The 72,089-nt window shown below is 38.3% G+C and overlaps 5 protein-coding genes across 8 annotated transcripts in view; 2 read left to right on the plus strand and 3 right to left on the minus strand.

Annotated features, from left to right (window-relative positions):
- The first annotated feature begins 8,913 nt into the window (after positions 1 to 8,913).
- LOC145779924 (putative methyltransferase NSUN7) lies at positions 8,914 to 34,776 on the plus strand. 4 transcript variants are annotated; one of them, XM_082591601.1, is made up of 18 exons: positions 8,914 to 9,074; positions 9,458 to 9,526; positions 10,326 to 10,441; positions 11,209 to 11,261; positions 11,664 to 11,824; positions 12,375 to 12,606; positions 18,568 to 18,626; positions 19,084 to 19,254; positions 21,103 to 21,215; positions 21,504 to 21,696; positions 25,166 to 25,293; positions 25,936 to 26,135; positions 26,657 to 26,908; positions 27,477 to 27,769; positions 28,218 to 28,324; positions 31,180 to 31,415; positions 32,688 to 32,734; positions 33,849 to 34,776. In XM_082591601.1, the coding sequence occupies exons 3-18, from the start codon at positions 10,377 to 10,379 to the stop codon at positions 33,924 to 33,926; spliced, it is 2,388 nt and encodes a 795-aa protein (XP_082447727.1). In that variant the 5' UTR covers positions 8,914 to 9,074; positions 9,458 to 9,526; positions 10,326 to 10,376; the 3' UTR covers positions 33,927 to 34,776. The 4 variants fall into 4 exon arrangements, with proteins under 4 accessions (XP_082447727.1, XP_082447730.1, XP_082447731.1 ...); XM_082591604.1 differs by lacking the exon at positions 32,688 to 32,734; XM_082591605.1 differs by lacking the exons at positions 9,458 to 9,526; positions 10,326 to 10,441.
- A 693-nt stretch (positions 34,777 to 35,469) lies between these two features.
- On the minus strand, positions 35,470 to 37,706 carry LOC145779805 (acyl-coenzyme A diphosphatase FITM2-like). The gene has a single exon (XM_082591450.1). It carries the CDS (start codon positions 37,660 to 37,662, stop codon positions 36,772 to 36,774), a length of 891 nt encoding a protein of 296 aa, XP_082447576.1. The 5' UTR covers positions 37,663 to 37,706; the 3' UTR covers positions 35,470 to 36,771.
- On the minus strand, positions 37,702 to 45,757 carry LOC145779710 (uncharacterized). The gene is made up of 2 exons (XM_082591347.1): positions 44,133 to 45,757; positions 37,702 to 37,714 (listed from the first exon to the last, which is right to left on the minus strand). Exons 1-2 carry the CDS (start codon positions 45,755 to 45,757, stop codon positions 37,702 to 37,704), a joined length of 1,638 nt encoding a protein of 545 aa, XP_082447473.1.
- An 11,503-nt stretch (positions 45,758 to 57,260) lies between these two features.
- LOC145779577 (radial spoke head 14 homolog) lies at positions 57,261 to 67,879 on the minus strand. The gene is made up of 6 exons (XM_082591200.1): positions 67,475 to 67,879; positions 65,325 to 65,470; positions 64,869 to 64,944; positions 63,362 to 63,522; positions 60,797 to 61,001; positions 57,261 to 57,878 (listed from the first exon to the last, which is right to left on the minus strand). Exons 1-6 carry the CDS (start codon positions 67,671 to 67,673, stop codon positions 57,637 to 57,639), a joined length of 1,029 nt encoding a protein of 342 aa, XP_082447326.1. The 5' UTR covers positions 67,674 to 67,879; the 3' UTR covers positions 57,261 to 57,636.
- A 3,774-nt stretch (positions 67,880 to 71,653) lies between these two features.
- Positions 71,654 to 72,089, plus strand: part of LOC145779281 (acyl-CoA dehydrogenase family member 10-like) — a 16,244-nt gene continuing 15,808 nt past the window's right edge. The window contains exon 1 of the mRNA XM_082590822.1: positions 71,654 to 72,081. Within this exon, the coding sequence (XP_082446948.1) occupies positions 71,922 to 72,081 (160 nt within the window). The 5' untranslated portion in view covers positions 71,654 to 71,921. The remainder of the gene's footprint in view (positions 72,082 to 72,089) is intronic.

Here is a 72,089-nt window from a genome sequence, read left to right on the forward strand (position 1 = left end):
GGTTGTCAGACAGCTTTTGAGAAAAAGAGCCAAACAATGTCGAAAAAAGGGCCAAACTGGATAAAAAACAGCCAAATTGTTCAATAACGTTAATAACGTTGTTAATAATACATAATAACGTTAACAACGTCAATAACGTTACATTACAACAACACAGTGGAAGCCGTGGCCGAGTGGTTAGCGCGTTGGGCTCGCAGTCGAGAGCCTGCATGTTCGACTCCAGCCACCCGCACATGCTGTTGTTTCTCTGGGCAAGAAACTTTACGATAATTGCCTCTACCTAGTGATCGATTTCGAGTAATGGGTAGTACCAAATTTAAGTCATAAGTAGAGTAGACAACCGGAAACAGACATTGCCGTCGGCTGCAGCGTGGGTCAGGTGTACGTCGGAAGGCGTACACCGATGCATAGCGCTCAAGTCCGCTTTCCCGCAATGCAGGATAAAGATAAACAAACAAACAAACAGTCTTCTACATTCTACAAGAACAAATGAACAACTCCACATCTTCATCTTCTACAGTGTTTCCACTCGAATCTTTGGCATTGGCATAAACATTGTCAGCTAAACACTGTCTAAAAAATCGTAATAACACTTTTCAGTCTCAATTTCCGAAAGACATTTATTTAAATAGCTACCTAGTAGTTTGATAGTAAAAGCCAACTGCTTCTAAAAAGAGCCAACTATTGAAAACAAAGGGCCATGGGGCCAAACAAATTTTTTATGCGCCATTTGCCTCTAAAAAGGGCCAAATGTATAAGCCATTAAGCCTGGTTGGTGATCCCTGGTAACCTGGTTTCGTGAAGATTTTTCGTGCAAGTTTTTTTTATTAGTGCTGCCAGACCTTACAAAATTTTTGTTTTCCAGAATCTAAATTACGTTTTCTATGCAATCTTCCGGATTCACAGAACAACCTCCTACCAAATGGGTTTTATAGTTGACATGTGAAAGTTTCGAAAACGATTTTATGTGGATATGGTTATATTTACATGTATTGTGGTATGTTTCGGTATCTAGATTGCTATGGTGCTATTTTATTTGCATTGTGCATAATTGCATCGTGCTATTCTCTCAACAGACAAAATAAAAGTTTTTTCCCTCACTCTCTTTCTATTTTATTTTTTTGTTTTTAGCTCGGCCTATAGGCTATCTATCTTATCAAAAGGAAAGGTTTAAAGTTAAATGTTGTAAGATTGATATATACTGACAAAGTCATTGTTGTGTGGCAAACGCCAAAATCTGTGCAATACCCTTGGATCAATTTAATGTGGTAACCTACCCTCTATTTCCTCAGTGCAGAACATTTGTATTTTCGGTAAGCTTTGCTAATCCCTAGCTTTGCGTATGCGCGTAATACGCAAAAATTAAAATGACCTTTTACCGTGGTTTACGATGAAACCACGATGAACTTTAAATACCACAAAAAAAAATGACGTCCATGCGATACAACGCAATTTTACGCGAAAAGTAATTTTTAAGGTGGGGGGGTTTGGACAAATTTTTCAAAAAGATTATGCCAGAGGTTTTATTAGAATATACTGTTGTATCCTAAAATCACGGCTAAAGCCACCTAACGGAGTGGAAGGTCTGCGCGTCATGGATGATGAAACTAAAGACTGGCTGCTCTCTAGCAGCCTTCCAGTGTAGTCCGGGAACATCGTGAATCTGGGGTGGTAAAAGGATAGACCCTCGGCCCCAGAAGCTCAGACGACGACGACGACGACGGCTAAAGATGAAGTTAAAATTGCCTCTCGTTCTTTGTGTTTAACATGCTACCATAAAACAATTTTCAATAAAATTTGCCCTGTTGCGGTCTGATCAGCATTCCGCTCGTGCCTTTGTCAGAGCTTTCAAAACGGGAATGAGCGTGAGCAGCGAAGCGTGCGACTATACAGGCTACGTTACTATAGACTAGCAATCAGCTGATCGAACAACAGGTGTTACTGCGGGCGATTTAACTGTAGGCTATGCATGTATGTAGTCTACATCAAAACATCAGATTTCAACACCAAAACTTCAGACAGTTTGCTCAAAACATCAGATCTGATGTTAAAACATCAGATGTGGTAACGTGGCTTTTGTTATTGCTGTCGATAGTGACGTATTCTCGAGCAGTGTTTCCACTTTTTAGTCATTTTGAAAAAATTAAAATAAATAAAACATTGGACTTTGGGCCTTGCCAGTGCCATTGAAAACAATTTTTTTTCGGTATTTTAAAAAAAAATGTATTCTTGAATGTTCAGTTTACGCATTTTAATGCTTAATTCCCGTTTAAATGTTTCATTTAGTATGCCTTTAAATTACGATCAAAGTTTTTTTTGCAAAAGCTTATTTAACAAATGTGATATTTCTAAACTGCAAAGCAAATCTATCCCTAAATACCAGTGGCGCCGCCAGGCCTTCAGCAATGGGGGGGCAAAGTATTGACAGTACAAGACAGTACCGGTAGCGTAGTTAAAAATTTTGAAAGGGGAGGTGTTGACAGCCGGAGGGCGAAGCCCGATGGCGTGTTCGCCGAAGGCGACACTTAGCGGCGGAGGGTCTGGGGGGGCCTCCACCAGAAAATTTTGAAAAATTACTTTCAGTTTGGTGCATTTTGAGAGCATTTTCAACAAAATTGTGGGTATGAATATTTCTGTAAAATGGTGCTGTCCAGTGGCATAGCAAAAGGATAAGATCATGTTTTCTTCGGCATTTTTCGGAAATAAAGCTAAGTCTCTATGTTTTCTTGTTGCTAATTCCAGACTGAGATATTTGAATGTTTGGTATTGGCAAAACTCGCTCTTTTAATGCAGTTTCGTTTAAAATTAGGCAAACTTTGTTTTAAAGACATAGGTTGATTGCTTTTTTTGCGAGATTATTACAGTTTTATTATTTATCAATTTTCTCCTTGGTTGATTCAAAAAGCGATCTTATTCCGGTAAGTCACTAACTTTTATGCTCTGAAGTCAACCCAAAGTTTAGAAAATGTAACGTCATAGAGGTCATACATCTTGATGAGTGTCAAACAAACAGCTTTGAGACAATGAAGTTACTTTAGGCTATTTCTGATATATGCAAGTTTTGTATAACGAAAAGCTGTTTAGATGTTAATCTAGATCGAACAAGCGATCTCAGCAGTTGCAGATGACTTGCATCCTTGCACAGTTTTACGAAAAATTACATCATAGGCTAAAGCTTTTCTTGTAAACAATGTATTAACATCCATAAATTCAATTTGAAAGGTTTAAACCCCCGAACCCCCCTTCCTTGGCTACGCCACTGGTGCAAGACAGTGGTATATTATTTAATTTCTCTTGTTTTCTACCAGGGCTGGAAAAAATGTTTAGCTTCCCGGGAATCTGTTTTTTAGAGAAAAAATTTCCCGCGGCTTACAATCACGATAATGACTGTGAACCTTATATTTTACTGATCTCCGGAGCTGACGTAAACCTTAAAAGTCATGTCGACACATTCTTGATGCCCCCCTTATCGAAAATTGTTCTTTGTAATACCGCTTTGAAGGAGGATTATAAATTTTAAACTTCATTTTGAATTGAAAAGACATGACGTAATGTCTTCCAACCTTAGTTATATATTTTTTCATTACGTAACGTCTTGTAGAAATAAATTGAAAATCAGTATGATCACTCAAATTGAAAGCAATTGGACTACAAATCCTCACTAAACCAATCAATCAATGGTCTTGTTGTACCGAAGATGACAACCTTATATTTTATTGATCTCCGGAGCTGACGTAAGCCTTAAGGCATAGATCTGTTGACTCAATGCAAACCTTTTGAAGGTTTGGGGGAGGCTGTCAATTCAACTTTTTTGTATCAACCGTTGTATCTCTAAAACCACTGAGGCTGCGACCACGAGATTTCTTGACTTTTCCTAACTTTTATTCACCTCTATTGAGCTGAAATTTTGAGCAAATAAAGGGTATAAATTGAAAAATATAAGGCATTTCTCAGCACATCCTCTGAAATATCTCATATTCTATTGTGAAATATTTTCCCACCAGCTGGATGAAAGTAATTAATTTGGCCCATGTCTCGCTTATATTAACTGTTTCACAGCGTGAAGGGCATCGGCTGTATGTAAAATAATGAAGAAAAAAAATTAATCACAACATTACAATGCACGTTCTTCATTACTCTACCAAAAAATAATGTGTAAACTCACGCTACAAATTACACTCATAAGTGACCTCAACATTTCATCGTATATGAGCAGTTCTAAAATTCACATAGTTTTAATTTTCGGATATGCTCAGCGTGAATAATTTTACAAAGTGAATCCCAAATTTTGAAACCGTGCCAAAATAACAGAGATATCACTCCTAAAGCATAAGAAGAATCGACAGCCCTCCCCCCCCCCCAAACTGAGCAAGACTCCGACTCCAGGAGCCCAACCTTCTAAAGGTTAAAAGTCATGTCGACTTATTCTTGATGCCCCCTTATCGAAAAGTGTTCTTTGTAGTACCGCTTTGAAGGTGGATTACGACTATGAACAAAAGAATAATTTTTAATCTTCAATTTGTATTGAAAATACATGACGTAATGTCTTCTAACCTTATCCCATTTTTTTCATTACGTAATATTTACCACCACCAAACCACATTTGACGATCGAGTTTGTTAATTTATTATTCGGTAAAATGTTTAGATGATGTCACGTCATTACGCCGATTTGAGATATAATTTCATTCATGACGTCGTATGGATGAAAAACTTTTACAAGTTTTATACTCTGCTGAGATTAAAGAAGAAACATAAATGATATAGATTGGAGAAATTGAGTCTCCTTTACAACGTAAGAATCGAACAACTCAAAACTGCTGAAACAAAACGTTTTGTTTAAGTGAAAGAATAACTGCATGCAACCAATGCCAAAATGCGCGCGGGAGAAGTCATGAGTGTGTGAGGTATCAAAAATTTAACAGGTTGTTATTTTTCTACATCAATGTGACGTTAGTTAAAACTTAAAAAAGTCTATATCTTTGCTTCTGTAGAAAATCTGTTTATATTCTGTACAATTTAGTCATCAAGGTTTTCCATACTTTTTTAAAGAGAGAGCTTTTGCCCCCCCCCCCCCCCCCCCCTTTGCAACTTGAGTTGACTTACTTGAGGTTGGGATCCAAATATTAAAAAAATAATATTAATATGTATTAATAAAAAAAAAATTAAAAGATGATGCCCAAAACATTGGGAGGGCAGCTGCCCCGCCTGCCCCCCCCCCCCTGCCGGCGCCACTGCTAAATACGTGTAAAGCTGACGCAAATACATGTTTACGTATAAGCTGCTAACAGCTATCATTGCTGAATTGACAATGATAATGCGATGTTGCACTATTTAAAGCCCAATAAGATTAAAGTTCCATTTTTAATGCCGAAATAGAAACATTATTTCCACATTAGTAAGTCATTTGTTCACCTAGATGCCGAGTATTTCATGATCGAACAGATTTTGGAACAGAAAAACACATTCACAAGTAAGCGAAAATCATTTAGCATTGAAACAACGTCAAACAGCGCTATGTCGATATATAAATTGCTTCCTTTCGCAATATAATCAATCAGTCAATCAATTTGAAATAATCAACCAAATTTAGAAGATTCGCTAGAACAAGAATCAGATGACACAAGTTATTTTTGATGCTTTGGAAGTTAAAAATAGAATAGTAGCCTACAATTTTAGGAATAGCCTACTGACGCCAGTTTATGACTAAAGGCCGCATGGTTGGTTGGTTTGTTGTTTTGAATCTTTATCCTCGCACTGACAAAACTTTGATTGGTTATTCCTGGTAGCTTCGCTTAGTTGTAGACTGTAGCCTAGAAGCTCTTGACGCATTGCCGGTTACCGAAATTGACAGAGTGAAGTTTCTGATTGTTGTTGAAGTGTTATTGCCGGGAAATTATTTCATTCATTAGGTGCCGCTGAGTGGAGAGCAGTCCTGAAAATGCGTTGCTTATGCGCACACCCCGACAGTCGAACAGCACCGCATGATCTTGAGTTAATTTCCAGCCATTTTCAAATTAACAGTTAAAAATGCAACCTTTAGGCTAACCTGTGTCATATGTTCTTTCTATAAAAACAAATAGGCTGCTCCAGAAATTTAATTTGCATTACGACCTGTGTATGAATACCTGTAGCCTACCCACTTTACTTTATCAGAACTGGTTGCCAAAAAATTTCACGTTATTACCAGGCAGGGCCGTAGCCAGACCGCAGAGCAAGGGGGGCAACTTTTTTTAGGGGGAGGGGCCAAAAATTGAATCATTATAATTGTAGCTGTTGCTCGAGAATGTTGGGATTTTGCCAGGGGGGCAAATTTTTTTCATGGGGGGCGAGGCACCCGGCCGGCTACGGCCTGTTAGGCTGTTACCAGGTGAAAGTTTTTCCAAAATAGGCCATGTTTAAACGTTTTTAAACATACATGAGCAGTGGTAGGCTACATCTTAAATTGTGAGGTCCCTAAATCTTCAGGCTCTCGGCTTCAGTCTTTTTAATCTAATGGTAAATCCGCAGTGCATACTGGGTTACAGCTTCAACATCGAATAGTGGATGAAAAGTAGGCGTGAGCACGGTGAGCGCGTAACAGGGATATCTAAAGAAGGGGATACGAAGGCTTTTATTACGTCTGACAATAGAAGGGCTTTTGTTTATCGTAAATAATCTGTGTTTATCGTAAAATAACAATTGGTACCGATAGTAGTTCAATAAATCTTGTCATGACAACTTGCATTGCGCTATTAGCATCAGGCTTGGATACTCACTGCATGCTCATGGTTGCTTGTTAATTCAACTACTCACTACTTGCTTTACATCTAGCCTACTGCAAATTGGCTTTGTTAAAAAAACAGCTTACTGGCAACTTTTCAACTGTCTTTGTAGACAAGTATTCTTTGAATATGCTCTACGTAACATTTGCTAACTGTCTTCTGTAGCTCATTGTACCAGCTGCACTACAAAACTTTCTGCGATTTTAAAAAAGAACCACATGTTTAACGTGTTACAAACTACCGCCCTGGTAGTGTCACGAGAATAAGGCAATGGCTGCGAGCCTTCATATCCCCTTCTCTAGATATCCCTGGCGCGTAAGCTTATGAGGCCTGCATAAAGTTCGCGTGGAATTTACACAATTTAACGTAGGTTATCAACTTAAGCTGAACGAGTTTTACAACAACTGAGCGCAATTGATCAAATTTTGTACGAAAAATAGTCCAAAGATGCGCAAAATTAAAGTTGTGGTTCGTGATTTGGACCACTCTTGACTGGACAATAATGATAAAATTTCTAAATTTATGAATATGTCATGCACGGGTAAACATGACGGTTTCTAGGGAAAGAAAGCACTAGGGTTGCCAGATTGGGCGCTTTTACGCCCAATTGGGCTACTTTTGATTTCTCCAGGCGCCAAAAATTCGCGTTGGGCGCGTTTGTTTGGCTGGCGCCCAATTGGGCTACTTTTTTTTTAAAAATATAATATAACTTTTTATGCAAAAATTGTATCATGTTCAAGAGTTTTACCTAATTCGTAGTTATTTCATTGAGGAGCACAGCGTTTTTGGAGGCCTCGGTCAGGCAGGGTTACCAATTTGGTATGAAGATGCCAATTTTCAAAAATGTGCATGTTTAGGCTTTAATATCTGGCAATCCTGGCAACTTAACTGATCCAGATTTTCACGAAAATGCAGTGGACATCAGTTTAGTTTGTTTTTATTTCACATATTATATGTCAAACATAGCAGGGGTCTAGAAAAAGGTAGAAGCGACAAAACACGGATGCTATAACGTGCATGATGCCAAAGCAGGACAAATCAGTTATGGCATGGTCGCAACACCTTAATAAAGTTTTTACAAATTTAGAAAGATGAGAAAAAAAGGGCTGGTGATTTTTTTTTTAACAATTTATATGAGTAAAAAAAAAAAGCAAGACAAAAAGATAGTTTCTACGCTGATCGACCTTGGTGGGTTATCAAAACTGTTGATGGTCTTGAGGGGAACACTCTTGATCCGTTACCTCATCACGAAAAGCAATTAAACCATCTTTTTGTGTTTAGGTACCAGTACCGTACTTGTTTGTAGTTTAGGTTTGGTGGCCGTGCTTAAATTTACTTTCATCGATGTATCCTTTAAATTTACATCGCATGCACGTTTTAAACTTCTTTGGTTTTGCCGCCGTTTCCTTTTGCTGGTTTTATTCCCGTAAACTATTGGTAACTTTATCATTGCTGTTGTTTTCTGAAAAATAAAAATAAATTGAATTGAATAGTTATTTTAACAAACAGTTGAATTGAATAGTTATTTTAACAAACAGTTGAGTGAATGCATGGTTGCCAATCTGTCTGAAAGACATAAAGAACTGGAAAAACACTTATAATTTGGGACTGATGATCAAGCAATCAAGAAAAATTTTGTATAATGGCCTATTTCTTTGCTTGGGCTCCATTTTAGAACCCCCAAAAAAATTGGGCTACTTTTGGGCTACTTTTTGCATAAGCTTGGGCTCTTTTTTATATTAACCTCTGGCAACCCTAGAAAGCACGCCAAGGAAGGGTCATCTGCCTTTTCAAAGGCTGTTGGTGTGTACTTTATATAATCATAGCCCGTAGCTGTTTCTATTAAAGTTATACCTTTTTCAATTCTCTACTTTTTCACTGTTTGAATGATATGCCATGAACTTTCAGGTTGCATGTTACTAGATTGAAATATGATGTTATGTTAATAAGGCTGTAATGCTGACTTACCGTAGATTTTAGTTTTATGCAACTAGGCTACTTCAGGCTAATGCAAATTTGCCAGACAACACCGGCATAAAGAATTAATTTTCTTTTTCAAATTTGAAAATGGATTTGTTTATAAAACATGATCTATTTAATCAATTTTATCAATCAAATTAAACTTTGTATTTTATAACACTTAGGCAAGCTAAGCTAGTCTCCGATTTGCTTAACATCAGTCTATCAACAGCTCACAAGCAAGCCTCTACTACCAAGGAAGAAATCTTTCTGCACGTTTGTGGTTTTTGAGGAGTTATTTTTGCTATTGAGTTAGCAGCTGCCTGGTGGTGGTTATCAAACAATTGTAAAGGTAAGGTTTCTATCTTGTAAGATAAGGCACACTGTGTTTTGAAGTTTTGCTACTAATATCAATGTGTAAGTTTTACAAAAGGTTTTTCCATTAGAACTTTTTGCATTGTTGACATTGCAAAATGAAATGTTAACAGGGTATTGTTTAAAAAAAAAAAAACGTACACTGGATAGTGGATATAAAAAAAAATGTAAGTATTTTAACAATGATTTAATTTTAAAATTAAATTTGATGTAACTTTCATGTTTTTGTGTGACTTGCTCTTTTGTGATCTAAACAATTCAATTGGTGTCAAGTTACAACTTGTAGTAAACACTCGAGACTATTAAGTAACCAGTTATACAGATGAACCAACTTTTCAGTGACTATTGTGTTGACTACAGGTAGTCAAGGAGATATATAAGAAAGTATCCCTTAGTTGGAAAGCAAAGACTTTGAAAATTGTTTGCAAGGTAGAGCTCAGTAAAATTTTCAATTATTTTAAATTTTAGAAAGTATTAGTATCTTAGCAATCATCAGATATCTGAGTGAAGCGTTAGCACACCATAGAATAGTTTTGTAAATGATTTTATGTCAGGTAGGCTAAATGGTTTGGATTTTTTCTTATATAGTACGGTACTCATGTTTTTTAATTTCTTTGTAAATTTTACTATGCAAATATTAGCCTACCATTCTATTTACTAGCAGTAAAAAACATTACCTCATAATAATAATGTTTTTAAACAATAAATAGTACTATTAATACTACAAAAAGTGCTCAACGCCAAGCAAAAAGCCAAGCAGAGCGAATTAAATTAAATATAGCTATTAGTCTCTAAATTAGATTCTATTTGCATAAGGACCTTTTGATAATCCTCCTTTAGGGTAAAACAGGCTGTCATGGGTTTAGAGACTAGGCTATAGGCTAATAACTTTGATTTAATAATGTTTTTATATATCTCTATTTATCTCAGATATGCAACATGCATTGCTTTCATCGCTTTAGAAAGCATATAGTGACAGTACAGTCATAAACAGGCAAGGCCTGAAAAAACAAATGTTACTGTAAGAAAAATCTGCAAAGGCTAATGTATGTATACTTATAATAGAAATAAACATGTCCGATTTTTTTCTGTGTCTTATGTTAGTACCAGATAAAATTTTAACTTCATGATAGGTAATATAAAATAAAATACAGCACATACCGTACCATATAAAATGTTATAATTTTTATTTAGTTATATTTAACACAGTTTTATACTACATGTATAGTTTTAGATTATATATAAAGTGAGCAAAGATTTCAGTCAGAAACTTGTGAAAATGATTCGAAATATGGGAAGGCAGTCTGTTGTCACACCATCCCGAAGTAATACCAACAAAACACGGTTAGAATTTGTTTCAAGATTATTTACATTAACCATCCTGGTTTCAAACATGAGGTTGTTTTATCTCTCGACTTGTCTGTGTTGTAATATGCTGTATTTTACAAGTTTGTTTAGAGAAAGAGAGTCAAACATTTTAGATAGAAAGAATGAAGGTTGTATTGTAGAAAGGCATGGGCCACTTTAGCAAGTGTAGCCTACAATTTATCAAGTGATATAATGAAATTTTTTTCATTATTTTTGCACTGTTTTAGTAGCGTTGTTATGTTAAAAGTTATTTCTTTCATCTTGGGTATCTGAACTCATACAAAATGCCTGCTGTGGTACCTAAGTAAGTTTTTTTTTGTGCATTGCAGTTAGTGTTAAGTAGTAGGCTATTTTCTATATTATATCTGTTGATTTAATCCAGTTTCCCAGAATGAATATAGAATAAATTACGTATAACTAAGCATGCATGTATTTTGTTGCTGTGTCATCAGTAACTTTTCAAATACTTAGCCTAGTTTTCCCAAAATGCACTAGTTTCTTTTAGGTTTATATTATTTTGCTTTTAATTTAAACCATTGTTTCTTAATGGCACTTAGAGACACTTAATGACAAGCCAAAATAAGGGGAGCAGCTGACTTGAAGATTAATAATGTCACTGCTGCTTCTGTTGTAGGACGTAGGACCTATGTGATCGCAATGGGCGCAAAATAAAACATGATTATTATTATTATTAGCTGTGAAAACAGTTTAGTAAAATCCAGTATTGCAATAATTTTATTCAGGCATCGAACTCTGAAGGTTGCTTCAAACAACACCCTTTGTCGGCATTCTGATGGTATGTTTTTATAACGTGTCTTTAACCTATAATATAGGTTATAGGTCAACATATTATGTTGACTTTATTACAGTCAAATAATTTACAAATAACAAGTTTTGATTGTGAGATTATTATTTATAGCTGTCATCTTGTTTTATGTATGTCATCTTGTGTGATGTATACTTTCCAAGGTATATGTATATTTATTATTTATGTATGCTGCGTACAATAAACTGTAGTGTACACTTTGCTTTCATTAGGCTGTTTAACGAATTTGACACAAGCTAAAAGGACTACAACAGCAACGTTTAAAAGCATTCAAGCATGATAAAAAAAATTGTTTCTCTGCTGTAAAGACTACAGTATATCCTAATTAGTGATGACACGTTTACAATTTTGTTAACTCATATCTCTATCCAGGCCAAACTATAAGCGGATCAGAAGGATCACTTGCAGATTCTATAACTTCTATTGAGAAGAATTTTTTCTTTGGTGCACGCGGCAGCCACCGAAGTGATCCGTGCGTGACCAAGTCTACGTTTGGTGAAATGCCGGATTGGATGACAGTTTATGGCATGGAGGTGGGTTGTACACTTTTTGTCTCATCTAAGCTAATTTCTGGTGATTCTACTTTGGATTCAGTGGGCGAGAAGGCATCATCATCAATTAAGTTTCTTCCTCTCGTCGAGGGTTGGAGGCAATGAGGCGCCAAGTTTCTCTGTTGTGAGATTTTTTTAGGCAAGGAAAATGAAAAATACTGCTATATATACTGCTTTAAGATTCAGTGGTCAAGCACCCTACTCAAGATCACGCGGCGCTTGTTTGTGTCTTGGGGTGTGCTTTCAGGACAGCTCTCCATTCCGCGGCATCTAATTGATGGAATAAATGCCCTGGCAATATCATTTCAATAGTTGTCAAAAAATTCACTCTGTCAATCTCAGTAACCGGTCCTGCGTCAATGGTTCAAAGCCGTTACAAGTATGCGAAACTACCAGGATTAAGTTTTGTCAGTCCGAGGATGAAGATTCAAAAACCAAAACTAATCAACCAATATGTAAAGACCGGGCTTCTTTGGACAAATCTTTTTGTCTATAATGAAACTTCTAGTTACACCACTTGTCTTGTTTCCAGCATCAGCAAAGAGCGCGCAGCATTCCTCATTTTCTTGCCGGGGGAAACTACGGTTACCCACACGCTGTGTACGAAGCGGCGGCCGATATTTTTGAGCGTTTGGCTGAGCGAAAAAACGTAGGGGAATCTTTAATAAACTATCCTCCTGTGAAAACAAACAATGTCCCTCCAACATTTTCTTCTCAAAGAATGAAAAGGCAATCCTATGAACTTGCATATGAAACTTTAAAGTGTAAGTACCAACAATGTGTGAATTCAACAGATAATTTATTTTTCTTAAAGTTTTGCAAGTTCAGTTTTTTTTTATTGATTTGTTTGGTTTTACTAAATTTAAACAACTTTTAGTCCCATCCAGGGTAATGGCAGGTTGGTGATTAGGTTAAGTGGACATGAAGCAACGAAATAAATCTTGGTGTACACCTCCACTCCTCCAGACATACCTTTAAGTGTTTTTACCAAAAATACTGTTGGGTTAGTCTCGAAATGACCACAAAAACCTCAGTCATCGCTCACGTAGCAGTCCTTGCGTCGCCCAACGGCAGGTACGCGCACAGTGCTGCGTAATTACCATTGCGTGGCGTCTCAGGGCATAACATGTGTTATGCCTTTACACTACATCTCCGCCCAAGCATCGAGGTACTGTAAAGACATCATACAGAAACAGATGTATAACCACACATTGCAAATACAGTACAATAAACAGAATAAGTTTTCACACGGTTCATGGGAAGATAATAGGGTACGGTATTAAATAAGATCAGTTAAGCTTTTGTGAGCAAGTCTCATGTATGCAAGTTAAACAATCATGAAACTTCGCGGAACGTTGTCAACTTTCCTATCGTAAGACACTTTCAAGGAAATATGGTAAATCAAAACAATATGCACTAATAAGACACAACTATAGTCCTACATTATCTCCCCCCCAAAAACACAAGACGTAAGCAGTTAATATGCCAAGCGTTCAGGTGGTTTTGAGATCCTGCCGGATCTTGTTCTTGTAGATTGGACGTCGCTGGTCTCCGTATTTGCTTCGTTGTTAACTAAGTGATTGTCAATAGAATGAGAGATTTAACATTTCACGCTAGGCCTACTACTTATATCAAATTCACCAGCCTGTGGTATTTTTACCAATGCTCTGCGGTTTCTACGAACTGATGTTCCTTGATTGGTGTCTATGATGTATGACCGTTTGGCGTCATACTCGTTTCTCACGACCCCCTTCTGCATGTCACTGCTGTCTCTAACAAACACCTCATCACCTGGATGGAGGGTGGGTAGCGGTCTCGCTCCATGGTGACGGTCAAAGTCTTTTTTTTGTTTGATTTGATCCTCAAGGTCAAGTTTACGGACAAGTGCAAAATCTGGCCAATTTGGCAGCAAGTTGTCGGGAAAACATGGAAGTTTTGTCCGGAGCTTGCGGCCCATCATCAACTCTGATGGAGAAAATCCATTCCTCAATGGCGTCGAACGATAAGCCAACATTGCCAAGTACGGATCTTTACATTTGTCAAGAAATGTCTTCATGGTTCTGACGGCTCTTTCGGCTTCGCCATTAGATTGTGGATATCTAGGACTAGACGTAACATGAGTTATGCTAAAATCTTCTACAAAGTTTGAAAAGTCTCGGCTCTTATACTGCGGGCCGTTGTCAGAAACTAGTATCTCGGGAATGCCATAACGAGAAAACATAGACTTCATCTGATTAATGATGGAAGGAGATGTTGTACTCGATAACAAGGATAATTCGATCCATCTCGAAAAATAGTCTATCAGCAAAAGATACTTCTTACCTTTGAACTCAAATAGATCACTCGCTATTTTTTGCCATGGTCTGCTCGGTCTCTCTACGGGCAGCATTGGTTCACACCGATTGCGGGAATGTTCCGCGCAACAAACACAACTCCTCACCATTTCCTCGACTTGTTTACTCATTCCTGGCCACCAAATTGAATCGCGAGCTCGTTGGCGACACTTGACGATTCCCATGTGGCCTTCGTGGATTTTCTCCAGGATATCCAATCGTAATGAAACGGGAATCACTAGTCTTGTTCCTCGAAGTAGCAATCCATCGTGTACGGACAATTCGCTTCTAAAGGGATAAAATACTTTTAGTTTTGGGCCTAACTTACGTAACCACTGAGCTATCCGCCCCGATAGCTCAGTGGTTACGCGCCGGGCTCAAGATCACACGGCGCTGGTTCGACTCTCGGGGTGTGCGCTTGAGCAACGCATTTCAGGACTGCTCTCCATTCAGCGGCACCTAGTGAATGGAATAATTTCTCGGCAACAAGACTTCAACAATCGGAAAACTTCACTCTGCCAATCTCGGTAACCGGCCCTGCGTCAAGTGCCTCTACAAGTATGCGAACAAGTACCAGGAATAACCTATCAAGGCTTTGTCAGTCCGAGGATAAAGATTCAAAACCAAACCAAACCAAACCAAACCAAGGTCGGGCATTCATTTGTGCAATAATGCATAATCTCACAGCACACTGAGTCATCAGCCAGACGTTCTTTGATTTGTTGTAGACGACTCTCCGTAGCTGGCAGCGATTCAACAAGAGAACAGACGAAAGCGTGGACCTGCTGACAGTCATCTTCGTCTGTTTTGGAAGGTGGCTCTACCGGAGCTCTGGAGAGTGCGTCTGCAAGGATTAGGTCTTTTCCTGGAATGTGCAAAACAGAATAAAAAAAACGCATTAGGCGAATCCGAAACCGTTGTAGTCGTGGCGTCAATTCTGCTAACGACTTTGCTCCTAAGATTGCAACTAATGGCTTGTGACCAGTTTGGACAACAAACTTCAGTCCTATGACGTAATCAGAAAACCTCTCACATGCCCAAGTGACACCTAGGGCCTCCTTTTCGATTTGAGCATAGTTCTGTTCTGTGGTACTCAAAGAACGCGAAGCAAAGCATACAGGGCGCCAATCACCATTCTGTTGTTTCTGAAGCAAAACTGCCCCTAATCCAAATGAACTAGCATCTGCTGAAACAATTGTTTCTCTTGTTGGATCGTAAAAACACAATACTTTTGTGGAACAGCACAACTGCTTCACTTTAACAAAGGACTTCTCTTGCTCCTCTGTCCAAGCCCACACAGAATTCTTGGTGAGTAATTCTCTCAGCGGTTTAGCTGCTTCTGAAATTTCTGAGGAAAACTTCCCTAATTGATTGACCATACCGAGGAATCTTCGAACTTCGCTTACGTTCTTTGGAGCACCCATATCGCGTATGGCTTTCACCTTGTCTGGATCGGCACGGATTCCTTCGCTGTCGATGACGTGACCTAGAAACTTTATCGACGTTTTACAAAACTCGCATTTTTCGTTTAATGTTAATCCACACTTTTGTATTCTACTCATTGTTTTGCGCAGCCTGTCGTCATGTTCGTTCTTGGTGGTTCCAAAAGCTAAAATATCGTCCATTTCACAAACCACTCCCTCAATATCTCCAACGATTTGGGACATTCGTCGTTGGAAATACTCTGGGGCACTTGATATCCCGAATGGCAAACGATTAAAGCAGAATCGTCCGAACGGTGTAATAAACGTTGTCAACAGTTTTGACTGCGTTGATAGTTTGATTTGCCAGAAACCCGATTTTGCATCTAACTTAGAAAAATATTTTGCACTTGCCAGTTGGCCTAAAACTTGATCTACATAGGGCAACGGGTGTTTTTCACGTTTCACACATTTGTTGAGTTGAGTGTAATTGACACATATGCGTAGTTTGCCGTTTTTCTTTGGGACGACGACCATCCCTGAACACCAATCCGTTGGTTCATTAACTTCCGATATGACACCATCTTTTACCATTTGATCAATTTCACCTTTAACTTTTGGAAGTAGAGGGATGGCGACTCTTCTCGCTACGGACACTTGGTAAGGTTCGGCATTGTCACAAATTTTTATGTTGTACTCCCCCTCGAGATATCCCAATTTTCTGAACAAGTATGGGAATGCCTTTTTGTATTTATCTGACTCTAGGTCGAGATTATCCACAAATTTAACTACATTTAATTCCTCTATGGCAGGTTTTCTGAGCAAGGCTCTGCTACCTGAATATGTAACATAAATTTTTTGCCATGCCGCACGTTTTTTGTAGGATACGTAGTAGTCGAAGTATCCGACAATGTTCAATGTTTGTCCATCGGGTCCTTCTAACCTTTGGTCAGGTTTTACCAATTGAAGTTTTTGGAAATCTTTAATTAAGGTTTTTGGTATAACTGTAACATCCGCTCCTGTATCTACTTTAAAATCAATGACGTCGTTGTAAATTCTAATAGGCACGGTCCAATTACTCGTTGAAGATTCATTTATTTCACCTAAGTAAGACGTCTTTTCCTCTTCGTAACTAGTTACGACTTTATCAGCTGATATCGACGAGACTTCCTGGTATTTATTGCTGCGGCATTGTCTTGCAAAGTGGCCTATCTTTGAACATTTAAAACAAGTAATGAATTCAGCTGGACATTTTTCGTTTTCGTAATGTTTATTTCTACCACATCGTTGGCAGCATTCTCGCCTCGGGAAGAACTTATTGCGACGTTTTCTTTCAACCCCGTCCACGTAGTCGAAATTTTTCTCCGCTCTACCTTGAAGTTCACCTTGTTGCTCTGCAATGCTTTCTGCGTGTCGTGCGGCGTCGATAGCTTTTTGTAAAGTTAACTCTGGGTCCATTTGCAAGCGTTCGGACAGCGACTTATTTGTAATTCCTACCACGAGTCTGTCTCGCAGTAGCTGATCAGACATAGCGCCATACTGACACTTTTCTATCATGCCATACAGAGAAGTAACATAGTCATTAAAGCGCTCGCTTGGCAGTTGATCTCGGCGGTTGAACACTGCTCTTTCGAAAATTACGTTATTGCGCAGTTTGAAATGGTTGTTGAAGCGTTCCTTGACTACGTCGTAGTTGATCGAATCGGCCTCTAATAACTTAAATGAAGAAAACACATCCTCGCCTTTGCTTCCTAGCAAATAGACTTGAGAGTTGACTTGCACTTTTTCAGCTTTCGACGCTAATTGGGATGCTTGCCTATATCGTTCGAATCTTTTAATCCACTGGCCCCACTCGTTATGTTGCCAGTTAAACGCATCTGGTAACATTATCTGATGCGACATTTTATCTCACTTCTGACACCATGTTGGGTTAGTCTCGAAATGACCACAAAAACCTCAGTCATCGCTCACGTAGCAGTCCTTGCGTCGCCCAACGGCAGGTACGCGCACAGTGCTGCGTAATTACCATTGCGTGGCGTCTCAGGGCATAACATGTATTATGCCTTTACACTACAAATACAACCTCGTGATATGCGTCGAACCGTCGACGTTACGAACCGTGTATCTCTATTCCCACCACTCAGCTCGCTATTCAGTCGAAATATCAACGAAAGACGTTGTTGCAATGACTTTTGTAGCCATAACTCTACTCTCCTTTATTGCGGATTGAATTAATTTTGTTTGAATATATCAGGGGTTCCCAACCTGGGGGCCTAGTGGGCCATGAGCTCTTTTCAAGGGGGCCATTGAAATGTTTGAAAAATAATATTGTTTTTAATTTATCATCTCTTAGTCCACTCCATCACTATATAACAAAAGAAATAAATTAAAATATAATAAAATACTAGTACATTTTGCACAAATCTTCATGAAATAGTCTTTAATGCCCGGTTGTTTCAAAAATAAAATAATAATCAAAAATAGGGGGGGGGCATTGATTTTTCAAAATTTTCAAAGGGGGCCACGGTGTAAAAAAGTTGGGAACTTCTGGTATATATGTTGGATTGTTGTTGAGAATTATGAAAACATTCTCATGTGAACTTGTCACAACCTTTCATTTCAACACTTTCTATTGTTATCATCACAAACTAAATCAACACTTTTATCATTGTGGTTTACTGAGGTCTTGTAAAAAGATGTTTTAACAATAATCTTAAGCTAGCAACTGTGGGAACTGTAAATAACGACAAAAGATATTGTTGATCTTTCGGCCCTACTCTCATTCTGTTATCAAATTGAAAAATAAACGATTTTGAGTTTGGGTTTGCCCTATATTTCAGGAATTTCAATGCATATATTTAGTTTTGAACAAACCAAGTTAAATCGATCAAACATTGCCACGTTGGTCGAAATTATTGAAGAGTTTCCCTCAGTTACCTGAGCTATAGGTGACTTTTAAGTATTTTTTTAGATCAAAAACTTCTCGAGGAAATCCTGGCCGATAGTGGATACTTTTTCAACTATCCTGCTGTAAGTGTCGTTTTGATGGTTGTGCTTTGAAAATGATAAATATAATTAATGCGGCATTGAACAAACTCGTCTCTTAAACAAGCTCTCCGTATTTATCCGCATTTATGTCGTGCCGTAATGTCCATCTCTCCTCAGCGTGAGAACACAGTCATGCTTTCATGTCACAAGCATCACACGCGATGTAAAGAGTTCCATAGTTAAAAAACTAAACTTCAAATGTTAGTTTTATGCATCAAACCATCTCATTGGTTGCTAACGAAACTTGTCTTTCCTGTTGAACGCTGATAGCACGCGAGATGTTGACGTCACGTTTTCAAACTTTATTTGCGAAATTTTATTGTAGAACTGTATCAAGTACCCCATGTGTTTATCACTAACCTTTACTTAAGCTGTACAAGCATTACGTTATTAATCTTTATTAAACGCTGATTCATCGTAACTACCATAACTTGAACAGGCTGAAGACACTTCCGCTCTCATCATGGTTGTTTTGTTTGACTTCCAAAACCGGAAGTGGGCACCTCGATGCATCATCATAGGCGAAGATACCATCCAGCATGTCGCGGAGGTGGAGAACAGCATCTTTGATCACCGAATCCGATTAGCCGCTTCATTGGCGAGATGTAGGGTAAGTGGATGGTGTGTTGAAGGAAGTTTAACATTTGTAGTTGCAAAGCCAAGATCCAAACGGCTTTCATCTTTCAAGCTTGCCACCTTCTCATGTCGTATTCGTATGTTCTTGACCGTGTCTGATGCTTCATATTTTTTAGCACAACGGCACATTGAATACGATTTGATCACTGGTATAATGATGAGTAGGATTATGATGCTAGGATAGTGAAGAAATACAACAGGGTCAGCAAAGCTGCCACCCTGGTAGGTAAAACAATACTTAACGAGAGGGTCTGCTACTATTCGGTGAGTCCGATTCGGTGAGTCTGATTCGGTGAGTTCCTAACCTCTAACCCCTAACCCTAACTCCTAACCCCTAACCCCTAACCCTAAAACGGCAATGATAATTAGGCCACGGTACCCGATAATTAAAAAAAAAAATTGAAAAAATCCCCCGTTAAGGGATCGGACTCACCGAATCGGACTCACCGAATCGGGCCATTCCGTAACGAGACGAGTTGACCAATCGTGCATTCCTGTCCATACAAATTTTATCGGTTGTTGAAAGATAGCGGTGCAACGCTGCTGCTGTTAATGATTTAGACGACCTCATAAAACGAGAATTTGCACATTGTTTGTTTTGGCTGCAAGGCTATAATTTTCACGTTTGTCTAGCCTTTAACAGACCTGTTCACTCAAACACCACCGTAGCAATTGTGATAGAAGAAAAGCTTTGGAACCATCGTCTGACCTTGGGTTTGCGTTAGATCCCATTCAAAGCTACGACGTTTCAAATATCATTGCAATGATGATTTGACTTTGTCGAGTCTGTTGCTGCGTCTTCTGATTAACTCGAAATGCCGCAAACGTAACTTTACACGTATCTTGGTTGAAAATTTATTACAAATTTTCAAAGTTTTGTGAAATTCAAGCTTGCTGTAAAGTGCAGACAATACGCTTTTGTATCCAAAGTGGCCATTGATGATGCTTCTAGCTCATTGAAAGTTGCTAATAGGCTTTTGTGTCGTCTTGAGCGTGCTCGCAGGTGGCCTCTGAGTATCTTGAAATGACACCCTTGCAGAATTTCGTAGTATCTGCTCCGCAGCATGATCCGCGATACTTTGTTTGCGATACTGAACTTATTGTTGTTTAGTCTCGTGCAATAATATACTAATATAATAATTACGAAGCTAAGTATATTTTTTTGTATTTTGCTTAGAGCTGTAACTATCGTATGTTTTGTTTTCAAACGCTGAAAGTACATTCATAACCTGTTCTGAGAAGGAAAACAAACTATACAATGATCAAGCATACTTTTGTATCATGATTAGAGTAAATTCAGTGGTATGATTGTTTCAAACATGTAAAAAGCATTGAAAATAGCAATTTGCTATACTATTTACTGTCATGAAAGTACAGTCAGTAGCAAAAGACTATAAGCTATAACATTGAAAGCTGCTAATAAGCTTTTGTGTCGTCTTGAGCGTGCTCGCAGGTGGCCTCTGAGTATCTTGAAATGACACCCTTGCAAAATTTTGTAGTATCTGCCCCGCAGCATGATCCGCGATAACAATATACAATTAGGCTATACATGCTATAACAAGTTACACTTAGTTGTATTTGCTGCATTTAATTTCTTTAGTATAATGTACCAAGCCCAAGTAATGTAAACACTTTATTACACAAGGAGTTGAATATATAACAATTAAACATTTAGAGTTTTGAATTTAATTTCAATAATGACTAATGAGTATACTGATCATGCTTGTTGTTCCATGTTGTGAGTTTGTGTGTAGGTTAGTTAACCATGTCTGCAGATTACTTTAAAACGTTTAATCAAAGTCATAAGAAATTTCCCTTTCAGGTCAAACACCAGTCTCTCTCCATCGACTACGTTCTCCCTGAGAATGTGCGGCAGCAGGAGAGATGCGCCTCGTCGCTGCCTCAGTACGCCTGGGTGAACACCCTCAAATCAAAGTTAGTTCCTCTTCATCTAGTTGCATACAGTACATACAGTTTCATTATTTTATTGACTTGTTCGACAGTTCAACTCTTAAAGTCCAAATTAACGAACAGTTATACGTGCCCGTTAAACTTTTGCAAAGGGCCTGAGCGGAGAAGCCCAGATGGTTTTGGGAGGATCAATGCTTACGTCTTTAGTCTCATTTCAATGTTTTGTAATCAACTTAATATTTACAAGCAAACCTGCCTAAAAACCTTGCAATCAATTTATTTGAAAACATATTTTTAAAATCTTGTTTGTAGTGTGGCTGAGGTCATCCGCGTCTTGGAGGAGAACCACTATGCAGAGTTTGTGGACAACAAGATCCTCATACCCAAGAAAGGAAAGTTCTACCGAAAGGATTTTCACTGCAATGATGTCATTCTCTTCCCTGGGGACCAAAAGGAGGCTTTGAAGTGCCTTGAACTTGTAGAGGACGGAAAGCTTGTTTTGCAGGTGACTTTGTTGGCATTGTCACTTTCAAGAACTCTATTATGCGTCTGGGAAGAAAAGCATGGTAGACTACCAGCAGCATTTCTACAAGTATTAGTGAATAGCGTTATAAACACGATATGTTAGCACGCTAATGAATCGGAAACAAGTTGAATCGTGTGTGGTTGAAATGTGGATCCAACGTTTGTCTAGGGTGGACAGTGGACACATAAATAAGATCTAGATCAAAATACAGTTACTACTCCCTAAAACCTCTACTACAGCGTGTTTCACCTTAAAAGTGGGATCATCAGAAGGTCCTTATTCAAATAGAATAAAAATAAGTAAAAATGTAATAAATAAATGGATTCTATTTAAATGAGGACCTTCTGATGATTCCTCCTTTTAGGGTGAAACAAGCCGGAATGGCCCGTTTCGGTGAGTCCGATTCGGTGAGTCCGATTTGGTGAGTCCGATTCGGTGAGTCCGATCCCTTAACGGGGGATTTTTTTCATTTTTTTTTTTAAATTATCGGGTACCGTAGCCTAATTATCATTGCCGTTTTAGGGTTAGGGGTTAGGAGTTAGGGGTTAGAGGTTAGGAACTCACCGAATCAGACTCACCGAATCGGACTCACCGAATCGGACTCACCGAATAGTAGCAGACCCGAAACAAGCTGTAGAGGTTTTAGAAAATAATAATAACTATATTTGATGTAATTTGCTCTGCTTGGATTTTTGCTTGGCATTGAGCACTTTTTGTAGTATTAATAGTATTTATGGTTGAAATCAGATCTAGCTTATTCATAAACTGGTGGATATGCTAGACATGAAGGAGACTATGGACTAACTTGCAGGGGCAAATGGAGTAAGATGATATGAGCATGTACTAAGGAGGGTAGAAAAAAGTTTGAAGTCATGAATTTAAATTACTTTTCTAGAGGTTTTAAAGTATTTTGTATATGTGATCAACGGGTAGCTTGTTGTCACAAATTTTACTCATTGAACTTTGACAACATGTTTGTTTTTAAACAATCAACAATATTTAAGCACTTGTACACTAGGTATTTAAACATCTTTGTTACGTGTGTAAATGATTGTTTTGCTTTTTTAGTTGTTTTGAAACTTTCAATTTCATTCTTTGACCTATCATTTCTGCTGTGTGACAACATAATATACGTTCGCTTTAAGTTTAATACAAGGAACGGTTACTGGATCTATTAGGCAATATCTCATTCTTTGTTTGAAGTTGTTTACTATAGAAATCTTGATACGTTTTCAATTATCTTGACGTCAATGAAGTTTTCTGTCCATTTGTAATTTGATATATTGTTGTTTCTTCCGAAGCCTTTCATCGCTTAATAAGATTCAGCTTTCACGAATGCGCTCAAGTTCTTTTGGGTTGGGAGGACACGTGGCATCATCTGTTCCTCAAAATAACAACAACATGAAACTCCTAGGTTTCATTAAGCAGACCAATTGTTGCAGCAAACCTAGAAATGGTAGCTTGCACTCTGCTGTAATTGTCAAAGGATTATTTCCGTGTTCTTGCAAGGGGATGGGGTGTTTGTGACAACATAATCATTTTAGGAGCAAAATGGTTGGAACTCAACACGTAGATACTAAACTTATGTTCTGCAAACGTTTCGAAAACTTTACTGTGTTCGTCTTTATTGCTATAAATGTGTATAGGGTATAAATGTTCATAGCACTAAAGAGGAAGAGAGTATAACAATTTTATTTTTCTAGATTGGTTGATGAATTTAGGGATCTTAGTTTGAAAATTGAAAAGTTAAGTGCTTCACTTGCCAGTGAAGAGTGCACGATCCATTTGTGTGGTTTGTTTGCTCAGCAGGTAACAGCCCGCCCGATTATGAGAACAATAGTTTGAGATAATGTTTTGTTTGCTTATTTGCGTTTCCACGCCGTTGTTAAGTTGAAAGGTTTGCCGTGTGAATGTCCATGATTATTTCAAGTTTGCCGCTTTCCAGTTTATTGGTGCAAACATACGAAAGACGTATTTAAAACGTTTATCAATTCAAAATGTTGGCCATTTTATCAAAAGCGTTGAGAAGCTGTACGCATTCCTTTCTTAAATTTGTAAATTTTATTTAATTTTTCTTTATTCCGCTTAAGTAGCTACAACCAGCAACATTCCAGTTCGTCAATAAACATGACAAGCAGTGGTTCCACTTTGGTGGTAATTACCACAATTGTGGAATTTTCATCATGCTGTGGTAAAAATGTGGTAATGAAAAATTTGTGGTAATTTAGTGGTAATATGGAAATTTTGTGTGGAAATGTTGCCAAAATGTGAAAATTAGAAATTTTGAAAATTTGACATCAAATAATATCAACAAATAAGAGCATTTAAACTGTTGTCTTCCGACATCGAACAGATATGCAAAAAACTACTTATAATAGCATGCGACTAGCATGTTCTGCTGTTTTCGGTTTGATTTTGGAATGCGTCCTGACTCCTGACTTTTGACTTTGAACGTAGGGTGACCATGTGATCATATTCATAGTCAAGATGTCTTTCAGTTTCTAGCTGCGGTGTCATGTACAGTACTTTGCTTACTTATTTTGGACGTTTTAATATCTGTTAATAACCGGCACTGTTAATAAACTGAGTAGTGAGTAGTTGTTTTAGACCTTATATATGTAGCCAAATAATCGCGTTGCCAGATAAGGAATTCTGTAATTCTGTCCTAATTTGAGAAAAGTTTAAAGCTAATGAAAACAAAAACTTGCATTTTGGAATTTTTTTTTAAGTTCTGGATAAAGATCAAAACCCTAACCTTATTCCTAAGTCTAACCCTTACCTTAACCCTTCCTAACTTTAATCCTAACTCTTGCAACACCTGATTGTAACCATGACAACAAGTGGGTAAAAATAGTCACTTTGTTAATGTAAAAGTAAATCGAAATACGGTTAAAATCGGGAAGAAACTCCCAGTAAGAAATGTGGTAATTTGAGGACAAATGTGGTAATACAAGTGGTAATCTAGCTTTGTAAAAGTGGAAGCACTGATGACAAGCTGACATAATCTGCTAGGTTCATAACAAACCTCCGATATTGCGCAATCATTGGATGCTCATTGCTCATACTTGCGCGACCAAGCTACAATCAGTGTACAAAAGTTCTATGTTTTGTTGTTACAGCGATGACATTATCTGAGATAATATTTATGAGACCCTCTTTAGTTACTTACCTTGTTGATACAATAGCAAATATTGTGCGACATCACTATTGTATGAAAAGTCATGATAAAGTACTCTACTCAGTACCTTGACAGCTAAACAGCGCTACACAATCCAATTTCCTTTGTTCAGCTCGAGATGATGTTTCTGACAACAACTCTGTGGTTGTTTTCAATCTTATCACAATGACATAATAATAAGATGGCGTATATGTACATAGTTTGTGTGTCTTGTTGGCTTTCATTGTCCCATTTCAGAATTAGATGATTGACAACAACTTATCATTTCAGGACAAGACGAGCAGCCTGGCAGCCCTATCTGTTGGGGCTCTACTCACAGAAGACGACGAATGTGACCTCATACACACCGATGTTGGCTCCGGTCTCACAACTGCTCACCTTGCCACCATACTTTCTAAGTAAGTGGTAATACGTCGTCGGCTCCAGCTTTTGTCTTCAAGTTTTCCTATGTGGCTTTGGATCAGGGGTGTCCAACCTTTTTGACCACAAGGCCACATACGGTTCAAAGGGGTTGGACTCCCCTGCTTTGGATGGTAGTGTCGGACGCGATACAGGCTAATAACAAAAGCACATGCAGTTCAAAGAAGACTTTGTATAGTAGTCTACAGTTGGATTTCAGAAGCACAAATTATGTGATATCTGAATGGCGAATACATATCAATGTGCTATACTTGGACAAAGTTTAATATTGCTGCAGGGTCAGAATAAGTGTTTTACGTGTTGCGGAAGGTTTTTTCCTGCTCTATCTCCCTGTGTAGGGCTGCGGAGTCGAAAGGGTTTTGACGTTGTGGGAGTAACTTGAATTAAAACCTCGGTGATATGTTTATTATCATCCCTTTGTCCTTTCTTTAATAAATGAGACACGACGTTTGTCTCCCCTTGCAAGAGAACGCCAGTTTTGCCGCCCTTTCGCCACGAAGCCTTGTTTTTGTGGTTGATTCTATCCAGGTTCCTTACACAGATGTCTTCTCTCTTTCCTGTCGCCATACCATGTTTTAATAATCTTAGCCACTTATAACTTTGCGCTGTATCTTCTGCAGAATGACACAGAAACGTATGGACGCAAAGGAGCTGATGTATGGTAGAACAAGCAACCAGCACGTACTGATGGGTTCTATCCACACTGGCACTAAATCGAATGTAGGTGCAACACACCAGCCAACTGTGTTTGCATTTGGCATAAGAAGCGAGGCACATATGGCTCAGATGACTCAGTACATGCTTCATATGGGTTTGTCAAGTAAGAGAACTGGTTGTACCGCATACCTTTGTAAGCCGTTACTTTGTTAAGGGTTAAAAACGATTTATAGGAGGATCAAACTGGATTACATTGGTTCATAGTTCGTTTAAAATGTAATGACATGCAGCATCTGGATTGACGATAGCCGATGAAACATTGTATGGTTGCATTTTATTTTTTGTGGCAAAATATTTTGATTTGCTTTACGCGAACTATGACAGCACTTTTGCTTCTTCACCTTCAACCACATCATTACGTCACCGCCTCGTGAACGCGAAACAAAAAGTTCATCAAAGACTTCTTATCGAGGATAAAGTCTTTACTGGATGATCCCTCTTCTTCGATAATGATGAGATGACGTTGCTCATAAGACGTTCACTTTTCAATCATGCGATCCTAGTTCTACTGGTTGGATAAAATCACCGCTCACCTTTACCCAGGGTGCAATAATTTGGGTGTGGGCGTAATTGTCGAAGGAAAGGCGGCGAATAACCTTAATGTTTTATTTTGATGCCTATCAGATGTGAAGCTGATGTCTGGGAGGTTTGAAGACATAGATCCGAAACGTGATACCCGGTTCGACAATGTCAAAGCTATATTGGTCACGCCTCAGTGCACACGTACAGCAGTGGCCAATCCGATCGAGTTTATGCTGAATGAAGGTGATAAGGAGACCTATGCCATGTTGAAAGATTTGTCGCATGGGGAGCGGCACAAGAAGGCGACGGAGGCAGGTCTCATGCACGTAGAGAAACTCAAAGCTGCTCTTAAGTGTGAGTGCTATCTTTGTTGATATAATCCAGAAACCAAATCAGTCCTTTTTCACATTGATTCAACGTCTGCAAACGCGGAATTAATGTAAAAACAGACTGATTTGCAGTCTGGGAAGCTGCATCGTTACAAAAAAAAAATTAGAGAAATATCTTTAAAACCACCCGTGGCTTTGAAGCCTTGATTTAAAACCTAAATGCATTGAAAATTGTACAACTTCTTCCAACGCACTGGTTTGAAAGTAGTGAAACAATAAACATGTTTGATTTGTTGCCCATTGTAGCTGCCTACTGTTGCTTCAGCAGACAATGCGGGTTTGCCCAACCAGACCGCATGGGTTGCTTGTTTTAGATCATTAATTTTTAATGCCATTAAATGTAAAAACGGAGATTTTCATGGCTTGGATCTCACCCACTACTCTGATAGTCATCTCTGCGTCAGATAAAGTTTCCTTCGTTACAAATATGGAAGTGTTCTTATGAATCTTTTTGTTGTGATAGCAGTGTCTGCAGACGTTGAATCAACGCAAAAAAGTAAGTTGTAGTTCATTATGTTCAAACCTTCATTCAGTTCCAAAGGTCCAGGCCGTTGTGTATGTCACACGTAGCATCCACACTCATGAGAACGAGTTGGTTGTGAACACTGCCATCAAGTGGCATAAAGACAACGCGGAGGAGACCCGTTCGTTCAAAGTGTGTCCTCCCACTCTATCTCTGTTGAGTAACGACATCAAAGACAATGAAAAGACCGCACAATCGAAAACCAAAAGAGGGAAATCAATCACTGCGCTGGCTCACAACTTTCTACGGATGCGACAAACGTCACAAATGAACGGCTGCTTCGTAGCTGTGCTGTCGCGAGATGTGAGTGGCATTCCAGCTCAGCAAACGTTTAAAGTTGCCTAACAGAAGTTTAAAGTTATCAATAGGTTGTATTTCATTACATAAGCTGTGTAACTATACGTTCTATGTTCTTTTGGTTCTAAGAGAAACACTTGAGTAATTTATGCTAGCTGTTGATACCGTTATAAAAAATAGTTAAAAATGTTGTTACATATAAGGTCGATAAAAAAGTAAAGGTGGGTCCTATGCTTGAATCCAAGCATCGGGGAATGAGAAGATAAGGTTCTCATTGTACTAAGCCTTCGCACTAACGAGAGTAGGGTGGCCAGTTCCTTTTTCTCGGCCGCGTTTGCTTCAGCAACTACTTTGCCTACCCAACTGATAAAACCCTGGGTAGAGGTGAGCTGTTAGGTTTACTGACGGGCAGTACTGTATCCAACAGCGTCTCATTTTGTTTTAATCTCCCCAGATCGACAAGAGCGACCCAACCGAAGCGAAGGACATGTTGCGTCGAGCAGCGTTGCAGGGTTTGATCATTCCAGTCGACAAGAAACCTGCAGCCACTTCCCCGCCTAAGTGAGTGTATTTGCATTGATTTGTTTGTCATATCCAGGCTTACACCCGGTGGTTGAAGATTTAGATTCAGTGGACGGGAAGGCAAGGAAGCCAATCTTCATGTCCACTTTCAGGCATGCCTTTAAGTGTCCTGCCAAAGACACAGCTGCATGCTCTTGAGCGGTGTCGAACCGGCGCCCTTTCGATTGCCGTTCAAGGGCTCTCACCACTCGGCTATGCAGCCGAGTGTTTGCATTGATTTACACTAAGAATTTTTAACTCTCCAGTGTAAATAATTTGTAACAAAAGGTGATCTTGTTTCGCGAAAGGGTAAAGCGTGCGGTTGAGGTTAAGAACAACTGAGTTAAGGTGCGTCTACACGACGACTGTTTTCTTGCTTAAGCTAGCAAAACTTCTTGTTTGTTTAAGTTAATCGCACTTTGTGCCGCTTACTTTTAAGAAACTGAGCGAGTAAGCGAGTGCCCGAGAAAAAATACGCTCCAGAGCGAAAAACTGGGCGCTTAAGTGAGTTCAAATCTTTTTGCGGCAAAACCTCAGGTCTACACTCAGTAGTCTGGCTGCTAGTCAAGCAACTAGGAAGTTTGTAGTTGTTGTTTTGTATTTGATGCTTCCAGTGTTCTCTGGCCACGCCTGTTTCTAACTTTTTAACTTCACTAAGGTGTCGGAACACTTTTTGCAGCATTTTTTACACAAGTTGAGTTCAGTTGCTTTTATTTCTGACCATGATCATCACAACAAAAATAACACACGTTAACATTTGAAAGCCATTATTAAATCATTGAATGACTGCAACAACTCAAAGTGCCAGCTCACTGCGACTGCCGACTAGTTAAAAAACAGCTGGTTTACTTCTTGCTTTGGCGCGAACTTTTTGAAACGTGACGTCATTGCGGTTGAAATACTCACGTGACCGCGTTCAAGCAAGCAAAATCTTTTTTTGAGATTGTGAGTATAGACGGAACAAGCTTAAAAACTAGCTTAAGCAAGAATTTCTAAGCAAGAACACTTTCTCGTGTAGACGCACCTTTAGATACATAAATATTTAACGTTGTTATAATACTCCAAAAGAAAACTTTGTTACTAAAATTTTCATCAAATCTGCTTGTGACTTTACCAATGATCCAAAAGGATGCGTAGTGTACCAAAATAATTAAAAAAAGTAAACAGTATCTCACTAATTAAATCGGCAAACGTTTATTATATTAGAGCTTCGGCACAAAAGTGTGGCTTCGTCAGTATATTCTGCAACAAACAAATAGTACAATAGGCTACTACGATATTGACATTATTATAAAATTTAAATTACTCATGGAAACAAAAATATAGATTTGTAAAAGTATTAAAAGATTCCACCGTACGTTAAAAAGTCGTGTACTTTATATTTATTTACGGACAGTCTTAATGTTACCTGTTAGGGGAAGGTTTGGTTAGTTGAGCCGGGTAACGGTTGATCCATCCGGTTTTATCGCAACGTCGTGCATAATTAGTCAACCGTTTCATAACGAAAATATGGAAAAACTTGAAGTCTATCAGCACATGTAGTTTTAGGGATTTTCTACAAGCAGAAAAATTGTGAAGCAGTTAAATGTAAAATGGTAGGTAAAAGTAGTTTTGAGAAAAATAAGAAATGTGTTATTTTTTCCTACGATGTTTCATCGTTGTCTTAATGGAAATGCTGGGATAGGTAAAGGTAACTTACTCTTTGTTTTAGTAGTTCTAGTTGCTTGATTAGCCAGTTGGTTCTTGGCAAATTTTCATGAATTTTGAAAATGGCGGCGATGTTAACAGTTGAGCCACTTGCAATGTTCACGGTTGAGCCATGCCTTTATCATAAGGAATTTAGTATATGAGCCGATGGTCCTTACGTACTGCCCTAATTTTGTTGTACCGTACTGTAATTGATGCGTAGAACTGGTGTCCTAGCCGGGGGCGGTCCACTGCCCCCCTTAAACTTCCATAAGAGTAGTTTTTTCTGTAATGCGCCAGTTTGAAGGTGATTTTTTTAGCACTCCCCCCCTTATATTTTTCTCTATGGCAACGCCACTGGTTGCTAATGTTCGTTTCCTTTACAAACCTCGCGAAATCGTTTCAGAAAGGTAAAAGCACCTTCGTGCAAAGTTTCCTATTCAATGATTCTCAGTGTTTTCAGAAATATAAATTTCTGTTCGTTCAGTGTTCACTGTTCTTTCATTTTAAGACACTAGACACAATACACAGTTCAAACTTTTTTTGATTGTTTATTTGCAAGATATTCAAGAGAAGAGTTTATTGTGATTGATACAGATTGAGCTTTGTTTTGGGATATCTTTTGGAAGTGAAATAATTGTGGATCAACCGTGAACAACGGGTGGCTCAACCGTGAAATTTAGGGTATCATTTGAGCCGCCTAAATTTCAATTTTGAAATGCCGATAAATGATATAAATCGGGGTCAGTCGCAAACACAAACGTGTTCACAAGAACCGCATAAGACTGAAATTTATCATGATGGATTCGGATTTTTGGTAAAGTTTGTCGTTAAATTTTTATTGCAGAAAAATCGATTTCTGGCTCAACTAACTAGACCTTCCCCTAGGCTATATCTTTTTTTCAATGATTTTTTTGAAATCGTTGTTAAGCTTATAACGAAGTAGTAAGATATCTTCACTAACAGCGGCCATAAAAGAACAATCAAACTAGCTCTGGTTCAATCTTCCAAATTATCATTTATTGATGCATTGTAGTTGACCGCTACAAAAGTTAATCGGTTACCCTACTTCAGGGGTGTCCAACCCGTGGCCCGCGGTTTGGACACCCCTGCCCTACCTGAATCAAAATTGTTTGGTTCTCCAAGTTAGCATGGCCTACATCTTACAGGATTATAAAGGAAGAAGGTAAACGCAATGAAGAAGGGCTTGAGAAACCAACCAAGCAAAAACATAAAATTGGTTTCGGCAAGAAAGTGAAAGCCCAAAGCGGCAGTCAGCCACTGCATCATCAAAATCCTTCGCATCACGCCAAATCTGCTACAGTGAAACAAGCGAGTGTGTTGAAATCGGTCCAAGCTGTTGATGTCCACACTATCCTTGACTCGTACGAGAATAAGAACAAAGGTAAGCTACATATCAGTCACCACCTCTATTCTTGGTCGTATCCAGGCTTCAGGTGTTTGTGTTCACCTTTATGCATGTCATTAAGTGTCTTGCAAAAGAAAAAACTAGGATCATTCTGGGCGGTATCGAACCGATGTCCTTTCTAACGTGTTGCAAGGGCGCACACGACTCGGCTATAGACTACCACTGAGGACATCACTTCTATGTCGTGTCATAATGTACGCTTAACATTTACCGTGTTAAACTAGTCTCCGTTGGATTGCGTAAGGCATCAGTGGTTTTACATATTTTCAAAAATAAAAGTTTGGAATAAGGTAGTCACAGGAGAAATTAGTGAAGACCAAAGAAAACATGGGAAGACACTGCAGCCGTGGCCGAGTGGTTAGCGCGTTGGGCTCGCAGTTGAGAGTCTGCATGTTCGACTCCAGCCACCCGCACTTGTTTCTCTAGGCAAGAAACTTTACGATAATTGCCTCTACCTAGTGATCGATTTCGAGTAATGGGTAGTACCAAATTTAAGTCATAAGTAGAGTAGACAACCGGAAACAGACATTGCCGTTGGCTGCAGCGTGGGTCAGGTGTACGTCAGAAGGCGTACACCGATGCATAGCGCTCAAGTCCGCTTTCCCGCAATGCAGGATGAAGATAATCAAAGAAAGAAATCTGACAAAAAGTAACTTAAAATTTTAAGTGGAGGAGTACCTGCAGACAACTGGTCGACCCTGATGTTTCAGGATGAAGACATGGTTCAAAAACACCTCAGCATTGCATTGTTTTATATCAATTGATCAATCATTTTATTTTTCATCATTAACGCGTTCGGGACGAAAAAGATACTAACTACAAAAATCGATATATGCCAGCACGTTAGCACGTTAACGAACGGGAAAAGGTGGCAATCCTACCAAAGTACCGCAATGTTTGATCAATTGTGCATTAAAATTTATTGAAGTTATCTTGTTTTTGTTTTCTTACCTTTAAGTGTAGGCCAAGTGCTTTGGTGCATATCTCTACTACAAATAATTTATTTTTTGAAAAATGCATTTTTTTTAAGCAGATAGCATTTCATCGTAAACTTGGTCGAGCAGCCTATTCTGTGAACCATTTGCTGAAGGCAGAGTTGCATTGTTAACCTCCTGAATTATGCTTGTGTGCTATCCCAGAAGCTTGTTTGCCACTTTTTCTGTAATCTACTTCTGCATTTTGTGTTGTTACATGCTACTTCACAGCAACATATATAATGCTCACTTACTTTTCATGGCCCTCCAACAGCGCTAGGTCCATCTTCACCTGGATTTAGGTCGGCGGAGGCTAATAAGGTTAGTGATAGCTGTGGGCTAGTTTCGGCATACATCAGTGTAGTGCAGGTAGCACAAACATCAGGTCAGGGTCGTGGATGTAGTTATAGCGATGGAGTGATAAGGCATGCCCGGCTTTCAGTGACTAAGAGCCAGTTGTAGACTAGTACCGGTAGTTAGTTGTTTTAGTATTAAGTTATGAAAAATTTTATTATAGAAAATAAAATGCAGTACCGGTACGCAGTGACATTAGTCATAATAACTGATAAGATGAAATAAATCCGTAATGATGTTTGACGCTAAAATGCTTGAAATGTTAAAGCATTAACGTCTATTTTAATGACTTATGAGCACAAAATTTTTCAAGTCAGAAAATATATCAACTCTTTGGGGTCCTAGAAAAAGAATCAGGTCTTCAGAATAAGTCGATTATTTTCTAAGGAACTATGTTGTCTTGGTTATCTCGAGTTGTTACGTAGAAACACAAGATATCAACTCTTCTGGATGGATTCAAAATGACATCTCATAACAAGTTTGGTGTAAATGGTGCAGCCACCACTTTTTGAACGTCCCTTTTATTGAGAAAGCCTCAAACACATGGCCTCTGTGGTCCGCCCGATAGCTCAATTGGTTAGCGCGTCACTTCTGGAACGAAGAAGCTTCAAGACCAAGCGGCGCTGGTTCGACTCTCAGGGCGTGCGCTTGAGCAACGCACGTTAAGCACTGCTCTCCAATCAGCGGCATCTGATGGAAGGAATAATTCCCCGGCAACAAGACTTCAACAATCGGAAATTTCACTCTGTCAATCTCGGTGATCGGGCCTTCGTCAGTGATTCAAAGCCTCTACACTACAAGTATGCGAAACTGCCAGGATTAAGCTCTGCAAGAAGCTTTCCTAGTCCGAGGATAAAGATTCAATCAATCAAACCTACTTGGTCTGCAGAATGGCTGTTTGGTTTATACAAAGTGAATTGATTTGGCATCAAAGGAAAAGCTACGGCTACTACGCAGTGCCATCTCAAGCATGATGCTGCGAGTGAACGCAGAACGGCCTTCTAATATGAATCAGGGACTTTAATTTCACGGCTCCGCTTCGTATATCTATGTTCTGTAACTTTGTGTTTATAATTTTCAGAACCAGTATCGATTTCCAAACCCTCTGCAGTTAAGGCACACAAACCATGAAGACAAGTCCAACAAACATAAAAAGTAGTTCGCTAAACATTGTGACATCATTAACCTGCATCGATGTCACGTCAACCTGTTTAGTGGAATGGTGTAGAATTTTCCAACTGAAACTAATTAGAATGTTTGAAAATGGCAACACAGAGAGTTAACTTTTTGTGACAATATCTGACTGCATACGAGACGGCTCTTGTGCATAGATTGCTTCTTATCAAATTTGTTTTATCTGTCTTTGCTTTTTATTAACATATTTTATGTCACATACGAGTTTTGTACAAATATATGACAAGTTTTACTTTTTTAATAGCTATGCCACAACTGTAAGTGGGTTATGCAAAGCTACTTCTTCGTTGTCATTTGCAATTTTTTCGAGTTGTAATTTTCCATCCATTTTCAGCGCTTCACAGTTTACCGACAGTTTTCTAATGAATGTTTTGGAATAGAGTTTATTAATTGTTTGGTAATTTTAGCTGCGAAAGTCAATGTGTAGTGCATATCGAAACTGTGTGTTGTTTATTGTTACACCGTCCAAGCAAGCCTATAACTGCTCCTTGAAACGAAGATGGGAGATTTGTTTTCTCATGAGCATAGCTATGCCACGTAGACTAACTATACCAAGAAATGGTATAATCATCAAAATGGATGATGATAAGTAGGCCTATACCATGTCTTAGTGTTCCAAACTACAAGACTTCTTTGGGACTGGTTACAAGCTTGCTAGGTATACCAGCAATGTGTTCTTCGGCTGCAAATTGCGTTGTTTTGCGCAAATGCAACGCAAGCTGCTAGATGCAAACTATTACAGTTACTGTGTTTATAAATCTCTCTGTATAACTTTTGATACCGTATATTATTGTCAATATAACTTTCAATGAATATGTGTTGTTTGTAGACTTACTCCCGAGTTTTGCTGCTGAAATTGCACTAGTTCATGTGACGAAAGATGCCTCAATTGCCCAATATGCAGCAATCTGCTAATTCATTTTTGTCGCTTCACTTTCAAGGTATTTTTATTGTTCAAAGCCAGTTAGTGGAAGTTACCACAGGTGAAGTGATCCCCTTGCAACGCTTTGATAGCAGGGTATGAGTGACACCACAGTGGTCCCGGATTTGGCATTTATTTCAGCTCTGTGTTTAACCATCATAATGAAAACAATAAATGCCAAACGGAGTAGAGGTCCAGAGAAAAATAGAAACGACAAAACGTGAGGGTTGAAGCGTGCTCCGAATCTGTACGCTACCTACGGAGATTCTTCGAAGGACGTTACTCAAGGCTATTTTCAATTGCAATGTGCTTTCAACGGGTCTGCTACTATTCGGTAAGTCTGATTCGGTGAGTCCGAATCGGTGAGTTTCTAACCTCTAACCCCTAACCCTAAAACGGCAATGATAATTAGGTTACGGTACCCGATAATTAAAAAAAAAATTGAAAAAATCCCCCGTTAAGGGATCGGACTCACCGAATCGGACTCACCGAAACGGGCCATTCCGGCTTTCAGCAGCCGAAGATTTCCGTAAGTTTCGCTTTCAGCTCATATTTCATAATAAAATTACAGCAAATGATTTTGAATCGAAACAAACTTTATTTCGAAAATCCCAATTTCCGCTTCGAAACACTTTCACGATCAACATTCGCAAACCGGAACAATAGGTAAATGTTTGGAAAACACAGCGCTTTCTGCGTTCCAAGAATGTTGAGAATTTGTTTCAAGGACACATCCGAACGATGGCATAGCTTTCGAAAAGGAAGTGGGCTATTCGCTAAGAAACTTTCAAATCAAAATACAGTATTTAGAAAATAATGTTATTTAGAATTTCCCCAGGAAAATCATAATAAATAAATCTGTTTTAAAGCTACATAGTAGTGAGCAGCATTTTCAAATCGTCAATGCCCATTGCCCACGCTAGAATGCATAGTAAGACATTTTTTTCCGATGTAGAATTTTACACTTAGCAAGAAAAATCATTTGACTGCAGCAAGTTTCGAATATTTTGAGAAACAAATTTGATTTAAGCTCAGTAAATTATCGTCTTGTTTTACAAACACAAAGAAACACTTCTAGTGGCCATGCTTAACATGTCGTTACATAATCATTTCAAACAATATTCCAAAAAGTAAACTACAGATGTTTAACGTTGCTCCACTTAGCCCTGGAAGGGTGAACCACACGCGAGTTGCAGCCCAACACAAGTACAGCATTATTATTTATTAAAAACGCTGCATGGATTTTTTTTTCACGTTTTCCGCTCACCACAAAATGCAATGAACAGGAAAAGACATTGTTTTTTTAGCTGGTTGCCACTCAAAGTGCTTTGTAGCATACCAGAAACTAAGGCAATCAATTCTTATTCAAGAGCATTGCTAAATAAATCTTGCTAAATTGATATCTCATTTGAACTGCGTACGCAGTTGAACTAATGAACAAACAATTTTAGTGAAGTAAATTCAGAGATAAATGTTAGAAGACAAAAAAACTCAATGGCAACAAAAGTCGCTTACACAATAAGCTAATTTCAACCACAATTTTTTCTTAACAGCATTTAAAAACAATGACCTAAAATGCCGCATTACAGACACAGTCAAATGAAAACAATTTAAAATCTGATAAGTTATTCATTGCACAATATATTTTAAAATGCATTGAATGAATGTATTAATGTTTTACCCAAACATTTACTGACTTCCATATACGATTACTTCCAACACAATGCAATCTTGTTTTTATAAATAAGTGTTGATGTTTTTTTCTAGATAAATGAACATCCCACCAATCTTGATGGTTCAAATATTGCTGGAATCATAACATTATGCCTTAGTTTTGCAATATATATAAATTAAAACATCGTCTGATTGTCGGCACTAGGAACACAAGTTAAGTATTTTTTGAAACACTTAAATTTCGAAAAAGTCCATTTAAAGGACCATTCCCAGGCAGCCCAGGGGACGACTTACATTTGTACCATTCATTGTAAGTCAACATCCATGAAAAGATTGCACAGCTACCACCCAGTGCTTTACTATAAAATGTATGAAAATATAAACAGGTTGATATTATCATTATAAACCATAACAACATCAAACAGCAGTTTATAATAAATAAAACATTAACAAGTGAGGCAGTAAATTTATACCTTGATTTGATATTTGTCAAAATTTTACTTCCAATGGGAAGAAACTGTGCGGCTGCTGTTGGGATTTTATTCCATTGTTTTTGAACTATTAGCTCAGAGTTCATTATTAAGATGCAAAAGGTCAGAAGGAAAGTATGACCAGAGATATCAAAACCATCCCAATAATGTCCTTGCTTCAGCTCCTTGCACTCACTTATGTGATTGATGTCAAATTTTGGGTTATTTTCTTTGTCTAGGCATAAACCAGTGAGGTCATAAATATATCGAAAAACAATGTTTACCCAAAAATACCATAACAGTGTTGCAACTAGAAGCCTAAGAGTTGAAAGTATTACAGTTTTTTTCCAATAATCTCCACCATGAACAAATGATGTCAAAATCATATATGATCCAGTCACAATCAATGTCCAAGCCCAACCCCATTTCACAAAATATTGATTAAAAAAGTTTCCCTTGCTTGAAAAATAACTTTCTGGAATGACAACAGCAGTTTTCACCCCAGACAAAGTTAGTTCCATAAACCACAAGAACATAACTAAATACGATGATTGGATGAGAAATAGTTTTTGAGACCATTGCCAGACTGTCTTAAGAAAACTTCTTTTGCTTTCTTCTACCTTCAAATCACTCATTTTGAAAGTGTTTTTGATTTGACAGGTTACCAACTTTAATTATCTAATCAACCTGGAGAAATAAAAAGTTTATTTAATACAACTTAGGTGTCAAACCATTTCGAGAATAGCAATTATATGCAGCTTATAAATCTTCATTCTAACTAACAACAGTGAGAAATGACAAACAACGTACTAGAGATGTACCGATATATCGGTATCGGTGATATCGGCCATTTTTTGAGTATCGGTATCGGCAAAATTTGGCCGATACTGTGGCCGATACTAAACATGCAAAAAAAGGCGTTTGCTTCGGATTTTCTGCAGAAGCAAAGATATAAATTTTTTAAAGTAGTAACTAACGTCACATTGAAGTAGAAAAATAACAACCTGTTCAAATTTTTGATACCTCACACTCCCATGACTTCAAGCATTGTTTGCTTACAGTGATTCTTTCACTCAAACAAAACGTTTTGCTTCAGCAGTTTTGCGTTGTTTGATTCTTAAGTTGTGAAGGAGACTCAATTTCTCCAATATTTATCATTTGTGTTTCTTTTTTACTTTCAGCAGAGGATAAAACCAGGCCAAGACTACCCAGGTGGCGGGAATGTGTAGTTTTGCATCGTTTTTGCGTTGCTGGACGTTTGAGGGACCAGTGTGGCTTGGTTGTTTTGGTGGGCTGGTTCTGTCAGTTTATGATTTGGTCGCCTTTCGTTGTGGTGGACTCACCAGGCTTGAACAATGGCGTGGCGGAGTGGGTGGGGGTGGTGGGACTGCGAATCTTAACTGATCTAATCAATAAGTGGTCTTGTTGTGCCTGGGATGGCGGCCTCATTGTGGGGGGGAGTGTCCTTCTCCGCTGTGGGCACGGGGCTGGGTGCTCACTGGTGCGACGGGCTGTTGCGATTCGCTGGCCATAACGGTGTAGCTTCCATGCTAGCCATTTAGACCATCCAATCAACTATATGTTTCTCGGCAGCCGTTTTGTAGCAATAATTGACATCGACAAGAATTGAAATGGCTAGTGTGGAAGCTGCACCATTTTGGTTCGGAATGGCCCGTTTCGGTGAGTCCGATTCGGTGAGATTCGGTGAGTCCGATCCCTTAACGGGGAATTTTTTCAATTTTTTTTTAAATCATCGGGTACCGTAGCCTAACTATCATTGCCGTGTTAGGGTTAGGTGTTTGGGGTTAGAGGTTAGGAACTCACCGAATCAGAATCACCGAATCGGACTCACCGAATAGTAGCAGACCCGTTGTGGTTGGCGGGTCACGGCAGCTCGCTGTGCTGGTGAGTGCTCACTGCTCAGCCTTGTGCTGGTGGCCGGGGGGACGCTCCTTTCTTCGCAATGAGGTTGTCATCTTGGGTCCACGTCTTTTAGGTGCAGACAGTTAGGCGCCGGTCAGATAGGCACGCACTCTGTGGTAACATTTTGTGTGAAAAGCATTGCCTTACCTGCCAAGCTGATACAATCTGCAGACTTTACTAGGAATAGCACCTAAATGAACGGGCGCCACAGTGCTCCGCACCTAAATATCTGGCCGCCACAGTGCTCCGCACCTAAATATCTAGACGCCACAGTGTGCGCACCTATTTGACCGGCGCCTAACTGTCTGCGCCTAAAAGACTTGCTCCGCCTAAAAGATTTGTGGTCCCATTGTTTTCTTTTTGGGCCTACTTATTCTGCCATGACATTGTTTGGGCTTGGTGAGTTTGTTGCGGCTAAGGGTGGAAGTTGAATCGCCGACTGGTGGAGCCGGCTTGCTGGGGGCAGCCGAGTTGCACGGGTTTTTTGAGTGTTTGGCGGGGTGAGAGCGATGCAGAATTGTGCATTTTTGCTGTCTGGGTAGTCTTGGCCTGGCAAAAGCGCCCCCATGCTGCTAAAGGTCCAAAAAACCCTTGCAACCCAGCTGCCCCCAGTCTGCGACCCAACTTCCACCCCTCGCTGCAACAAACCAACCAAGCTCAAACAATGCCACGGCAGAACAAGCAGGCCCAAAACGAAAGCAATCGGACCACGAATCCTCACCAAACTGATCAAAACGGTCCTGCCGCGCCCAATACGACAACCCCACCGCGAAGAAAGTGAGCGTCCCTCCCGGCCACCAGCACAGCGAGCAACCGCCAACCACAACGGTGCAGCTTCCACACTAGCCATTTCAATTCTTGTCGATGTCAATTCTTGCTACAAAACGGCTGCCGAGAAACATATCTTAATTGGATGGTCTAAATCAGGGGTGTGCAACCTTTATTACAGGAGGGCCAGATATAAATAACTTGGTTAAACCGCGGGCCGCACGTTTATTTAACATTTGCTTTCTAGTAGCTGCAGACACAAAAAAGTAGTTTTTTTGTTATTCATGTTTTTTTTATGGCATTATTAAGGGTTATCTCCTTGCAAAAATAATATATATGTTAAGAGGCATAAATTTCTGAAGAAAACTGCTATTCTAATTTTTGTCACACCGTCTTTAAACGAGTTCAGTGAGAAGTTTACAGCTGGCTTCTTTTCCCGACGGCTTTTCCAAATTTGCTTTAATGGAAGTGCTGGCAATTCGAAGTCCATTTTCCAAGTGTTTGTCTGTCAAAACCGATCGATGGGAAGATTTCATGACGCCCATATTAGAAAAAAATTGTTCACACAAATACGTTGAGCCATAAGCAGCCATTTTTGAAGCCATGGATTTTTTCAAATCTGGAAAGTCGTCTTAGTTGAGATGTTTTTGGTAAAAATCGCCAAGATTCATTTCTAAATACTTTGCTTTCAAATCCGTTTTCTCTTGAAGATCAATCGGTTCAAGTTGGATGTCAGCTGGTGCTTTGTCAATGTCTGTGTTGAATGGCGAAGCAAATATACCAAACAAATATTCATGAGATTTGAAGTCCTTGAAACGAGCCAAAAATTCATACAATTTTTCAAGTTGGTCTGCAAATTCAGCTTTCTTCTCAAGATGCATTCCATAGCCTCTCAAAGTTGGAAATTAGAAACGTTTTCCTGTCTGTACTTGAGCTTTCCAAAGTCGTAATTTGTTCATAATGCCTTTTAAATGTGACCATACATTTTCATGTTCCAAATAATTAAATACAATGGATTAGCGGTGGCCGGTGGGAGATTTCTAAAATGCTTAACAGAAGGTGCGAAATCTACAATAATTCATTTTTATTTTTCTACATCAATGTGACGTTAACTAGTTACAACTTTAAAAAATCTATATCTTTGCTTCTGCAAAAAATCCCCAGCAAACGCCTTTTTTTACAGGTTTAGTATCGGCCACAGTATCGGCCAAATTTTGCCGATACCGATACTCAAAAAATGGCCGATATCACCGATACCGATATATCGGTACATCTCTAGTTTTATAGCATTTGTTTTTCAAAGTTCTGATATTCTGTGCTTGAAACTCAGTATTTTCAATGAATATCAATAATAAGGGTACGTTGTAGAGATGTACCGATACCAATATTTTGGCCGATACCGATCCCGATATCACTTTTTTAGGCCGATACCGATACTGATACCGATATTTTGGCCGATACTTTGGTGTTACAAAAAGAAGCAATTTTGGTATTTGCAAGGAATTATATCAAATGCTAAGTTTTACCTTACTTGCATAAAACTATTAAAAAAAGATTTCAATTGGCATAATTCATTAAAGATTCAAGAATCCAATCTCAACCGCATTGTTGTGTCATAATAGTAGGTTTTAGTAATGAAAGGCCACCATAATTGAGGATTGTGGTATAAGGGAAGAAATATTACATCATAATTGGGGTTTCTGAAAAAAAAGTGTTTGCGCAAACTCTCCACATAGGCTAATCAAAATTGATAATAAGATGTAAACTGTAAACCAAGTGATTTGTGTAGTCGTACAAAAACTATTCGACAAGTAATGTGCAACTTAAGGGCTCTTGTCGTTTGGTTGAAAAACTTTTGCCAAGCCAAGACTATTGGTATCGGCCTAAAAAAGTGATATCGGTATCGGTCAAAATATTGTTATAGGTACATCTCTATATAAAACACTGACTGAGCTTGTCATGGGGATACTTGGACCTGTGCCCATGATCATTTGAATCTTTCATAAGGGCCCAGGAAACCATATTCTTTGTAGTCCCATTGCTACCTTTAAAGTTTTTTTTTTTTGGGGGGGGTGGTCTTTCATTGGTATCAAACCTAAATTATCCTCTAAACAACTCTGCTTTGAATAAACATATTTTTATAATTGAAAACCAGGATGCTTTAGAACAGTGGTTCCCAAACTGTGGTACACATACCGCTATTGGTATGCGAAAGCCTTTCAGATGATACGCAAGAAACTCACTTAACTTGACACAAGGACATCCACAGTTGACAGTAAAAATGATACAATTTGCGCAAACTTTTAGATTACTTAATGTGCCTTTTTGTGTCATAATGAATTTTTTTCATAGAAGATTCAAGCATTTATGACTCAACATCTACGTCAGTGATTCTTAAAGCTTTTCATTGCAACGTTTTTGAAAACTTTTGTTGGAAACACACGAGTCAACAATAGGAATTTCAGTCACTTTTATAAATTTGTGTCTTTAGCCTTTATTTGTCTCAAAATGAAATGAATTTAGAATTGCGCTATGTGATTGTTAAACTATAACCAATTGCTACAGTTTCGCAATGATGAGTTATCATGCACATGTCAGGTATAACAACATCTGTGAGCACTGTATTATGCAATTGAGTTTAGATATGATATCGTACAAAGCGAAATCATTGTGCAACACCCTTGAAAAAATGAAACTACGCAGCAAGGGCATGGAGACACACAGTTTGAGAACCTCTCACCCAGGTTGTTTTTAACAGAAAAGCCAAAACTTTTTAGTTTTCAATGTTGCTACTGCCTACTGATAGTAGCAGTGGTAGTGCACCTTATTTATTGGTCTTTACTTCAAGTAATCTGACAGCTAATTTGCAGATTTAAGTACCGTAGTTCCTGATGAGGACACATGTAGCATTGTACGTGTCAAAAACGTTTGAGTTGATTTTTTTTAAATTATGTTATACGGTATATCTGCGTAATACAACATGTTAAACCCATTAAGGTTACCGTACTTTGTTTTGTTTGTCTATGGTTCAACAAAGTAAACTCTCTACCAAAGCTCTATCATGTTATGCGTATCAACCTTGATAATCATAAATATTGATGTCATACACTCATACTCATACCGTACCGTATTTGCCATCAAACCAGTCAATCTTCCGCCAGAACATTGTCATTAAAAAACATTCATCATAATTTAATTAATATTTTACAGGTAACTTCCAAAGTTAAAATCATTGCTGCATTAAACCCAACTCACTATTTTCAATGAAAAACCATAAAGTCATACGCAATCTAAAGAACTAGCCCAAAAACCACAACCAAATCAAAACCAGGCTACCAGCCAAAAAAAAAACGCAACCGCTGAATTTTTTGGTAGCCACTTTAACAAGTCGAAATTCTGCCACTGAAATTGACTACAACGCAACCGCCAACCAATCAGAACGTGTTATAAGAGGCTACCGTCCAATTGTGACCCTTCTAGCACTCATCCAGAGAGTTAATGCTTGTTTTAAACTTTATTTGGTAATTACAGAAGAAAAAGAGCAATAGCAGTGGTGAGAATCCAACACGCGTCAATGAAATGACTACTTTCTAGCCCTAACCCTAACCCCTAAGCCAACCAGCTGACAAAAAATCCATCACTTAATTTGCTTTCTATGATCTTCTTTTTGTCATTTTTTACGTCACTTAAACCGTAGCTTATGATTGGTTGGCGGTTTCATTCTAATCAATTTCAGTGGCAGAATTTCGACTCGTTTCTAGCACTAGTTGCTACGTTCATCTGATGAAATTGAAAGTAAAATTAACAACAAACAAGATGGTTTATTGCTTCACTGACGTTTCGCGCACCATGACAATGCGCATCCTCAGAGCGAATAACATACAAAATAAAATTTCACCAGGTTATATACTGCAGTGCGATTGAAGGCAAGAAAAAATAAAACACGCAATATTTTAAAAATTGGCCAATGATGTGTGAGCGGTTACTTTCCACGTTAAATTACGTAAAAACTTCCAACAATAAACATAAAAATTCGAAGCGGTGACGACCAACAGAAAAAAGTGCGATTGAAGGCAAGAGAAATAGAACACAATGTTTTAAAGATTGGCTAATGATGTGCGGTTACTTTCGACGTTAAATTACGTAAAACTTCCAACAATAAACATAAATTCGAAGCAATGAAGACCACTAGAAATTCGAGACAAAATTAGATTGCAATAACGTGTCCAACTGTGTTTAAGTAGGCTTGAAGCCTGCACGTCGAGACAATAATGATTTATAAGGTTTTGGTAAAAAGTTTCCGTCGTTCCGGTTGAGTACATTGCAATGTTTGGATGTGATGTTGATGAAGCAACTTTCTGCGGTGGTGCGTTGGTAATAATTACTTTCATTTTTCAAAATTTTTGTTTCTGACCAGTTAATTTTGTGATCCTCTTCTAACATATGTGAACAAAGGGCTGACTTTTCATGTTCCATATTTTTGACCGCTCTGCGATGTTCTTTGACCCGGGAATTTATACTACGTTCAGTTTGGCCAATATAAACTGCGTCACAATCATTACAAGGAATTTCATAAACAACACCACATTTATTCTCAAAAGGGGTAGGGTCTTTTGGTAGTGATAAAATATTGCCGATGGTTCGAAATGGTTTCATAGCGACTTTAACTCCGGCGCGATTCAATGCTCGTCTTATCGACTCAGAAACTCCCTGTATGTATGGAATGGTGGTGAAACTGTTATAAGTTTTGCTGTTGCTTTGTTTGACCTGACGTTTGGTCGAGAAATGAGTGTGCCGTTCTGCCATTTTCTTGGGAAATCCATTAAGTTTTAAAGTGTTATAAATTTGTTTGTTTTCGTTTTTCTTGTTCTTTGCAGAGGTGACCAAGTTGTTGGCGCGGTTGTAAAGTGTTTTGGGAATAGATAATTTGTGTTGAAGAGGGTGATGTGATGTGTATTGCATGTACCGGTTGGTATGTGTTGGTTTTTTGTAAATCTCTGTGGCTAATGTACCGTTGGTTTGTCTGGTGACCTTCACATCAAGAAATGCTATGCTTTGGTTGTTTTCAACTTCTTTAGTGAATTGGATGGAGTCTGATATGGCGTTTAAGTGTTGATGAAATTGATCTACTGCGTGGTTTTGTAGTATAACATAAGTGTCATCTACATATCGAAGCCAAATTTTGGGTGGTGATGAAAAAGTGTTGAGAGCTAATTCTTCGATGTGTTCCATGACTAAATTGGCCAAAACCGGCGAAAGTGGCGACCCCATTGGTGTTCCAAAAACTTGCCTGTAAATTGTCGTTTTGTAGGTAAAAAACGATGCATTAAGGCAAATCTGTAGAGCACGTTCAATATCCGGAATTGTCCAATCAGTTCTGTCTGAAAGAGTGCAATCTTGGGAGAGTTTATCTAAAGCGATACTACGGGCCATGTCGACAGGTACGGAGGTAAACAAACTGATTACATCAAAGGAAATTTGAACTTCATTGGGATTTATTTTATAATCGGCAATAATATCACAGAACTGTTTTGAATTTTTAACCGAGAAATCGGTGCACCCAACCAAAGGATTGAAAATATTGGCCAAGTGTTTTGCCAAATAATAAGTAGGCGAACCGACAAACGAAACAATTGGTCGAAGAGGAACTTCCGGTTTGTGTATTTTAGGTAAACCGTAAAATTTTGGAGCAATGCCGTCTGAACTTCTCAACTGTTTATAAGTCAAAAAATCAATTTTATTTTCAGTTTTTAATTTCCAAATGAATTTATTGAGATTAAGTTCGGTTGCCGGAAGAGGGTTCTTTTTACAAATTGAGTAAGTCTTGGAATCGGACAATAAAGCGTTAATTTTTTGTTCATAGTCACTGGTGTCCAGTATAACCGTACAGTTACCTTTGTCAGCTTTCAAAATTGTAATATCCTTGTTGTTTTGGAGACTTGTTAAAGACTTTTCTTCTTCGTTAGATAGGTTCTTTTTCGGGATCTTGGCATGTTTCAGAATGTGAGAAATTTCAGAACGAGCATCGGCGACTTTCATGTTGGCTTCTTTTTCTAATCTGACTAGACCACGTTCGGCGCTGCATATAAAATCTACGGTAGGAATTTTTTGTGGAACTACGGCAAAGTTTAAACCTTTTTTCAAAACGGTGGTTTGGTGCTGCGTTAAAGAATGTGACGAGAGATTTTTTATCCATCTTTTGTCATTGCAATTGTTACTGTGAGTTTTTCTTGGGGCTAATTTAGAGATCTTTTCTTCGTGCTTCTGTTTTGTTTTTTGAGCTGTCGAAATCTTCCTTTTTTCTGCATGTTGGTCTAATTTATTCATTGATTCTGCATTTAAAATTGCACCTAATTCGTTTTTCAAACTTTCCGACATCTGCTTCTTTTCCTTTATTTTGCCATGGTTTTCTTCTATGCAGAGTTTCAAAAATTGCCAACCAAACTTGCGAGCTAAACTGACACCTTTCGGAGATTTGACTGGTGGCGAAAACTTTAAACTATTTGGGAGAATTTGCATTGCCTTGCACGTATGATTAAATTTAAGATGACCATATTCTTTTTCTATCGTTTTGAAACAGTTGACGTAAGAGCGAGCCTTTCTGAGTACGTTATTTCCATGCTCTTTTCTGATTAAACTGAATACTGAAAAGTTTGGGTGTTCATCAGGACAATTATCGTTTGGCAAAACACTTGGCCAATATTTTCAATCCTTTGGTTGGGTGCACCGATTTCTCGGTTAAAAATTCAAAACAGTTCTGTGATATTATTGCCGATTATAAAATAAATCCCAATGAAGTTCAAATTTCCTTTGATGTAATCAGTTTGTTTACCTCCGTACCTGTCGACATGGCCCGTAGTATCGCTTTAGATAAACTCTCCCAAGATTGCACTCTTTCAGACAGAACTGATTGGACAATTCCGGATATTGAACGTGCTCTACAGATTTGCCTTAATGCATCGTTTTTTACCTACAAAACGACAATTTACAGGCAAGTTTTTGGAACACCAATGGGGTCGCCACTTTCGCCGGTTTTGGCCAATTTAGTCATGGAACACATCGAAGAATTAGCTCTCAACACTTTTTCATCACCACCCAAAATTTGGCTTCGATATGTAGATGACACTTATGTTATACTACAAAACCACGCAGTAGATCAATTTCATCAACACTTAAACGCCATATCAGACTCCATCCAATTCACTAAAGAAGTTGAAAACAACCAAAGCATAGCATTTCTTGATGTGAAGGTCACCAGACAAACCAACGGTACATTAGCCACAGAGATTTACAAAAAACCAACACATACCAACCGGTACATGCAATACACATCACATCACCCTCTTCAACACAAATTATCTATTCCCAAAACACTTTACAACCGCGCCAACAACTTGGTCACCTCTGCAAAGAACAAGAAAAACGAAAACAAACAAATTTATAACACTTTAAAACTTAATGGATTTCCCAAGAAAATGGCAGAACGGCACACTCATTTCTCGACCAAACGTCAGGTCAAACAAAGCAACAGCAAAACTTATAACAGTTTCACCACCATTCCATACATACAGGGAGTTTCTGAGTCGATAAGACGAGCATTGAATCGCGCCGGAGTTAAAGTCGCTATGAAACCATTTCGAACCATCGGCAATATTTTATCACTACCAAAAGACCCTACCCCTTTTGAGAATAAATGTGGTGTTGTTTATGAAATTCCTTGTAATGATTGTGACGCAGTTTATATTGGCCAAACTGAACGTAGTATAAATTCCCGGGTCAAAGAACATCGCAGAGCGGTCAAAAATATGGAACATGAAAAGTCAGCCCTTTGTTCACATATGTTAGAAGAGGATCACAAAATTAACTGGTCAGAAACAAAAATTTTGAAAAATGAAAGTAATTATTACCAACGCACCACCGCAGAAAGTTGCTTCATCAACATCACATCCAAACATTGCAATGTACTCAACCGGAACGACGGAAACTTTTTACCAAAACCTTATAAATCATTATTGTCTCGACGTGCAGGCTTCAAGCCTACTTAAACACAGTTGGACACGTTATTGCAATCTAATTTTGTCTCGAATTTCTAGTGGTCTTCATTGCTTCGAATTTATGTTTATTGTTGGAAGTTTTACGTAATTTAACGTCGAAAGTAACCGCACATCATTAGCCAATCTTTAAAACATTGTGTTCTATTTCTCTTGCCTTCAATCGCACTTTTTTCTGTTGGTCGTCACCGCTTCGAATTTTTATGTTTATTGTTGGAAGTTTTTACGTAATTTAACGTGGAAAGTAACCGCTCACACATCATTGGCCAATTTTTAAAATATTGCGTGTTTTATTTTTTCTTGCCTTCAATCGCACTGCAGTATATAACCTGGTGAAATTTTATTTTGTATGTTATTCGCTCTGAGGATGCGCATTGTCATGGTGCGTGAAACGTCAGTGAAGCAATAAACCATCTTGTTTGTTGTTAATTTTACTTTCAATTTCATCAGATGAACGTAGCAACTAGTGCTAGAAACGATAATTGTCCTGATGAACACCCAAACTTTTCAGTATTCAGAATTTCGACTTGTTAAAGTGGCTACCGAATTTTTTCGGTACCGTGCCTCGAAACCAGGGATGCCAGCGACAGATTTCCAATAAACTTAGATTATGTGCTAAATAAACACAGATGAGGTAAAAAAAAAACAGGTCCAAAAAATATGTAGTAAAGCGGTTAAAAAAACCTGCATGTGCTTTCAGCACCACTTGCGTTTCATTATTTCATATATAATATATTTTTTTGCAATTGCACTATCAGGAAATGCTTTCCTATAAAACATGAACTAGATGATTAATGTGAGTGAATGAATGGTACATGATACTCAGAAAAATAACCAGCAAGCAATGCTTCAGCTTTGGCAATTTGATCTGATTACGTGGCTAAATTTTGTGTTAAAAAGACATTGATTTTCACATGAGACTTAGCAGCACTGGAGTTTTGTTTGTGTTTTTCAGTCTTGCTGTGAGCTAACAACATTGATTTATTAGCATTTTTCAGCATGGCTTTGCAACATTTATATACAATAACTGTTGATTTTATTTGAAGCACCTTCTTTCATTTGCAACCAATCTTTGAATTCAGGAACTTTTAGCCAGTCCTTTTTGAATGATTGTCCATACCACAATTTTTGCTTCTTTTTGGATTTTTCATTTTTATCACTCGTTTTTGTAAGAATACCGGTACTGTAGAAGAGTTCAGTTAAGTTTATAAGATTAGATCAACACTAACAGTCGTATTTGAGTCTTATAGCTTAGGCAGCCTAATACCAATACCCCTGTCAAGCGTAATAAATGATGACAAATCTATGTATCAATTAAAACCTGCTCACAACAATTCACTAGACTACTGTATATCAGCTGTACATCACTGACTTCAGTAGCTGATGCAAGGTGGAAAAACCAAGCTCTGGCATCCTTGCTCGAAACAAAACTAGCCCAATTCTGCAGGAAATCAGCGCAACTGGCAACCTTGGGGAATGGGTGGTATTGTATGTGTTGCCAAATGTTTTTAGCCAAAAAATAGTTTTTATTAGAAAATGACAAAATTCAACATCACACGACCTGCAACTGCTAAAAATTTTCCGCGACAAGGAAGCAAAACTAGTCCAGTTTGGTGGGCAAAACTTGCGGATTTGGTAACTTCTCAAAATGATTGCGCATTGCCCGGCATTTTCAGGATTTGGCACATATTTTAAAGGGTTGGCTGGTTTTGAATCTTTATCCTTGGACTGACAAAGCCTTGATAAGTTATTCCTGGTAGTTCCCCATACTTGTAGAGGCTTTTGACGCAGGGCCGTTTACCAAGATTGACAGAGTGAAGTTTCCGATTGCTGGCGCAAACATGTAGAGACCGATAAAGTAAACACACAAATTTGACAACAACAAAAGGAAAGATGACAAAACCGAAAAGTTTAAAATATGCATCGATAAAACGCTATCTTGAAAATGCACAGAGCAGCACAGTCACCAAACCTAGAAAAGAAAAAAAAAACTTTTATTTTGTCGCTTGTGAAAATAGGCATTTTCTATTGTTCTGAACATGTAGCTCACGATCAGCTTTTCGATTGTGTAGGTGGAAAGGAAAGCTGCTGCCACAGCTTTAGTTTCGCTGAGTTTCAGTCGCCAGTTTTGTAGATAAGCTGAGAGGGTTTTCATGTCCTGGCTCAAAGTGGCTTCTGGATTTCCCACGACTTTCTGGAGTGGAGATTGCCAGGTCGTCCGCATATGCGTATTTTGCTAAAACCGTGGGTGTAGATTCATTCATTCATTTTATTTTTCGTCATTAACGCGTCCGGGACAAAAATATACTAGGCCTAATAGCCTATAACTACAATAGTCGATATAGACGTACCAGCAGGTTAATGAAGCCTGGATAGTAGGCTAAGTCATGTAGTGGGCTATATGCAGAGATGTACGTATACGCCGCATACTTGCGGCGTAGACGTTGCTTAGCGGCGTAGCGTAGTAGACGTAGCGTAGGGGCGTAGCGCATAGCGTCAACGCATACTTTTTGATGTATTTTTTTTCGCTACAAACGCCAATACTACCACCGCCTTCCAGCGCTGCAGTTGAAAGAATGTTTTCAATTGGCAAAGACATATTGGAACCAAAACACAGCAAAATGTCAGATGAACACTTTCAGATGCTTGTGTTTCTTTGTGGAAATTCAAAATAAAACTTGTTTGTTTCGAGTGGTTTATACCGTTTGAATGTTTATAGGGACGGTACATTACGGGACGCGCAACTCCGTTGTTCCTTCAACGTTAGAAGGGTCAATTGCCAATTTGACATTTTTTTACGCTTTACTGCAGGCTTGCTTTCAACTAAAAACCTTAAATTACTTTAAAATCAACTTAACTCTTCTTATATAACCCATAAAAAGTAAAATATTTTGTAAATTAGAAAAAAACGTAACCCTTCTAGTGTTGCGGATAAGCCAAAAGCGGATGAAGTTTCGCATCCCTATGATCTACAATCCCTAGAATGTTTGGCACCTAGCAAACAAAATTAATTTACGCTAGTGTATACGCTGACGCCGCCAACTTTTTTTAAAAGTTACGTTGACGCATACGGCGTATAGTTTTTCGAACGTTCACGCTGACGGCGTCAATATTTTTTGTATGCGCGTACATCACTGGCTATATGTCTGTAGTTAGCACGGTCACAAAACCCAACGCCGAAAGGAAGTGGAGCCAGCACCGATCTCTGTGGGAGGCTGTTTTTCAAGCGTCTCAGTCTGCTTCGCCGTGAGTTGCCGGTGGTGAAGCTTCGATTGCATCTACTTCGTCCGCCCCCATAGCTTAGTTGGTTATCGCGTGACTTCGTGAACGAAAAAGCTTCAAGATCAAGCAGCGCTGGTTTGACATTCGGAGTGTGCGCTTGAGCAACGCATTCTAAATACTGCTCTCTATTCAGCGGCACCTAGTGGATGGAATAATTCCCTGGTGAGAACACTTCTACAATCGGAAACATCACTTTGTCAATCTCGGTAACCGGCCCGCGTCAAAAGCCTCTACAAGTAGGCTAGGCCTATGCGAAACTACCAGGATTAACCTATCAAGGCTTTGTCAGTCCTAGGATAAAGATTCAAAACCTACCATCTACTATTAAGTCTTTATTTTAAAAATTATCCAGCTTTTGGCCAGGGATAGCCTATCCCATGTTTTTGGCGCGTCATTGCTGTTGACAATTTTATTCTCGGACTGAGAAACCCTCTTTGGAAACCTAATCCGAAGTTTTACATACTTTTGAAAGCTTTGAACCAACTGCAAGCTATAGGCAACTGACATTAATGGAGTGAAGATTCTACCTCATGTAAACAATCTTTCATTCTGCAATAACAGCAAAACAATAGGTTACAGAACTCAGCAGTAGCCAGTTCGGAAAAACTTTAGGCTAAGTTAGGCCTATAGGCTATTTTTTTACGGCAAATACGATGCAAAAAGTAAGTTATTTTATGCACAATGATCCATGAATTATAAAACACAAAACTTAAAACAGGCAAAAAAACTGATAGGCCTACGGACAAGCTGACTTAACCCTTTGACGCACATAAGGTATTGGAAATAAATTTTCAGTCAACCATTGTATTTTTATGGTTAGTGGTGTTGTTTAAGAGGACTTTTGAAGAAATTAAAAAAAATTATGTGTAGTAAGAGAAATAATGTATGGCACGTATGTGTGCCATTGTGCCTCAAGGGTAAAGATTTTGTCTATTTTCTCAGCACCAGCCTGTGTTGCCAAAATGGCAATAGAAGCGGTAGAATTGTTATATGGTTTTCAACAGCAGCCTGATAACCAATGCAAGGTTTTGCAGATCACATTGATTTAATCGCGAACAATGAAATCGACAAACAACGCACCACAAAGACACTGAAAACACAGATAAAAAGTGTGGAATCCAAATGAAATCTGCTAAGTAGAATTTTGGAAACTAGCAAGAACACTCAACACAACATTTGACTGATTAAAAATTAAGCAACCTTCAAGTTCTATGCAAATATTATTGCCATGCATTGTAGAGACCTAGGAAACTGACTTCAAGACCAGGGCTGTAGCTAGACCGCAGAGCAAGGGGGGTCAATTTTTTTTTAGAAGGGGGGCAAAAAAATTGAATCATTATAATTGTAGCTGTTGCTCGAGAATGTTGGGATTTTGCCAGGGAGAAGCGAAATTTTTTTCAGCGGGGCGAGGCCCCCCTGGCCTGTTCAAGACCTTGAACCATCTGGTTCACTAATATAAAGTAAGATAATGGACACCTCAAATACAGTATTCTGAGGTAAAAACAATCACTGCAGATTGAAATAAAGGTGTACAAATCATTGGAGGATCTATAGCCACCTGAATCAATGTAAAATGATGATGAATTTAGGATGCAATTCCCGACCGAATTCCCGAATATTGATAAAAATTGTTCATTGGTTTTAAAATCACATCATACAACATGCATACTGTACTACAAAGATTTGTGGTATGCATTGAAACAGTCTCTGTCTTTCACATAGCATAGATGATTACAACATTCCAAACATTGGTTGTTGGTCTGATTGTATGTTTTCCGGGTAGTGCACAACTTGCATCGCTTTCTGTCTTCCATCCTTTTCATTGTATGGTTCATATCAACTGATGCCATGGAGCAAATTCTTTTGGAGGTCATGATAGATGCGACTGCCGTTTCCTGTTAGTAAATGTTCCAATCATACTCCTAGCAACAAGTCGTCGAAATGTTTTAGAGTCAACGTTGCTCATATATCAGGATTTTCATCACATAGTTTGTTGTAAATAACAAATGCATTATTTACAGCAATGTCCATTAGGTCAAACACAATTCGCAAGTAGTATTTGATTTTAGACTTGTGATCAAATTGATTCGTCACTTTTTTTTGATCCATTATATCTACGCCACCTATGTGCTGGTTGGAATACTAATTGCTTCACAACATCTGGACAGGCAACAGATTGTTTCGAGCCTGATTCCTTCTTTCTTCACTTCACCCAATGGAATAGCTGTGAAAAAGTTTGATACAAAGTTGATGGCTTTGTTGTCCATCCACTTCACAAAGTATGCAAGATTTTCAGCTTGAAAACAAGCAACATCCCCTCTCTTCATGCTCTTGTCAGCAAAGACTTATGATTTTGGCAAATGCTTCCTATTGGATCTCACTGTGCCAGTACTGAAAACATTTCTTTTGGAAAGGACATCCTGCAGTCCGCAAATAACACACGATTGACAGCGACTTCAAATAACAAATAAACAAAAGACACAAAGTTCCTACAGTGCATGGTGCACATGCACTATGCAGGCTATAAATCGGGTGGATACAAAGGTAAACAGTGGGATTACTGGGATAAACTACAAAACATAAGTTACCGTACTTACAAATAAACTGCTCCATGCCAACTGGAACGTCAAGCTTATTTATAGACAAAATCTATTCTTCTTGTTTTCTTTTGAGCAAAAAGGTTAATGACTTTGTGCTGGGTGACGGTTGAAGAATTTTTTCTCCGTTGAAATGACAGCAAGAGCATTTAGCCTTTCTTGATTCATGGTACTCCTCAGCAAAGTTTTGATTCTTTTCAACGTTGAAAAGCAGCGTTCACGCTCTGCTGTGGTCATAGGAATGGTTCAAAGGAGGATTTTTAACAGTTTGGAAATTTCACTGAGAGCATTATTTAAATTACTTTTCTGAATAAATGTCAACAATTCAAATAACGTGGAGTATTCATGCATGTCTGATCTGCTGTAGAATAATGCAAGTTCAGTTTCAAACTTTTCTTTTTCTAAGATGGGAATGGGATATGCTTCAACAGTTACTGCCACTTCATCTTTGGGCAGTTTATTCTTAAAGCTATTGAAGCTTCTTTTGTTGAACCATTTTGCAGCAACTAATTGTTTGGTGAAGGAATATCTAGCCATTATGTCAACACATATGCAGTCACACACCTCCTTCGCTGCAGCCATAAGTGTTTTTGAAGAATTATCACAGTACTTTGAGTTTCTTACAACAGAAATTGCACTTTTGAAACTGCTTATATATATGTATATATAAATATAATATTCATGTACTGTATATACTTTGAACACATCAATATCTCGAGATTGCATTTGGTTGAAAATCACTTATTTGAGGCATTATTTGATGAAAAAGCTGCAACCAAAAGAAAAATTTTTCGTTGTTGAGGTAATGCAAAATACCTGTTGCTTCTGAAATGGTATCATGATCAGTACCGGTAGTTGATGTAGACTGTATTTCATCAAGGCAGAACTTTAAGGGTTTCAAATGTTCATGAACTTTATCAACTGTACGTATAATGGAAGTTCACGTTGACAGCATCATGTTGCAGCCTCCCATGTCATAACCCAGTGGTTTTCAACCGGGGTGCCGCGGCACAAAAAGGTGCCATTTACGTTTTACAAGGGTGCCACAAGTTATTAGAGTAGTGTTATGAAATATGCGCCCAGACATTTAAAGGATTTGCCTTAAAACTCAGCGCAAGTTTCACACTGACTTTGTTTGAAATGAACTTCATTAAATTGTACATGATATGATACGGAGCTGCAGTTAGTTTTGTTTTTGCAAAAACTCTTTTCAGAATTATTTTTATTTAATGCAGATACTTCTTCGTTTGACTGTGGGTGCTGCCAAATTATTTGGTTGTTTGCAGGGTGCCGTAAGCCAAAAAAAGATTGAGATCCACTGTCATAACCTATCCTTCTACCAGTCTACAGCTTGCTACACAAGTAGACTAGCACTTATCAATCATCAACACACAGCCTGAAAATAACAATGCGATGTGGTATTAATGTAAATATGGCAGGCCCTGCTCAGCAAAATGCTGATAAAAAAAGCTAGCCAATTAAGAAGTTACCTTACGTTGTTCTTACAGTTACATCCCTAGATATTTGGCTTTAACTTATTATCGCAAGTAAACAATGAACCTAGCTTAAATTTAATTAAGTAAGAACACTAAAGATAACCTAGTCTAAGCTTTATCTTTTTGTGCAGAAAGCAAAGCACATTAGTCTAACCATGTATCGCAGCCACCTAATATTGTGCTTGAAAACGGTGAAACATACTTCTTAAAGTGCCTCTGACAGGAAAATAAATTCGCTAAATTTACCTAAGATACCAAAGAGATGACACTAACAAACTTCCCTGACCAGCAAATCGTAAAAAATATCAACAGGCTACTAAGTTACACGCTTGCAAACTTTCGTTAATTTCGTCGAATCTGGCACTCATTCAATTGCAAAAGTAAAAACGGCAACGCCGCTGTGACGTCACCATGGGTGAGAAGGATACATTCTTTCTCTGTGGTGACTTGGTAAGGTATATGGTATGACTAGTGACTACTGCAAAACGTGAATGTGTGGGGCTCTGCTGATCTAAAGCATGTGAAAAATGAGAATTACCCAAATGAAAAAGTCAACTTATTATTACTATCAAGTTTAGATCAAATAGGTTGAGTTTATTTTTATCAAACAGCGTCTCACTTCCGTTGAAATTGCAGTTTTTTTAAACTCCTGTAGGGCTACAATTTTGATAACTTTTTAATTGTCCTAATCTGGCTATAGCCGTTTGCAGTGTAACAACAGTATCTCACAAACAGTAGGCTACCCTTAATTTATGGTTGAGTTTATGCCTGCAAATTGCTGTTTATGTGACAGTGTTAGTGACAAAGACCGTGTGCTATCTTTTCACGCTTTCCCACAAAACAAGGTGCTGAAAAGAAACTGGTCAAAGTTTTCTTCAAGTGTTCGAAAGTGGGATGGGCCATACAAAACTAGTCGTATGTTCTCTTCACTTCACTGGAGATGATTTTGTTAACACTACTCAAGTAAAAATGAGCTTGAGTAAACTTTACATTTTGAAGAAATCTGCCATACCAATAGCATCTATGAAAGCACAGATGCAACCAATTGCTGATGATAATTCCAGCACTTCTAAACAACAACGTATGCAAAAACGTACCCTCTTGCACAGGTAAAGTAGGCTTTTACATGTATAGACTCTGTTATGTACGGTAACTTTATAACTAAGATTTTGTTAACACCGGCACTGACAGCTTGCATTGCGCAAAGCTCAATGCTTGCAGTTTCAGCACTTTGGCAAGGTTTTCGAAAGTAGCCTACCATTTCTGTGGCTCTTTACGTTAATGGAAAATCGCCACACGGAGGTAGGCTATATACCATCGTGGTCACTTTTTCAACAATTTTCCACGTCCAGATGGCCGTTACACCAGATTTCAATGTGCAACTGAAGGCACACTATGAGAGAGAAAGAACTTTTATTTATTTATGAATAGTGAATATGAATGATGATTCGTACGATTTCTTCCTTTTTCACTTCAAGTATATTTTAGATTTTGTAGGAACGTATCCAGTACAGTTTTATTAAACTGAAAAAAGAATAAATCTTTGAAAAAAGAAACCGCTTGTACCAACTCCGACCAAACTTTGATCCACAAATTGCATCTAGAAAGCATTTGTGTCATCCGTAACTAACGACGCCCACCCACGATGACGTAATACCACCAAAGTCGTCCCAGAGCAGTGAAATATGCACTTTCGCCTGTGGTGGCGCTGCGGAACAGGCGTTTGATATAAATTTCGCCCTAACCAGTCGAGCTTCGAGGTTAAGATTAAAAAGTTCACTAAGCATAATTCTGCGCTAGGAAATGCTTAAAAAAGTTACTATACTTGGATCCAACCTGTCAGGGGCACTTTAAGTCTAAACTAAACAGTAGCTAGCGACTGCCAACGGCTAGCCTGACCACGTGACCAGGCCAGCAACTGCAAAATTTGCAGTTCGGAATCGTGAAATTTGAAGCAACCTCGGCTAAAATATGACTTCACAACTCCTGTTTGTTCTTCTTTTATAAGATCGCAACTGCAGAGCTTGCAGTTTAGAGCTTCCAAATATAAAACTTGAAAAGTCATAATACTTTTTAAAATCCAGAAATTATGAAGCTTCTAGTCGGTAGGATCTATAGAAAAAATGAGAAAAAAACGTGAAATTAACAAAAAATAATAAAATGCTGAAATGTGTAGGGGGCGCTGCAGTTCTGCAGTTTCTATAGACGAGCCGCCACTGGATGAGAAAGTCGAATTAAACAAAGACCGCAAACATTCTATTTATTTTATTGTTTTTGCACTAAATGGAGATAATTCTAAGCCTTGATGCTGCTTAGTGGTAGGCTATGCTCGTGATACAAAAATAATAATCAATAAACAGTTCAAATCTAAACAGTGAGTGGATTGGAGACAAAAAATAAAATAAAAAGACGTTGCTAAATAAAAATTTCATCAAAACAAAGCATTAAAAAAAAAAAGTTTTGGTGAAAAAGTCCAACAATGTTTCAAAGCATCAAGGCTTCCAAGTTATGACTTTAAGAGCAATCGTCGCTGCTGTCGCAACCGCTTTGCTTTCCGGGTCGTTTATCCGATCTGCGACTTCGTTGGCGAAAGCAAGCAGTGTTTCCCTTCCTTCTGGTGCTTCGGCGAGTAAAGTTAAAGCTTTGATCGCGTTTAATCGCGCTTCTGTCAATGGATTGTTGATGAGACCAAGAAGCTTGGGTAAAGCACCGGCCCTTATTGCTGTGTACTTTCCTGCAGGGAAACAAACGTTTTGAAAATCTAAAGTCAGAAAAAATCACTTCTTTGGAACGGCAGTAGCTTGGCCTACTGTTTCATTCGCTGTTTTGTTGCAGTAAAGTAGAAGTAGACTACTGACCAGCAAGCTTAAGATAATAATTTAACAAATTTGACAATTTAGTAGCCTAAGCAAATTGGAATAACTTGAAACTTTTTCGAAAGACTTTGGAAGTGGTCAACTAACTATGCAATCATTCGGGTCCCTACAGGCCACATAGTTTACATATCACAGCCAGGTAGGTGTGTGGTACAAGTAGCACCTTTGAACCCTGGGTAGTCACCATGGATTGTTACACCATGGGTCTCGGGGAACACTGGTCTTGATCACACACCAAACTAACAAGTGGGTCCACGTCCCACCTCATGGGCAACAACCTCGACTGGTTGGCTAAAACTTGTTAGAAATCCTGCTGCCTTGCAGGAAATACTTTTTTAAGTAAAGGCTAGGCCCACCGCCAATAACTGTGGTTAGCGTCAGGAAGGGCATCAGGCTGGAAAATATATGCTCCAAAATATTATTTAAATGCAGCAATATGCAAACGACCTGGTCTTGACAAGTAATAGTATGGAGGGACTGGAGAGAAAGTTTGAGAATTGGAAAGAAGCATATGAAACCAAGGGTATGAAGGTGAATCTTGAAAAAACAAAAGTGATGGTGAGTGGTGCAGAAGGAACAGTTGTTGAGAGCAAAGTAGATCCCTGTGGAATATGTGGCAAGAGAGTGATGAGAAATTCAATGCAATGCAAGGAATGTGGAAAGTGGGTACATGCAAGATGTGCTAATGTCAAGAGAGCCGCAAGAGAGCCTAAATGTCAAGAGAGCCGCAACAAGATTGGCGAAGTGTTTTGTTTGTGGGAAATGCAGTAAAGGAAGGAATGATGTGGAAGGCCATGATGATGAGTTCTGCCATGGCATCGAAACAGTGACAGACTTCTGTTATCTGGGTGATCGGATAAATGGAAGTGGTGGATGTGAAGCAGCGGTGACAACAAGGGCAAGGTTGGGCTGGGCAAAGTTCAGGGAATGTGGGGAAATGTTGTATGGCAGAAAATTTTCACTAAGGATGAAAGGAAAAGTATATCGGAGCTGTGTGCGGCCTGCAATGCTATATGGTAGCGAGACATGGGTATTGAGAGTGAACTGGCAATCCTGGCAAGAACGGAAAGGTCAATGGTGAGAGCAATCTGTGGGGTGAAAACGAGAAGGGAAAAAAGGACTGAAGAATTGTTGGATATGCTAGAGATGAGAGAGACCATAGACCAACTGGCAAGGGCAAATGGAGTAAGATGGTATGGACATGTGATAAGGAGGGAGGAAGGAAGTTTTCTTAGAAAGGCACTAGATCTAAAGGTGGATGGGAAGAGGAAACGCGGTCGTCCAAGAAGAACGTGGAAACAACAAGTGAAGGATGAGTTTAAAAAAGTCGGACTGAAGGAGGAAGATGCAAGAGACAGGGTGAAATGGAGAAAAGGGATTAAAACAATTGCTGCGCGGAAACAATAGGCCACCCCCACTAGTGGGGAACAAACCGACGATGGATTATATGATGAGCCAGGACGCCCGTTAGAAAGTTCAGTTCAGTTAGTTCTATTGGCGAATATGATAATTTTCCTATCTCGCAACGGAGCTATCTAATTGGTTGGTTTTTGTATATTTATCCTCGGACTGACAAAGCCTTGATTGGTTATTTCTGGTAGTTTCGCATACTTGTAGAGGCTTTTGACGCACGCATGTTACCGAGATTGACAGCAGTGCCGGTCTTTGGGATGTGCAAACCGTGCGATCGCACAGGGCCCGCAAATTAGGGGGACCGCAATTTACTCAGAAAATGCAGTAATTTTGTCATTATCAATAGAAAAATTCAACAAGTGAATTCAACAAAGGAATTAGCAACAAGAAAGACTCAACGGGTGCAACCTATTTTGTCCCCTGAAAAGATCGAGCAAAAAAAACAACATAGCCGAAGTTGCTGATCGGAGTTGCCGCAAACATTTCAAATTTCTCTCGATCTTTTCAGGGGACAAAATTTGATTTTGTTACTCCGATTTCAGGGTACGAAATCGGGGTACGAATTTTTCAGGGGACGAAATAGGTTGCATCTAAACTCAACATAGCTTTATTTCCAAAAAATGCCCAAGAATGCATGATCTTATCCTTTTGCCATGCCACCGGACAGCACCATTTTACAGTAATATTCATACCCAAATTTTGAACATGCTCTCAGAATGCCCCAAATTCAAAGTAATTTTTCAAAAATTTCTGGGGGAGGCCCCCCAGACCCCCCGCAGCTGGGTGCCGTCTTCGGCGATCACGCTGTCAGGCTTCACCGCTGACCGTGAAACCACCCCCTCCCCTTTCAAAATCCCTAGCTACGCTACTGAATTGGATCATTGTCATTGGGGCCCGCAAATCATATTCCGCACAGGGCCCGAAATGCACTAAGACCGGCACTGTTGACAGAGTGAAGTTTTCAGATTGTTGAAGTGTTGTCGGGGAATTATTCCATCCATTAAATGCCGCTGAATGGAGAGCAGTCCTGAAATGCGTTGCTCAAGCGCACACACCGAGTCAAACTTGGGTCGCGTGATCTTGAGCAGGCGCGTGACCACTGAGCTAACGGGGCGGACAATTCAATCCCAAAAGCTCTGGGTCGAACACCTCAAAAACTCAACCCTGGCATGTAGATGTGTAAGTCAAGAGTTTAGGAAAACAGTTTTGCTTGCAATCAGTTTAGTTAAATATAAATAAGAAAGCAGAAAACTTTCGGACTTGGAAAATTCAAAACAAATTTTGACATAAGCTATTAAACATTATACCAAGTACGTCAACAGTATTTTTTGCAACATTTTGTTTTACAAATTATGCAACGAACCTTTGGTGGTCACGGCGATTGTCATGATCGCTCCAGCGGCGTTTGCCTTCACCTCACTGTTCTGATCGTCCAGAAGATGCACTAGAGCAGGAACGATATCAGCATCCGTGCAGGCCGCGTTCTTTCCTAATACAGGGACACTGACGTCCATCATGACACGAGCGGCTCCTACGCGGACTTGGCTATCCTTATGCATCAGCAAGCCCTGAGTGCAAAACAATCCATTGCAAATTAACAGAGAAAAATTACAATGATTTGTTGTTAGGCTATGTGGTAGGGTATCCAACTTTTAGGCGACTTTTCAGGAAAATTAGGTTCGGGTCAAATTCTGACTGGATTTTCGTCACTGATTTCAAAAATGACATTATTTTTTCATTATGACGTCATCTTGATGTGCCAGCTAGCGGGTTTTTGCTATTTTGGCCTTATCACGAATATGGTAAGAGCTAGAGAGTTGGAACTTGCGCCAAAATGACCGGAAAGGACAATTTCCTATTTGTTGTCAATACAATATGAAACGCTAACTGCAACAGAAAAAGAGTTATTTTGAAAAAACATGTTTTTGCTAATTTTTGGACAAAAAAACGAGGAAACACAGCAATTTTGCTGCAGTGACGCTTTTATTTCGATAGTTAAGTTGCTGTGCTGCGCTACATTGCTTAACAATTAAGTACAGTGGTAGTAGTCTAGCATATTGTATTTACAATTGATTATATACCTCAGCAATCAGCATTGATTTTTACATGCATGTTGCAATACTAGCTAACTTTAAGCCCTTGATCTTTTCGTTCAAAGATCTATCAAACCAAACCATCATTCAACAACACAACACATTTCAATGAGATTATTTATCACTCCAAACTGTGCAAAGCAGCACAAATGCGCAAGTCTCTTTTGGCCAAACCATCTTGGTAATCTCGAATCAAGCCGTTCACAAAGCCTTTCCTTCTGCCAATGAAGCGCTTTGTTCCTCGATTGTTGTTGTTGATCATACGCCAAAACACTGATGGAGATGAAAAACATGCAATGCGTGGAGCCATCTTACTTTCTTCGGATAAAAAATCACGTAAGTTGCCACGCTTCAAAAGCGTCTGCTCGACATCAACGTTTCTTGGAAAACTTCTCTGTCTTACCGCATCAGCAGCAAAAGACGGAGCTTCAGCGTGAGAACTTAAAAGCAACGTTTTTAGGGCTCAACCATTGGGATGCATGCTTAACAAAATGTTTCAGAACAGCGTTGAATACTGGTTCCTCAACAGATTTATATGCAAGTAATAAATCTCTTGTAAACAGTACAATTGAGAGACCTTCAACAGCGGAAGGTTGAAGATGGATGACTAAAAATGCTGGCAAATAAACACAAACAATGAAAGAAACAATACGTTGAAGTTTGGGGATATCCTGAGGCCCAACACGATGCTCAAAATTTAGCATTCTTAAGTAACCACTCGTTGTTGTTATTCAACGCGCATGGGACACGCTTTCTTGACGATAAAAAAGTAGGAGTTTCAAATTTCCTGGAACATCCATCACTAAATGAGCTGCCAGAGCAAGAAGATACATATGGTCGCTCCGAAAAGATGAATCTTTAGCTTCTTTCTTGTGCTCAGAAAACCATAAGATCTTGGCTTTTAAATGATTTGCGGCTATAGCTGTGATGGAAACTTTACAATCTTGTCGGATTTTTAGATGTTGGGGCTTAAGTTTTGGTATTTTTTTAATCATGTTCATCAAACCACCATCTTCGTATGCATTAGGGCCTTTCACTTTGCCTTACAAAAAGCTTTTTGCGTGTGTAAAATAAATTTCATTTACATGGAAGAGACATTCAAGAGTGCGTACCACTACTACACTAGTTACTTCCACTGTACTTAATTGTTAAACACGGTGGCGCAGCTTAACAATCGAAATAAAAGCATCACTGTAGCAAAATTGCTGTGTTTCCTCGTTTTTTTTGTCCAAAAATTAGCAAAAACATGTTTTTTTCAAAATAACTCCTTTTCTGTTGCAGTTAGCGTTTCATATTGTATTGACAACAAATAGGAAATCGTCCCTTTCGGTCATTTTGGCGCAAGTTCCAACTCTCTAGCTCTTACCATATTCGTGATAAGACCAAAATAGCAAAAACCCGCTAGCTGGCACATCAAGATGACGTCATAATGAAAAAAATAATGTCATTTTTGAAATCAGTGACGAAAATCCAGTCAGAATTTGACCCGAACCTAATTTTCCTGAAAAGTCGCCTAAAAGTGGGACACCCTACTATGTAGGCTATAGCCTACTGCTCTAAATAGAAAGGTCTAGTGTTCGCTACCCAGCATTTGTTTTGTAGCCTATGTCTATTAGTTTTAAACGACAAATTGTTATCATTTGTGCTGACAATTTTTTTTGAATATTTGCTTTTGAAACTGCTGTATTACAAATGATTAGTAAAACGCAAAATTATCGTCTTTCATTTAATCACGTGTCTGCTACTCGGTTTCGCAAACAAATACTAATATTAGCCTAAACAAAGCTTCTGATAGATGGGAACACTAAAGTGATAAATAGGTTAGTTTAGCCCACCGTCAACACAGGAACAATGCATGCGTGGAGTGCTGTGATTGGGTCGACTCTAACGCAGAAGTGGAGGGTGTCAAGAATGAGGTGCTTGATTTCATCTAATTCCGCTTCCAACTTTTCCACCAAGGGTGGAATGAGGTTGGCATCAACTATCCCTCTGGCACCTGACAAAAAGACGAATGCACATCATTCTCTACATACTGTATACTTACCCAGAGAGCAAATTCCAACAGTTTACATTGATTCAACGTCTGCAGACGTTGAATAAATGACTGTTGTAATAATGAACAGACTGTTGTAAAAATGACAGAATTTGCTGTCTTGGTATACATTATCAAGAAATATCTTCTGACAGGTGTCAAACCCACAACAATGCTTGATATGAACGAAAATTGTAACAAAAACTTTTTGAATAAGCTTAACTAAAGATGACCTAGCTGCTAGCTGATGAATGACTCGTGTGAAGAAAAATTCGTTTGTATTGGTATACATTACTATTATACATTATCATCATACTTTAGTCATACATACATCTTTGTCAACTTGTTCTAACGTTCATGCATTTGTGGTTTGGAGATCAGAGATATGTTTTATGTAAAAACTCGCAACAATAAGCTGTTTTCAAATTTTAGCCACAATTTACATGAAGCAAAAAAGCACAATTATAGGTAAAACAATATTTATAGATATTACTAACAATAAAAAAAATTAAAAATGAGAATTGCATTTGTATAGTTCAAACAAGTAGATCAATTACTTAAAAGAATCAGCCGTCTCCTCATTCCTGAAACAACTGAAGAGCGCCAGTTGTTGATGTGATGCGGATACGACTGAACCTAACAATCACCACAAAAACAAACTTCAACCATGGCTACCGAAAGATACGGCCTGATTTATCACATTTTGCAGACGTTTCCAGATTTAGCCAACTTTTGGTAATTGTCCGAACTAAATTTTTCCAAATTATTATTTGTCTTTTTTTACTATCTTCTCTAGGCGACAAATTGGATTTCTAACATTGCAAAACTTTAAAAAAGACTATTTGTTTCAGAAAATTTCAGCCAGATTGTTAGCCGATCTCTAATATTCTGATTGAACGTTTTATAACTTACTTCTTGTTTATACGCTTCCCAAAGGCGACAAAAAGCTTTCATACCATTACGAGTTGGCGAAAAGTAAAAAGATTTAAAAAAATCTCAGTCAAACAGCTGCAGTAGTCACAGTCTGCAAAATGTGACAAATCAGGCCACACCTCCAGGTATAGCCATGGTTCAACTTACTGAAAGTAAAAGAGATGAACTGGTAATGCACGAATTTACAGATTTTTGCGAGTGGACTATTTACAGGTTTCGCATATCTCAGTGTTCTGTATCACAAATATTACAGCCTATCACAATATCATATAACTTTTAGTCATTGACATACCGGTATACAAATGCAATGCTTGTATGGATTGATTAGTTGTTCTGATAGTAAACATAACCAACTGATCTCAACAATCCGCACTAACCTGAGGGAATCTCTGAAACCATCTTAATTGCATTGTGTGCATTTTTTCTCACAATGTCAACCTTGTCATCAAATAACTGAAATACAACATTGTTTAGCAGTGCTAAAACATCATGTTATCAGCATAGTCCCATTAAAAACCACTTGCCACTACTGCCACACAGCATGACGATAAGAAATTAAATTGGAATGTATTCTTTACATCAAATGAATAAATTACAAGTTATTATATAATCTAATTTCAGTAATCAGTTCAGTTAGTTGCCCATTATATATTGTAAGTGCAAATACAATGTTAATGCAATAATGCGATCTAGTACACTTATATATCATACAAAATACTGTGCAATACCAACTGACAAAAATTTTGGGTAAAAGAGTAACAGTAGACCCCAAGTAAAGCTACAATAAAAAATCCGATTGGTGACAAAGTAAATGTGGAAGAGGTTTTACTTACCTTGGATATAGGAACAATGACACCACTTTCAAGAAAAGCATTACGACCAATGTTATGAGTTGCAATAATATACAAAACTTCTGTAGCTTTGTGGCGCACTGTACTGTCATCGTCTGTTAACAATCCTTTCAAACTTTCAACACAACCTGAATCAAATTAGAGTTATTTAAACTTAAAAATCTTGCAATCACCAACAAAAAAACACTGTTGATATGACTGACCACTGACCAGGTTAATCTATGTTGAGAGATAGCATTCTGAATATGGCCCACAAATATAGATATTTGCATGCTAGCAGTGACGTGCGATGAGGTTCCTAGATGGTGAGGCACTAATTTTTTCAAGTCACTTTTACAATAAAATTTTTTAACAACAAAAATGGTATTATAACTTCCTAATCAAAAAAATTAGCAGCATGCTTTCACATTTATTAAAAATAAAATCCATGCGCCTATCCTTTTGGACTTAAACATTTGTGACTTTGTTGTATAGACCCTTCTTTAGTCCTAACAGTATCACTAGATATTGAAAACAAGAGACAGGGAAAGCAGAAAAGGCAATTTTTAAAGCATAGCCACACAGCCACTTCTTGTTTGAGCAGCAATCTCTTTGAAAGTTGCAAGTTATTTTTTTTTGTTCAGTCGTCTGATGCAAACCTTATAAATTTAGAACCGGTCTTCCTTTACTTCAACTTCAGACTTCAACTTTGGATTGAAAGTTTATGTTTTTTAAATCTCTCAGATTTGATACTAAATCTTCCTCCATTTTTTAGTTAAATTTTATAAGAAACAATCCTTTACAGTTTACACTGCAAAAAGTCACATACCACGTACTATGCGGGCATACCAGCTTGACGAAAAAGGTTTCATAGCTGTGACGTCACACTTGAGGCAAGCCTCAAATCGTAGCTAAAGCGTTCATGATGATTGCTGGGCGACTTTGCGAAAGAAAAAGCCACGCATAATGCAATGTATGGAAGTTTTCTGATCTGAAGTGAGGCAAGGCGTGGCGTTGCCTCTCCTCGCATATTTCAACGATTTTGACCACGTGAACGCTCGATATGAATATCGCCACAGAAACAGAAAAAATTAAAGCACAGTTTGGGTGTAGAAACGTAAAATTTGAGGGAAAGGGGGCACGACTATAGCAATTCACACAAATAAAAGCACCTAAAAACGTGCAATATTTACTACTTTTTAACAAATAATATTTATTCTGTGATAACCATATCTTTGATATAAATTTTGCTTTGCCAGATGTTGGCAGGTGAGGCACCCCTGACTGCACGTCCCTGCATGCTAGTTTAGCAATGTAATGAAAAACAAGTTGTTAATATGCATATCTAAATAAAATTTACACTCATCAATTGTTACATACATTTCATAATAGTCAGTCATGCTTTTATTTGCGCCCATTGCGATAACATACAGTACACTGTGATCACAGATGCGATACAACAGACGACAGGAAGCAGCGAAGTGACATATAGTCTTCGAGTCAGCTGCTCCCCTTATTTTGGCTTGCCTTTAAGTGTCTTTCGCCGAGACACAGCCGCATGCTCTGGAGCGGTGTCGAACCCACGTCCTTTCGAACGTCGCGCAGACGTTCTCACCACTCGGCTATACAGCCGACAGCACTAGTGAACATTCTAAGATAATTTATTTTAATGTCAAATAAAATACAGACCAATAACATAATAAATTCAAACGTCTTCGGCTAGAACTCGTTACCTTCATCAACATTATACCTAATACATGTAAGCAACATAATAAATAAAATATATATAGTTTTAAATAAACTATATATATGCATTTTTTTCACAATGTAGATTTTAACAACCTGTTTTAGCCTGATGCTACGAGTGTGCTGTGGTAATAGCGAAGTGCATTAGCTTTCGGAACACAGTTCCCTAGTCATGTGCTATACGAATGGTGTTGAACATGCACATGACTAGGGAACTGTGTTCTGAAAGCTAGTGCAATTCGCTAGTACCACAGCGAACTCGCAGCATCAGGCTAAAACAGGTCGTTTATATCTACATAGAGAAGTAAGCAACTATCATGCTGCTAAAAGCAAAACTCAATCAATTGTATATATATATACGCATTTTATTATCATCACAACTATCCAGAACATTGTGAAAGACTCACCAACACCTATGGCCCGATAAACCTTCTCTGGATCATGTACAAGATCACAGAGGGTCATCAGAGCTCGCTGCCGTGTTATTAAATTTGGATCTTTGAGTTCTCGATTCAGCTTTGGAAGAGCACGATTGCCGAAAGCTAAAGGAGCTTTTGTGACATCAATATTTGGAGGTAAAGCGTAAGATATTCTTGTGGTAGCCATATTAACACTTTTTACTAAAAACGATTCTGCACATGGATTGAAAATTCATCAAAAACAAAATGTCAGGTTTATTTAGCAAGTTATCATTATTTTCTTTGTATTGACAAAAGTGAATATGAACTTGATTCATATACATATGTCATAATCAAGTCATAAACAAGAAAGAAAGAAGCTTTATATATATTTTGTCTTTTCCTGTGAACATACATAAGATTTCAAAATTTTATATCGCACTCTATATATATGTATTATTATTCATTGTGAACAAGCACATCACATATCAGCAATGTTAATGAAGCAACAAAACATAAATTTGTTTTGCACCCATTATAACAACATACAGTACACTATGATCATATATACATTTGATAAACAGAAAGCAGCAAAAGGACATAATAGTCTTTGAATCAGCTGCTCCCCATATTAAGGAACGCCAAAAAGTGTCTTTTCCGAGACACAGCATGTGTTCTGAAGTGGTGTTGAACTCACATCTGTCATACAGACGTTGAAACGTCATGCAGACGTCTCACCACCCTGCCATGTCGCCGGTCAGATATAAAATAATCTATTTCCTGCCTGCTTTCACTTTCTCATTTATCAGGTAAACACTGAAACTATTGCTAAAAAATCAAAAGCAATAATGCAGAAACAAAACCAACAAAAGAAATAAAAAGGATAAAACCAAAATGGTTTAAAAATTGCATACAAGTTAGATCAAATTTGTTAATTGAAGAAAAAAATAAATGTAGCAATGCATTCCACCATTTAGGCAGCATCTTGACTGGTTAACCGCAAGGTTGTTCGGTGCTGCCAGACCTTTCTATTGCTATATTTTGATTTGTATGTAATTGTGTTTCTTTTTCTCGACTCGTATTAGAAAGGCAAATAAACAAAGATCTCTCTCTCTCCACCCAGGAAGTTAACCTGGGTGGAATGCATTTTTGATCAACACAACCTGCTACCTTTGCTTGAAATGAAAATATAAAGAAGCAAAAGTAGTGCATTTTACCTGTGGGCCCGCTTAACACAGCACTGCCTGTCTGCCTTGAGCATTGCAAACAAATTACTGGTAAGCATTGTCTTTGAATTGATATTCAGAAATAAAAGAATACTAAATTCTTTACCCAACATGTCACAGATTGTCAAAACTAGCTAGGTAGCTGCTATTGATTGTGGAGATCTTTTTTAGGCTGAAAAAGCTTTTTTGTAAGCTTATCTCTAACAGTGTGGCACAATTATAAAGACTTTAAACTATGGCAAGTTACTGATACAGATCCAGTCACTTAGAATGACGGAGTGAAGTTTTTGCTCGTTATTCAAGTGTTTTTGTCTGTAAATTATTCAGTTCATTACAGTAGGTGCCACTTAAAGGAGAACTGGATTTAAAATATGTTGCTCAAGCGCACACCCCAAGATTTAAACCAGCACTGCTTCATCTTGTTTCTAAGGTGTTGCGACCGTGTCATATATAAAACCGGCTGTCCTGTTTCGATATCACGCAAGTTACCATATAACGTTCATGTTTTGTCACTTCTAACTTTTTTTAATCCTCTGCTATGTTTGCCATATACTGTTTTTTGTTGTGATGGTCAGAAGTAAAAACAAGCTGAACTTTGTTTATGAAGTCAAGATAGCTTCTGAGTTATTGAGATGGACAATATTCAATAGCTTAGGCACACAAATGTTCTACAAGTAACAAAATAAGATGTTACAACGTTGTCTTATCACTGTAAATCCAAGTTGGAAGTGAATACCTGGACCGGACATACCAAAACTGTCTGTCTCATAACCAGAGGTGGGCAAAAAGTAGCGCCTCTCCCGCTACCGCTACTTTTTTGGTAAAGTAGCGGTAGCGGCGCTACTTTTTAGTTGGAATAATGTCTGCAGTAGCGGCGCTACTTTTTTTCCAAAGTAGCGGGAGAAGCGCTACTTTTTGCCCACCTCTGCTCATAACCGTCTATGAATATAATTTCGGACAGAGATTTCCATAGCACTTTAACTTCTCAGAACTGCCGCCAAGCGAGTTTGCAGTTGCTATGATAACATAAGCACTTTATATTGTTTCTAGCGGTTTCCGTCATGCATCAGCTATTATTTCAGAAAAAAAATTTTTTTCAAGGAGCTTGATCAAAAAAATCTTTTGAATCGGCAAACGTATATTTCAAAAATGGATGGTAGCATTAAACTTCTAAAAATTAGGTTTAAGCACATGCATGTTAACTTTTGTAATTTCCTGTTTTGGTTCTTACAAAAAAAAAATAATTGCTTTGCTGCAGAGCAGTTGCCGTTTTGCATTCTTGAAATCTAAATCTCTGATGTATTGGCTCATCAAAGAGTGTCCAGGACTCCAGGTGTAGTAACTCGTTATTTGCAGTACCGGTACTGTATTAGTATTAGTTTTTGCTAATGCATTATCGTGATAAAATAGATATATTTTCGAGTTATATTGGATCATGCTCTTTTGTTTCTGCAACAAAATATTTTTTCCCACCAGTTTAGCTCGAAAGGCACAAATTAGGCCATGGTAGGTTGTCAGTTCAGTTTAATTTTTAATCTAACTATGATCATACAGCTATAACAACATTTACACGGTTCAGAAAAGTAATTTGGTACCGTAGCTATATAACTTATTTGTGGCGTCTTTTAGGCCAGAGTATACATTGTGTTAATAAATATAAGTAGGCTAGTGTAGGGAGCTGGCAGACTTATTACAAAACTCAAAAATAATTTAATACCGAGTTCATTTCTAGCCTGATTATGTTAATGTTTAGGATTGCCCACGGTCTTTCAATTCTTTCCACCAGAGGTATGCCATAAATGCTATAAGCAAGGATCTTTGTAGTCATTAATTCAGCTCAGACTGTGAATAATCTCCAGAATAAAGTACAATTAGCTACAAATTTGAATGTTATGATGTTGAAAGAGTGCATGTTATTATGGAGTGCTAAATGCTGCAAGTCCCTCCCCCACATGAGTGCATACAATGCAACCGTATGATATGCTTTTACTCATCTATAGCCTAAATTGACAAGGGAGCAAACTATTGGACAAGCTACCATCAGTTATGTTTTCTTGGTCATTTGATGGCTTTTAGTACAATTAATGGAGCTGGTATACAAGTCCCCCCAACCCCCTTGGTAACTCATGACAAAGAGGCATTGACCAAAACATGTGGATTGAAGTGTGTGAACAGTAAAGCAAAGGTAAGGTAGTTTCCACCTTATATGTTTGGTGGAGTCCTGTCTTTGTCATGAGTTACCAAGGAGGGGGGGGGGAAGACTTGTATACCAGCTCCCAATTAAGTTATGTTTACCAATACAACATAGGTGTACTACAATAATATCATTATTATTGTATTTTATGGCGTAACAATTTGTAATGCCTACCAGTATCTACTGTACAGCTAAATAGGGTGAAAGACTCTGCAGTTATTGAGTCAGCTGTTCTCATCTTAGTATGCCATTAGGAATCCCGCCAAGACTGCCACATACATACAGCCACATACTCTTGGTGGAGATCAACACAACACCTTGCAGAACAATTCAGTTCACTTTTTTTTATTTCTGATCATCACAGCAAAAACCATAACACGTCAACATAGCAAAGGTCAAGAAAAGGGCAGAAGCAACAAAACGCAAACATTAAAACATGCTTGAGATCGAAATAAGTTATTAAGTTGAAAGAAATTTAGCACGGTTGCAACACCTTCCAAAAAATTTAGGATGGATAGATTTTTATTAGCGGCTGCAAAAAAAATGTAAAAATAAATCAAAACACAATGTACATCATATATTATCATATACAGTAAAACTGTTAAAAAGATTACAATTAAAAAAAACAAAGTGATAATATAGCATCACAGCAGTGGGAGGCTGTGAAGTGACCATTCAAGTCCAGCAGCCACCTCTAAACTCATCAATGATAATTATTATATATATAATTGGCTAATTGAGACAAATAAAATAAAGAAATACCGTAACAGTGAAGCTGTCCAACATGATAAGAAATTATAAATTTAGGTAGGCCATCATATCCTATGTTACAATTGCAAGTCTGATCAGTAATTTAGCATTTGCCTAATATGTGTAAAGAACACTAAATTGGGCTTTTAAACTTAAAGTAGGTAAAGTTTTAGTGCAAACTGAATGGTTGGATTTATTAGACTATTTTCCAACTATATATTGACTAACTTATTTTCAAAGTGACATTTGAGCAGAGTATTTGATAAGAAGTCCTCATAGAATTACTATGAGTGTATTTCGGCATATTATCAAAGGTGGATGTCATCAACCATTGATCAACCGGCTTGCTTCAAAATCTTATATACAAAGTGTGCGATGCAAATTTCGAGCAGTAATATTTGATATGGCTGGAGTGGTTCTGCCAAGTCCATTCCCACTGACTAAGGGTAAGTTT

The sequence above is a fragment of the Aplidium turbinatum genome, chromosome 11 (assembly GCF_918807975.1).
Source record: "Aplidium turbinatum chromosome 11, kaAplTurb1.1, whole genome shotgun sequence".
Taxonomy (NCBI): domain Eukaryota; kingdom Metazoa; phylum Chordata; class Ascidiacea; order Aplousobranchia; family Polyclinidae; genus Aplidium; species Aplidium turbinatum.

Coding starts and splice junctions, on each gene's coding strand:
- LOC145779577 (XM_082591200.1), bottom strand. CDS start 67,673: ATGGCTACCACAAGAATATCTTACGCTTTACCTCCAAATATTGATGTC. Junction 65,471..67,474: donor TTATCGGGCCATAGGTGTTG/GTGAGTCTTTCA, acceptor AATTTGATTCAG/GTTGTGTTGAAAGTTTGAAA. Junction 63,523..64,868: donor GGTTTCAGAGATTCCCTCAG/GTTAGTGCGGAT, acceptor TCTTTTTGTCAG/GTGCCAGAGGGATAGTTGAT.
- LOC145779805 (XM_082591450.1), bottom strand. CDS start 37,662: ATGAGTGATTTGAAGGTAGAAGAAAGCAAAAGAAGTTTTCTTAAGACA.
- LOC145779710 (XM_082591347.1), bottom strand. CDS start 45,757: ATGAAAGTCGCCGATGCTCGTTCTGAAATTTCTCACATTCTGAAACAT.
- LOC145779924 (XM_082591601.1), top strand. CDS start 10,377: ATGATTCGAAATATGGGAAGGCAGTCTGTTGTCACACCATCCCGAAGT. Junction 18,627..19,083: donor ACTTTTTCAACTATCCTGCT/GTAAGTGTCGTT, acceptor TAACTTGAACAG/GCTGAAGACACTTCCGCTCT. Junction 21,697..25,165: donor ACGGAAAGCTTGTTTTGCAG/GTGACTTTGTTG, acceptor TTATCATTTCAG/GACAAGACGAGCAGCCTGGC.